This window comes from Rhinoderma darwinii, chromosome 4 (genome assembly GCF_050947455.1).
Source record: "Rhinoderma darwinii isolate aRhiDar2 chromosome 4, aRhiDar2.hap1, whole genome shotgun sequence".
In the NCBI taxonomy this organism is placed as follows: domain Eukaryota; kingdom Metazoa; phylum Chordata; class Amphibia; order Anura; family Rhinodermatidae; genus Rhinoderma; species Rhinoderma darwinii.
In genome coordinates, this window is record NC_134690.1 from 151,842,618 (window position 1) to 151,914,706 (window position 72,089).

The 72,089-nt window shown below is 44.9% G+C and overlaps 3 protein-coding genes across 4 annotated transcripts in view; 1 reads left to right on the plus strand and 2 right to left on the minus strand.

Annotated features, from left to right (window-relative positions):
* Positions 1-1,684, minus strand: part of NCBP2 (nuclear cap binding protein subunit 2) — a 5,407-nt gene extending 3,723 nt beyond the window's left edge. Inside the window, exon 1 of the mRNA XM_075861709.1 lies at positions 1,199-1,684. Within this exon, the coding sequence (XP_075717824.1) occupies positions 1,199-1,408 (210 nt within the window). The 5' untranslated portion in view covers positions 1,409-1,684. The remainder of the gene's footprint in view (positions 1-1,198) is intronic.
* Positions 1,364-2,127, plus strand: NCBP2AS2 (NCBP2 antisense 2 (head to head)). Its single transcript, XM_075861710.1, has 2 exons — positions 1,364-1,461; positions 1,537-2,127. Exon 2 carries the CDS (start codon positions 1,563-1,565, stop codon positions 1,881-1,883), a length of 321 nt encoding a protein of 106 aa, XP_075717825.1. The 5' UTR covers positions 1,364-1,461; positions 1,537-1,562; the 3' UTR covers positions 1,884-2,127.
* Positions 2,128-13,101: 10,974 nt separating this feature from the next.
* Positions 13,102-51,973, minus strand: PIGZ (phosphatidylinositol glycan anchor biosynthesis class Z (Gwada blood group)). Of its 2 annotated transcripts, none has more exons than XM_075864059.1 (3): positions 51,447-51,973; positions 36,818-36,937; positions 13,102-15,038 (listed from the first exon to the last, which is right to left on the minus strand). In XM_075864059.1, exons 1-3 carry the CDS (start codon positions 51,481-51,483, stop codon positions 13,474-13,476), a joined length of 1,722 nt encoding a protein of 573 aa, XP_075720174.1. In that variant the 5' UTR covers positions 51,484-51,973; the 3' UTR covers positions 13,102-13,473. The 2 variants fall into 2 exon arrangements, with proteins under 2 accessions (XP_075720174.1, XP_075720175.1); XM_075864060.1 differs by lacking the exon at positions 51,447-51,973 and adding an exon at positions 50,683-50,768.
* Between the last annotated feature and the right edge of the window lie 20,116 nt (positions 51,974-72,089).

Consider the following 72,089-nt stretch of genomic DNA (forward strand, 5'->3'; position numbering starts at 1 on the left):
CCAGGCAACGTATGCAGGACGCAGATGCCCACATGCCAAGTCTCTAATGCATTTAAAGGGAATGTGTCGCTAGAAATTTTTATTTTTTTTAGTTAAACAATTATTATTTGAGTGATTACACAGTTTTAATTTTTTCACAAGTCAGGAAATATTATAAATTAGATTCTAATTTATAACATTTCCATGTGCTGGCCACTAGAGGGAGCAGTTCCCAAAATTGCAGCATGGTCACTGTGGTAAAGCAACCTCATTGATTTATGCTGCAAATTTGGGATAGACACACTCGCTCTAGTGTCCCCACACAATCTCCCCTCCCTTATTCAGGCTAGTGCCAGGAGAAGGAGGGGTTTGAATCTTCAAACCTCCTACACTGTGTGCCGCCATTTTCTGAGCGACTGCACAGTGTAGGAGTATTCGATACAGTGCTCAGCAGACCGTATCACACGAACATAATGCACACATCACATACACGAACATAAATTACCTGCCGCCTGCGCTCCTCTTCCTTGTGCCTTGGCTTCTTTGAACATATGGCCGGAAGCCGCCAGCTTACTGTCCGGCCGTGGCTTCCGGTCCACATGAAAATGGCGCCGGATGTCTCTCTTCGAACGAGCTTCATTTTGGTCTGTGTGGGAGCGGCACATGCGACGTTCCCACACAGAAGGCGTACGCTATAGTGAATGGAACGGCTCCTGTTCGCATTCTCTATGGGGTTGTATGTGCTGTATTCCATCTCTGTATGTGTCGTTAATCAACACATACAGAGATGAAAAAAAAATGGCAGCCCCCATAGAGAAGTAAAAGAAAGTAGTAAAAAAAGTACAACACAAATAAATACAAATTTCATATCATACTAAAAGCAATATGATAAAAAAAATAAATGCATGACCCCTTCCCTTTAAACGGGAACTTGTGGTGTCTACGTCACACTGGGACTGGAAAATATACCAGAGTGGCAAAGTATACAACTATAAAAGGTCCAATGGGGGGGGGGGGGGGGGTATTCCAAACTTCCCCTCAGTAAACCCATTGCACATTACAATCTTCCTTCCTCAGTAACGTCTGATAACAGGGGACAATAGATTGTATTTACTACACACCAAATGAAGATCAGACGCAGCGCTAGAAGGATAACCTCCATTACCAGCAGCACAAGGCAGGTCCAGTTACATCTTCGCCGCATCCAGCCGGTAATTACCTTAAAGAACTGGTCCCGGTACCTGCTCAGCTCCACGTACTTGTCGCTCTTCAATACACTCAGCATTTCTGCACCCAACGCCTTCCACCGAGAGCCGACTGAAGCACTGCAGCCGCTAAGCGACGCTAGTTTAACGACAGTCAAAAGCCAATCCCAAAAGACGTCGTAAAGAAGCATTTCCGAGTACAAGGCGGAAGCAGCCTTCGCCATCTTGGATGCGGGCAAGCGGCCGGTTGCGTGTGCGCGAGTTGACAAGGACAGAGGTAAGTATGGTGCACATATTGCGGCCACTGGACTGTACACTTATCAGGGTGTAACTAGCTCTGTCTCTGTATCAGATCAGACGTCTACTCGGCCAGAGGAAATGGTGCTCAGGAGGCTGCTGTTCAGTTTACTCAACAACCCTCAGCTGATCGAGAAACTCTCCGAGTCCCGGCCCATTCGCAGAGCCGCGCAGATTACGGCATTCGCTGTCACCAAAGCGCAGTTGACTAGCAAAGACGCAGCACAGCGCATGCTTCGCTCTGACGCAATCCAGCAGCTGAAACGAGAGGTGTCTGAGACTCCACGGGATCTGGGGGAGATGGGGCGTAAAATGGGGAGAATCAGAGAAACATTTGTGAAAGAGCTCAAAACTGGAATGGAGGAAATAAAGGGGCAAATGAAGAGGCAAGACGGCAAGTGACGGAGTGACCCTACTGCCAGGAGAACAGGGCACATAATGCCAGTCATGTGACTGGAGTTGTCGGCCGTCCACTACACTACTGATATCGACATACAGTGCTGTGGTTTCATGACTCTGGCGCCCTCTAGCGGCAATGTAGCGACTTGGCCATGATGCAAAAGTTAGAATTTGCTGCAATTAACCTCTAAAATGTGCAATTGTACAAAAGACAAATGAAGAAAATAAAGTCTTTTGGTGATTTATATACCGTAGCGGCTTGTAAATGAGGATTTCTGGATAGATGGGGCTGGGGATATATATTGTATATTCATTTTATAATGGAAAGTCGTGCAATGTTTAATGAACCTTTGTGTTGAACTTCATTGAATGGGAATCTTCATTCTTTATGACCATAGGATGTCCTGGTCTTTTATTTAGCTTGGCAGAGGGAAGGCCTCATGCTCACATCCTTCACCGTTTTCACGTCCGTTTAAAACTGATCCGTGTGTCCGTTGTGACGTTCGTGTGGTTTCCGTTGTCACTCCGCGTCCATTCTGTTGTTCGGATGTTGTGCTTCCATTTGTCTTCCGTTTTAAACAGTCCACTAAAATCCATCTTGTGTGCTGAATGCAGGGAACTTTGGCACGCCCTGCCGTTGCTTAGAAACAGATCCGTGAAAAACGGATGGCACACGGATGCCTTCTGTGTGCCGTCCGTTTTTTGGACGGACCCATAGACCCCCCCGGTCATTGAACGACTGACAAATGTAGGACATGCACTACTTTTGACTGAACGGAACTGTCAAAACAAGGGAAGTGTTAGGCCTTGTTCACATGGAGTTTTTTGACGCGGAAAACGTGCCAAAATACGTCTGAAAATGCCTCCCATTGATTTCAATGGGAGGTGGATGCGTTTGTTTTTTACCGCAAGCGGTAAAAACGCTCGCGGTACAAAGAAGCGACATGCCCTATCTTTGGGCGTTTACGCCTCTGACCTCCCATTGACATCAATGGGAGGCAGAGAAAGCGCATTTCGCTGCGTTTTTTGCCCGTGGCGCTCAATGGGCGCGAGCGAAAAATCCGGCAAACGACGTGCAGGCAGATGAAAATCTGCCTCAAAATTCCAAACTGAATTTTTAGGCAGATTTTTCTGCCTGCAAAAAAACTCTATGTGAACTCAGCCTTAGGCCTCATACCCACTTCAGTTATTTTCTTCAGGGGGCTATCCGTTTTTTTTTAACTGATAGCACCCTGACACATTCATTTCAATGGGGCCATGCACACTTCCATTCTTTTGACGGTTCCGTTCCGTCAAAAGTAGAGCATGTCCTAATTTTGTCCGTTGTTCAGTGGCCATGGCGCCCATTAAAGTCTATGGGTCCGTCAAATAACGGACGGCACACGGAAAGCATCCGTGTGTCGTCTGTTTTTGACTGATCCGTTGCCAAGCAACGGCTGGGCGTGCCAAAGCTCTCAGCATTCAGCACACAAGATGGATGTGGACAGACTGATCACAATGGTGCATGACCACCCAGAACTGTGGGATACGCGGGCAGAATCGTACCACGACCTGTGCAAAAAGGATGCCGCGTGGGAGCAACTTTCAAAGGAGCTGTTGCAGCGTCGTTGGGAGCAGGGAACTCGTAGAAATAAGTAAGTAAATACACACATTGCACTTTGCTGTAATTCATTATTTATGGCCCTGTTTTGCTCTGAAAGCTAGAGAAAACAGCGCCAAAACTATCATGTGACGTTCCTATGGGTGTTCCCTGTGTGGTGTGACAAGTTAATTTTAATACCTTCCGTTTTTAAACCGGAAGACAAATCGAAGCACAACGTCCGTTTAAAACGGAACGGACACGGAGTGAAGCCGGAAAGCACACGGAAGTCATAACGGAAACACAGATCAGTTTAAAAAAGACATCAAAACGGTGAAGGATGTGCGTGTGAGGCCTTAATGGCCCCATAGAAATGAATGTCTCAGAGTGCTATCAGTTCTAAAAACCGGATAGCACGCTGAAGAACATAACAGAAGTGGGCAAACCGTTTTCATGTCTTCTTGTGTGTAGTAAAGTTTATCATCGCAAGGTTTTAGCATGGTGAACATACCATATACTTCATTATTCTTAGGGTATGTTTACACGGCCGTTTTTCGGGCCGTAAACGCCCGAAAAAAACGGCCAAAAAAATCAGCCAAGCATCTGCCCATTGATTTCAATGGGAGAAACGGCGTTCTGCACCGACGGTCTGTTTTTTTACGCGGCTGTTATGAAAAATGCCCGCGTAAGAAAGCGGCTGCGAAAAAGAAGTGCATGTCACTTCTTGGGACATTTTTGGAGCTGTTTTTCATAGACTCTATAGAAAACCGCTCCAAAAACGGCCGTAAAAAACGCTGCGAAAATCGCGAGTGGCTTAAAAAACGTCTGAAAACCAGGAGCTGTTTTCCCTTGAAAACAGCTCTGTATTTTCAGACATTTTTGAGTTTGTGTGTGAACATACCCTTAGATGGTCTGCTAGTTCTGATCCTGCCATTATTCTGGGTAAACGTTTAGGGTATGTGCACACACAAATCAAAAACATCTGAAAATACGGAGCTGTTTCCAGCCCCTGATTTTCAGATGTTTTTTAAGCCACTTGCATTTTTCGCTGCATTTTTAACGGCCGTTTTCGGAGCTGTTTTTCTATGGAGTCAATGAAAAACGGCTCCAAAAAGTCTCAAGAAGTTACATGCAGTTCTTTTTCATGGCCGTTTTTCAAAACGGCCGCATAAAAAAAAAGTCCTGTCAGAACAGAGCGCCATTTTTCTGCATCCGATTTTTTGGCCATTTAAAGTATAACTTTGGTCATTTTTATTTTTTTTTATCTTATAGGAAAAATTTATTTTATTCTTTAAGGAATACCTAAGCAAGTTTATTTGATAAATATGTGTTGTTCTCTTTGTTACATCTTTTCCTTCTAGATTTATTTTGCCTTTATCTAAACTTTTAACCTTTTGCTCATGGGTAGACCTATTACTGATCCTCTGTTTTGTTGGACGGTTCCTGAGAACAAAGATTGGGCGAATATTCTACACTAGAAGTGCTTACACCCGTTTTCTATAAACTAATGTATCAAATATCTGTTGACATGATTTACCTATGTGATTGTAGAGTGAACGTTCGATCAATTCTGGTTAATCGTTAAAGACTATGAACCAAAACGGATGCGGTGCAAATGGTTTCCGTTGGTCACCGTTGTGTAAGGGTTCCGTGGTTTTGACGGAATGAATAGCGCAGTCGACTACGGCATTGATTCCATCAAAACGGCGGAACCCTTACACAACTGTGACAAATGGAAAGCATTTGCACCGGATCCGTCACCATTGAAATCAATGGTGATGCAAACGGAAACCTATGGTTTCAGTTTGGATTCCAGGCTGAAAGGTCTGACGGAACCCATGAACGGAGTCCCGATACAGATGTGAACGAAGCCTTAACGGGTTCTCCCATCAGTACAACCCTGTCCTTATGCCCAAGTAGGGCATATAGCCATCGTAGAGGGGGTCTGCCAGAATGTAGAGGCGCTCAGTAAGAGCAGCTCCCGCTCTTGCGGACCCGGCGTGTTCTTGTATTACATGGATGCTCATTCATCTGAATGGCTGGTATGTTATGCTACATGCAACCGTTGCAGGGGAAATGTGTGGCTGGCCGCAGCTTCCCCCGAGATAACCGCTGATCACAGGAAGCCAGACCGGCGGTGATGAGCCAACTGCCACCACAGCTTCTTTTCTATTGTGTATCGGGGACTTCTCAACTAATGTGTCTCTATGAGAAAATGTGTTCTGGTGACCTCAGGCTGTCTAGATATTCACGTGATTACAACTTTACTTTCTGAAATGAACTGTACATTTTTAAAGTGAAAACATTTTTTGTTGAAGATCCAAATGTATTCATGCAGAGAGTGTATATAAAAAAAACTTCCAGGCAGGGACACAGCGTAATTCGGATTTAATACAATGATCATAGCATCCTACAAAGTATCACACTAGGTGATCGGAATTGTTCAAGATCAATAACACAATCCAGTAAAAAAACATTCATGCATGCAATACTTAAATATTAGAGAGACAACATTATTTCTTACTGGACCAAAAGGAAAAATATATTTTAGAAATGTGTCCTGTAATCTTCTCTCATTGGCCTCGGAGAGTTTTGACCTTTAGATCACTTTTTATGCAACACAATCCTTTTTTTGGCATTTTTTTCCCTATAATTCATTATTTGATACAAATAGAAATGATCTTATCACCGGTGCTGTTCATACAATAGTGTGCGACACATACTCCCCTATAAGTTCCTTGCTTCATCTTCAGTTAAAGGGGTTGTCTAGTTCGGAAAATACCCTATTTAGACATTCTAATTAAATAATAGGGCGTCCCGCATTCAGGTCCTTTATCAGTTAGCCAGAGCAGAGCGCAGCTACAAAGAGTGTCCCTCCATTGGGGACCCAGCAGGTCTCTGATTTCAATGGGGACCACAGATCACAACTGATCGCTGGAGGTCCCGGTAGCAGAACTGCCTGTGATCAGTTTATTATTAGGGGAAATTCTTCTAACAAATAGGGTTGCAAAGAGAAGACCGCCCTATTAAAGAGGCTCTGTCACCACATTATAAGTGGCCTATATTGTACATGATGTGATCGGCGCGGTAATGTAGATTACAGCAGTGCTTTTATTTAGAAAAACTATCATTTTTGACGGAGTTATGACCTATATTAGCTTTATGCTAATGAGTTTCTCAATGGACAACTGGGCGTGTTTTACTTTTTGGCCAAGTGGGCGTTATACAGAGGAGTGTATGACGCTGACCAATCAGTGACCAATCAGCGTCATACACTTCTCTCCATTCATTTACACAGCAGATAGCGATAAAGCTATATCGCTATGTGCAGCCACATAAAAACACTATAACGCTACAGCAGTGTTCTGACATTGAATATACTTTACCTCCAGCCAGGATGTGATGTTTATTCAGAATCCTGACACTTCGCTAACACAAACCCGACACTACAGCACAGCAAGCGTAATCTCGTGAGATTACGCTGTAAACTGTCATTTCAAACGAGATTACGCTTGCTGTGCTGTAGTGTTGGGATTCTGTTAGCGAAGTGGTCAGGATTCTGAATACACATCACGTCCTGGCTGGAGGTAATGTATATTCATTGTCAGGACACTGCAGTAATGTTATAGTGTGTTTTATGTGGCTGCACATAGCGATATAGATATATCGCTATGTGCTGTGTAAATGAATGGAGAGAAGTGTATGACGCTGATTGGTCAGCGTCATTCACTTCTCTGTACAACGCCCACTTGGTCTAAAGTAAAACACGCCCAGTTGTCCATTGAGAAACTCATTAGCATAAATTTAATAGAGGTCATAACTCCGTCAAAAATTATCATTTTTCTTAACAAAAAACACTGCTGTAATCTACATTACTGCGCCGATTACATCATGTACAATATAGGCCACTTATAATGTGGTGACAGAGCCTCTTTAAGAATGATCTATATGTATGCTTTTATTTAATGCTAGTCAGGTTCTCGCTGTGCTGTTCTTCAACTGGATTACTGATCGGAATTCCCAACAAATGTTTGTTCCCTCAATCGCTTAATCTCACACACATTCAGTTGTTTTATTCTAGCCTTTCTTCTGACTGGACAAGAAAGTTAGACAGAGCCCCCAAATCCCACTGGAAGTGGGAAAGAGGGATGACAACATCTGGGGTGCATATTGTTCAATGACAAGTATTAGACCTTCTAAATCACATATACACAGCGCTGTAAAAAAGAATTTGCCCCTCACCCAAGTTCTTCTATTTCTGCTAATTTGTCAGATTTAAATGTTTCAGATCATACAACTAATTTTAACATAAGATAAAGAGAACACGTGTAAAAACAAAATGCAGCTTTTAAATGATTATTCCATTTAATGTGGATAAAGATTTATTTAAAACCTATATCACCCATTGCCCCCCCAGACATTTATTGGGCCACTCCAAAACCTTCATTTTGTTTCTTTTGAGCGACCCAGAGGTGGACTTGCTCGTGTGCTTTGGATCATTGTCCTGCTGCATAACCCATCTGTGCTTGCGCTTTAGGTCACGGGCTGATGGCGGACATTCTCCTTCAGGATTTTTTGATAGAGCAAAATTCATGATTTCATCATCAATTATGACCGTCATCCAGGTCCTGCAGAAGCAAAGGAGCCCCAGAACATCACAACTACCACCACCATGTTTGACTGTTGATATCATGTTCTTATAGTGGAATGCGGTGTTAGTTTTATGAAAGATGAGATGTTTTCCAAAAATTTCCACTATTGAGTCAGTTCAAAGAATATTATCCCAAAAGTCTTGGTCATCTAGATGTTTTTTTGGTAAATGCGGGACTTGCCTTTGTGTTCTTTTTGGTCAGCAGTGGTTTGTGACTTGCAACTCTCCCGTGAATGCTATTTTTGCCCTGTGTCTTTCTTATTGTGGAATCGTGTACATAGACTATGAGGCAAGTGAGGCCTGCACTTCTTTAGATGTTCATCTGTGATCTTTCGTGACCTTCTGGATGAGTTGTCGCTGCGCTCTTGGTGAAATTTTGGTAGGCCGGTCACTCCTGGGAAGGTTCACCACTTTTGCGTGTTTTCTCCATTTGTGGATTATGGCTCTCACTGTGGTTTGCTGGAGCACCAGGGCCTTAGCAATTGTTTTTTGTTACCCATTCCAGACTGGTAGATGACTTTGTTTGGCATCTGTATTTCATTAGGACGTGGCATCATTTGCTGCTTTCTTTACATTGCCAGACAGGTTCAATTTAAGTGATGTTTAGATTGAACAGGTCTGGCAGTGATCATGTCTGGGTGCAGCTAGTGAAATTGTACGCAATTGTCAATTGAATTTGGTTAACTGGTTGATTTAGTAGCTAAGGGGGCAATTACTTTTTAACGTACGGCTGAACAGCATTTTTTTTTCTTCAATAAATTAAATTATCATTAGAAAAAATAATTGTGTATCTTTATCTAATACTAGCTTGATGATCTAAAACATTCAATTTTGACAAATATGCAAAAATAGTAGAAATTGGGAAGGGCAAATACATTTTTTCATGGCACTGCATATTGTCAAGAAATACTGACCATACTTCAAGTCGTGTTCATAGTACTAGGCTCATCACAGTGCCTGTAGTGGCATTCTCATAATAACTGCCAGAAGAGGTTGGGAACTCTGCAGTGATTGAGTCAGCGGAGAGTTGGCGACTTTTATGCACTATGTGCCTCAGCACTTGGCGACCCCGCTATGTAGCTTTACGTGCTTTCACATTTCGTGTCGGAGTTGCTGTGGTTCCTAAACGCTTCCATTTTGCAATACCACCACTCACAGTTGATCATGGAATTTCTTCCCTCCTAGAAATTTCACAAACTGACTTGTTACAATGGTGGCATCCTATTACAGTACCATGCTGGAATCAGCGAGCTCTTTAGAACGACCCATTCTATCACACATGTTTGTAAGGGCAGACGGCATGGCTGGGTGCTGGATTTTATACACCTGTGCAATAGGACTGAATGTAAAGCCTGAATTCAATGATTAAGAGGTGTGTCCCAATACTTTTGTCCATATATTGTATTTATTGCTCTGTTCATGGAATATATGTCTATGTAACACTTTACACCACTAGTGAATACTCAGTGTAGCATGTGGTAAATATTTTACTGTTAAGTCCACACATAGCGTAAATGCTGTGGATTTTCCGCAATGGATTTCATTGTGGAAAATCCGCAGCGTAATACAGTAGCAGCAAAGTGGATGAGAGTTGAACAAATCTAATCCACGTGCAGCGTAAAAAAAAGCAGCTGACAAACCGTACATAAATTGACCTGCGGTGCATTTTTGTTTTTAACCTCTTCCCGCTCTGCGCCGCAGAGGGCTTGCTTCCCGCACCAGGACGTACAGTTGCGGAGTAGTTCCCGGCGCACACTGTCTCAACGGACAGTGTCCAGGAACCGGGAGGACAGCTCTCCCCGACAGCTGACACTCCAGTCTTGCCGGTCAGCGGACCATCGCCACTGATTTCGGCAATTAACCCCATAAATGCGGCGACAGATTGCGTTCGCCGCATTTAAGGGGTTTGAAGCACATTGGCAGCCCCCACGAAGTGATTGTGGGGGCTGCCGATGCTTGTCGTGGCAATCGGAGGCCAGACAATGACCTCCGGGTTGCCATGTACGGAAGCCGCGGAGGAGCAGCCTCCGGCCGGTCCTCCGAGGCTTCCTATCAGTGTGACTGTCACGTCACAATGACAGTTAGAATACATTACACTACGTAGGTAGTGTAATGTACTCTAGCAGCGACCAGAGCTGCAAAGTCTAAATGTCCCCTAGTGGGACAAGTATAAAAAAGTAAAAATAAAAGTTATTATATAAACAAAAAATGCCTTTTTTCCTATAATAAGACTTTCATTATAGGAAAAAAATGTGAACACGTTAAAAAAAAAGTACACATATTTGGTATCGCCGCGTTCGGAACGACCCAAACTATAAAACTATAATGTTATTTTTCCCGTACGATGAACACCCCAAAAAAAAATCAATCAAAAACTACACCAGAATCGCTATTTTTTGGTCACCACCCCTCCCAAAATATAGAATAAAAAGTTGCATGTACCCGAAAATAGTACCGATAAAAACTACAAACCGTCCCGCAAAAAATAAGCCATTACACAGCTTTTTTGACGAAAAAATAAAAAAGTTACGGCTCTCAGAAAATGTTATAAAAAAGTGATTTTATTGCGCAAACCCTGCAAAACATAGAAAAAAACCTATATACATATGGTATCGCCGTAATCGTACCGACCCGTAAAATAAAGTAAAACTGTCATTTATAGCACACAGTGAACGCTGCAAAAAAAAATAACTAAAAAACATTGTCAGAATTGCTTGTTTTTGGTCACCCGGCTTGCAAAAAAATTGAATAAAAAGTGATTAAAAAAAAAAAAAAAAAATCGCACATACGCCAAAATGCTACCAATGAAAAGTAAAGCTTGTCCCGCAACAAATAAGCCCTCACACGGCTCCGGTGGTGAAAAAATAAAAAAGTTCTGGCTCTCAGAATATGTCGACACAAAATGTGCAGAGTGTTCCAAAATCGGATAAGATCAGGCGCCATTTATCAGTGCAACACCAACCACACATCTATGAATTATTATTTATTTACCGCATTATTATACCCTCTTATTATGCCCTGATGTTCTCCGCACAGATTACATATGCCCCCACATTATAAAATGAAATACCACCAAAACCCCAAACAGAAAAACTACCAAGCAAAATCTGCGCTCCAAAAGCAAAATGGTGCTCCTTCCCTTCTGAACCCTGTAGCGTGCCCAAACAGCAGTTTGCGCCCACATATATGACATCACCATACCCTAGAGAACCCGCTTAACGTTTTCTGAGGTATTTGTCTTCAGTGGCACAAACTGGGCACAACATATTATGCACTAAAATGGCATATCTGTGGAAAATTGCAATATTCACAGCATCAACTGTGCATTAACCCCTTTTGCGCACTATGACTTAATAGCACGTCATGGTGCGGGGGTTGATGTATGGAGCGGGCTCCATACGCTGCGGGTGTCAGCTGTGTATTACAGCTGACACCCAGGACTAACGGACAGGAACAGCGATCGTGCGGTTACAGAAGCCTGTAAAATTTCCAATATACTGCAATACATTAGTATTGCAGTATATTGTACCGGCGATCCAATGATCGCTTTTTCAAGTCCCCTAAGGGGACTAATAAAATGTGTAGAAGAATTAAAGTTATTAGTAGTGAGAAAGTTAAAAAACCCCTCTTTTCCCATTTTTCTTCTAAAGTAATGTAAAAAAAATAAACAAAATTGGTATCGCTACGTCCGTAAAAGGCCGAACTATTACAATATACAATTATTTATCTCGCACGGTTAACACAGTAAAAAACTTAAGTAACTTAAACCGCCAAAATCGCTGTTTTTTTTTGTCACTTTAGCTCTCAAAAAAAAATTAAATGCAACTTTTGGATTACTTTTTATGTACCAAAAAATGGTACTAATAAAAACTACAGCCGGTCCCGCAAAAAATAAGAGCTCCCACCGCTCAACCGAAAAATAAAAAAGTTACGGCTCTCAGAATGTGGTGAAACAAAACCATTTTTATTTTAAGAATTCAATTTTTTTTTTGTAGTAATATATAAGTAGTAATATATAAGTAGTAATATATAAAAAAAACCTATATAAATTTGGTATCACCGTAATTGTATTGAGCCGCAGAATAAAGTACAGTTTTCGTTTTTACCGCACGGCGAAAGCTATAAAAACGAAAACCCCAAAAATTGGAATCAGATTTCTTTCCTATATCAGCCTGCAGGGAAATTAGGCTCTGTTGACATCTGCAACAGAGCCTTTGTCACAGTTTCCATCAGATTTGACTGGAAAAATAGTGCTTTATGCTTTGCGCGCTAGAACCCAACGGAACTCATTGTAAGTTAATGTCCTATGTTTGAGTGGTACGTGTGCAGCATGTATTCTAAGTGTGTGTGTGTGTATATGGTTTATAGTTTTATATTTTGGAATCATACTATCATTTGGTTTTGGTATGCTGATATTTTAATATTGCATATTAAGATTTTTATTTTTTTTAACCCCTTCGCGCACCTGAATGTAATGGCACGCCCTGGTGCGGGGGGGGGGGGTATTTATGGAGCAGACTCACCACTGAGCCCGCTCTAGACGCTGCGGGTGTCAGCTGTGTATTACAGCTGATACCCGGGACTAAAACCCAGGAACAGCAATCGCGATATTCCTGGCCGTTTAACCCCTTAAATGCTGCTATCGCGATTGAGGCATTAAGAGGGGGGCAGCCCCCTCCGACAGCTCACCCCCCCTGCCGCAATTCGTTCACGGGGTGCCGATGGTTGCGCTGGGAGCCCAGGGGCCTAATGAAGGCCCCCAGGTCTGCCTTCACTCTGCAACTGTTAAGCCGTGCCTCTGACAAGAAAAGAAAATAGTAGAACTGGAGTCGTCACGTTTGCTGGTTGGTGCACGCCTCAAAATACTTACAAAAACTAGTAGCCATTTATATAACTATCCTCTTCAGAGGTGAAACGTTGCATGGGTGAATAAAGGTATACAATATATATATATATATATATATATATATATATATATATATATAAAGTGCTGTGTTGAATTATTTCGATGGTTATCGTCGCCATCGTTGACTTTTCCTTCTGTACTGCTCAAACATTTTATACCGGAAAATAAGACATCTTTCCTGCATGAGCGTTGTGACCGGTGTATATATATTCTGCATATAACCTGCTGCTCCCGTTTAGCACTTTTGTAGGATTTTCTGATTTATGAAATATCTAAAGCACAACAGGAAGGCGTCATTTCAAGGAGCATCAGAAACAATGTTCAATGACTTTGTATAGCTGGGGTGTGGGCCCGCTACCGCACAACCCTATTACATGGGCAGCAGCTGGGTGTGTGTGATTTAAAATGCTGGGACTGATTTTATCGCCTGGTTTCAAGTGCACACCACTGCCCTATGCTATCCCCTTGTGCCCACATCAACCTCAATTACATGCAGTGATAGGTGACTTTTTAAGTTGCCTGTGAGCAAATGAGACATTTTGGGAGGATCCTCCATAGAAAGATGTGGTGTGAACAAGGCTTTAGCCTTATGGACTAATGTGCACCTCTGAACAACTGGTGTAACAGTGCCAGGGAATACAACCATGAAATGATGCGTCGTCTTCCCCAGAGATTGTGCATTTCGGAGTGAAATTTCTTCTTGTATGCCCCTAAGTTTTTTGCATATAAGGTCTTCAGGACCGCCAGCGAGATCAATAATATCCACTGATGTTTGGCCTTTCTTTAGGTTCAGCAGGTACAGGGGGGGCATGTATGTGTGTGTGAAGAGGACAGTGTGATGGCATGACGTGTTGCCATCGGCGGATGGAGACTGCACAATTTGCTGGATGTAGAATAAACTGGGAATTAATCCAGCTTGATGGAGACAGCCGAAGAAAAGGGCAACAGTGACATTAAACAAGACAATAACGCATTTTGTTTTCATTGTTCTATTATAATTGGAAACTAATAAGACCAATGGTACTACCAGGGGGATGAGGAAACGAGGTTCTTGGTGGTTAAAAAAGGACAGAAACAGGAACGGTACAAAATAAAACATTACCAGTAAGCTGGTTCGCTGGGAGGAGAACCTCTCATACTGACTTTTACTAGAGTTATTTTTGCTCCTTCTCAGGTTTTTTAACAAATTAACGCCAGAACACACAGCAGACAGGTGGAATAATCCAAACAGCATAAAACCATTCACTGCCATGTGAGTAATTCGAGGATGAACCCCGTGATGGGCAAGATTTTCAGGGTTGAAGTTATAATGCAAGAAATTTATAGGTGTTAGAATTGTGTTTTTCATTATCTGCTCCATGAAACCTTCCTTACTGTTCATAGAAAGTGGCCAGCGTCCTGTATAGTATATGGTGTCAGCCACTATAAATATGACCGAGAAGAGAACTGCACTAGGCACTATCTTCATTACAGTCATTGATGTGTGTGAGAAATAGGATAGGTGCCGGCCACTTTGGGAAGCCCAGTATATTACTGGCACCAAAGCAAAACAGAGAAAAGTGGGTCTGTTAAAAAAGCCAACCGTCAAGACGAAGCCAATAAAATGATGAGACTTTGCTTTACAAGAATTAGGTGCAGGGTTACGTCCACCAGGTGATATAAGTAGCAGGAGAAGAGCAAACAGCACACCCTCTACAGCATTGCTGAATGTTCTGGTGTAGAAAACCAGAGTCACCGGAGACATTGCCAGGAGAACCAACGCCTTCCATGGGTTAGAGCCCCAGGCTGAAGCTACCTGATGCACCGTATAGTCCAGTACGAAGGAGAGGACTGTTATGATGAGACGAGGAAATACCAGAAGAATGTAACTGTAATTGAGAACCATCTCAGACCTGAATCTATGTAATTTGTCAATAATCCAGAAGGCTGTGCCAGATGTAAGAAGCGGTATGAGCACTGTCCTGCAGGGGGAGGCAGAGAGAAATTCCCAAGGGCGAGTGATTTCCAGATCTAATATGTCACCTAACAGGGAAAAAAATAAATCAGATTTATACTTTTATCATAACTTATAATTGGACTATAGGCTATGATTATGTGAAGATCCAACTTGTGATCAGATTGTTATGTATATTGTGTACAAAGAGTAATTGTTTCTAAACAGGATCCAAATGATTTCTTTACATTGACCAGAGTGCGTACTTTACTGCTATGGTGACGACTTAAATGGACACTAGACCTAGAAGTCAACTTGTCTACTGATTAGTTTGTAGTGACATCTACAAGCTCATGAAACTGTTGTAGAAAGGAAGGATCTGCCGGAGAAAGAAAAAGAGCCTTTCACACTCTCTGGTTTTCTCTAAGTATTAAGGGGGCAGGGATTAACCAAAGAAGGGGTGCCTTATGTCCATTGCAATAAATAAATAAGTGGAGGTCACTACTACGTCTCAGCCTGACACAAAGCAGTGCAAGTGCCCTTTCCAAAGCTTAAGCTTAAAAGGGGGAGAATAAGGGGGTGTTAAAATGGAAGCCCCAGGAAAATGGAGATTTGTTTTCATTTTTACCCTTTGAAATAGAACAGAATAGTATCAAGGGAGAGGAGTATACAATGGAATTTTCATGTCATCTTTTGTTTTGTTTTTCTCTTCTTATTTAACGTTTTTTTTTTTTATAGGTAACGTTTATTAAGATCATATGATACAGAGGTACAAAGAAATTCACATATAGTAGTAATGGACCCAGGTAGCTGGTGGGCAAAAATTATAAGCAGAACACCAAATTGCCAATAGCAAATGAATTAGCCCGTTTCCAAGGTACCTAACAAATACTTTTAGATGAACATTAAACGTAACTTTTATTGATACTGAATAATGAACAAACACTTATAATTAAAAACCCAATGCAGACTGATGATCCAAGTGGTCATGTATTTTGTATCACCTATCAATGCGGTCAAATTTCGTTGCAGTCTATGCAATGCAATTGAGAATCCACTGCACTTAGGAAGTGCACAGAGACAGCGGCTGCAGTCCACTTACAATAGGACACCAGATTACAGATACTGCATTGTAATAAAATGATCTAGATAGCCCCCCCCCCCCCCCCCCAACATGTTTCACAACAGCTGTGGCGTCCTTAGGGGTATTGGGGCTTATGGCGGCGAACGCTAACATCTCCCCTATTTATGAGCTTCCCACTAGCGTCACACAGGACTTTAAGGAGGCAGTGAGAACAGAATGTCATAGACAAATTGAGGTGGTCCTGTGATATTCTGTTCTCACGGACTCCTTAAATGGCTATTCTTATACTCCCCTTCTTTGAAATTATGATCAAATACTCTTTAGAGATTGTTGCTAAATAAGAGACCAATAATTTATAGTAGTGAGATCAACAGGGTAATACCGTCATGTAGAGCACTCAATAATATATACAGCTATTCAGTCATTCTTTGAGTTTTATCTACAGTTAAATTCTTTCTATCTCTGCTAAACTAACTATGGTACTCACCTTTGTAAAACTATGTCCACTGACGTGCAGTGGACCGGAATCTATACTTGTTAGGCTTTGTTCACATCTGCAGTAGGGCTCTGTTCCAACGTTTCCTCTGAGCTTTCCGTCGGAACGGAGCCCTGACAAACCAGAGGTTTCCGTTTCCATCACCATTGATTTCACTGGTGACGGATCCGGTGCCAATGGTTTACATTTGTCTCCGTTGTGACGCTATTGATTCCGTCAAACCAACGGAACCCATGCACAACAGAGACAAACGGAAACTATTGGCATTGGATCCGTCACCAGTGAAATCAATGGTGATGGAAACGGAAACCTATGGTTTGTCAGGGCTCCGTTCCGACGGAAAGCTCAGAGGGAACGTCGGAACGGAGCCCTAGCGCAGATGTGAAAGAAGCCTTACTCCGTTGCGTGTATCTATCATCACCACAAATGTGCGGAAAAGATTTACTGATTGGCTGAACCCGTGCACTTCTGATTGGTGCACACATATGTCCATCACTACCTCCCAGATGGCTTGACTGGCTATGACTATTCTAAATAGCGTCACACAGGACAGTCTGTCAAGAGCCAGAGGGAAACTCATAAATGGGGGAGATGTTAGGCTATGTTCACACTAAGTTTTTTGCAGGCAGAAAAATCGGCTCCGGTTTTGTTTAAGTGGTTTTGCACCACAGGCGTTTTTTGCCACGTTTATTTTGCCGCGTTTTTTACCTATTTCTTCAACAGGCAAAGGATAAAACCACAGGCGGTTTTTGACATAAAACGTGTCTAGACACGCGTCAGCCGTTTGCGGTGTTTTTTCCTTCTCCCATTGATTTCAATGGGGTTTTTGAGGAGGAAAACGCATCAAGGCCTAGGGCATGTCGCTTCTTTTTCCCGCAAGCGTTTTTTTTTTGCTCGCTGGAAAAAAACGCCTCCACCTCCCACTGAAAACAATGGAAGGCAATTTCGTCAGTTTTTTGCCACTGCAAAAAACGTGTAAAAAAACCTCTGTGTGAACAGGGCCTTAGTGTTCGCCACCACAAGTCTAAATACCCCTGAGGACACCACAGCTATCTAAATAATTTTATAACAATGTGGTATCTGAAATCTGGTGTCCTATTCAGTGTTCCCTGTCAGGTGCGCGGCCGTGCACCTTCCACGGTCCGCCCACTCACTAAAGTTTAAAGCCTGCGCATTGTCATGGGCGGATGCAGTGGCATCGCTAGAACCGGAGGGCGCTCTGGTGCTAGCGACTGCCACATTCATTTGTATGTGAGCCCTCAGGACGCAGATACAAACGAATACTATAGGCTGCAGGCCACATTAGGCCTGCAGCCTATAAGGCGCTGGGAATTTCCCTGCACAGGCCGGTGTGATGATGTCACATCATCACGCCAGTCTGCACATGCGTCCCATCCGAGAGAAAGTGTAGCGCTCCGTCCATCACGGGAAGGTAAGTACAATCTTTTTTGAGGGGGCTGTGTGTAAATATACAGGGGGGGATTGCTTTGTAGCACTATATACCAGGGTAGAGGGAGCTGTGTAGCACTATATACTAGGGATGCACGGTGCATCGAAACTTCGATACTGTTTCGATACTGTGCATCCCTAAACGGTTCGATACCACTATTTCCTGTATTTCGATACTGAGCTGCGCAGCCGCACAGCTCAGTATAGTAATACATGAATGTATGGGAGCGCGGCTTGCCTCCAGCGCCTGAACTGCCGCTCATTAGTGCAGCGCCGGCAGCACCTCCTTATGCTGACCGCGCGCGCACTTCCTGTCAGGAGCGGGGCAATGGCTGTATTACACAGCTGCAGCCCCGCTCTATAACGGCGGAGATCAGAGAAACCTCTCATCTCCGCCGTTATTCCCGTGAATGCTGCGATCACAGCTGACTGCAGCATTCAGGAGAAAATGAGAAGGGGGGATGCCCCTGGATCGCGTCACAGGGAATTCCTGTGACGCGATCGAGGGCCATACCATATATGGGCATACAGCCCAGGGTCTATTGACGGACCCCAGGGCTGTCTTACCATATTTCATGTTGTTAGGACATACTTGGGTATGTCCTAACAACTGCCTGTGTGCTATACATACACAGGCTAATGTACTGGCACATATCTGATATATGTCAGTACATTAAAGTTTAAAAATAAAGTAAAAACAAAGTATTGTTAAATTTAAAAAAAAATACACATTCACCTTTTTTACAATAAACATTAAAATAAGTCTCAATACATAAAATATACACATTCAGTAATGACGCGCACGAGAATTTTTTGCATCGTTTATGATGTGTGCGCTGTAAAAAAATAAAATAAAATAAAAACTGCTTTCTATCACTTATTGTGGGGCACGAGGTGCGATGATGAATTTAACCTCCATGTGCCTCACATTAATAGTAATTAACCCCATCATGTACCTCGCACATTAACCCATTATGACTGAGAAACATGATGGGATTAATTACTATTAATGTGAGGCGCATTCAAAATTCATCACACGTCGCGCCTCACATCAGAAAACGGAAGAATTTTTTTTTATTACTGTTGGCAAAGTATCGAAATTGGTATCGAAATCGCAATTCTACACGAAGTATCGGTATCGAAGTCCAAATTCTGGTATCGTGACATCCCTACTATATACAAGGGAGGGCTGTATAGCACTATATACAAGGGGAGGGGGGCTGTGTGTTAATACATACAGGGGGAGGGGGGATTGATGTGTGGCAGTATATACAAGGGGAGGGGGGATTGCTGTGTTGCACTATATACAAGGGAAGGGGGGATTGCTGTGTGGCACTATATACAAGGGAAGAGGGGATTGCTGTGTGGCACTATATACAAGGTAAGGGGGGATTGCTGTGTGGCACTATATACAAGGGGAGGGGGGATTGCTGTGTGGCAGTATATACAAGGGGAGGGGGATTGCTGTGTGGCAATATATACAAGGGGAGGGGGGATTGCTGTGTGGTACTATATACAAAGGGAGGGGGATTGCTGTGTGGCAGTATATACAAGGAGAGGGGGCTGTGTAGCACTATATACAGGGGGAGGGGGGCTGTGTGTCAGTATATACAAGGGGAGGGGGATTGCTGTGTGGCAGTATATACAAGGTGAGGGGGATTGCTGTGTGGCAGTATATACAAGCGGAGGTGGGATTGGTGTGTGGCAGTATATACAAGGGGAGGGGGGATTGCTGTGTGGCAATATATACAAGGGGAGGGGGATTGCTGTGTGGAAATATATACAAGGGGAGGGGGAATTGCTGTGTGGCACTATATACAAGGGGAGGGGTATTGCTGTGTGGCACTATATACAAAGGGAGGGGGGATTGCTGTGTGGCAGTATATACAAGGGGAGGGGGGATTGCTGTGTGGCAGTATATACAAGGGGAGGGGGATTGCTGTGTGGCAATATATACAAGGGGAGGGGGGATTGCTGTGTGGTACTATATACAAAGGGAGGGGGATTGCTGTGTGGCAGTATATACAAGGAGAGGGGGCTGTGTAGCACTATATACAGGGGGAGGGGGGCTGTGTGTCAGTATATACAAGGGGAGGGGGATTGCTGTGTGGCAGTATATACAAGGTGAGGGGGATTGCTGTGTGGCAGTATATACAAGCGGAGGGGGGATTGGTGTGTGGCAGTATATACAAGGGGAGGGGGGATTGCTGTGTGGCAATATATACAAGGGGAGGGGGATTGCTGTGTGGAAATATATACAAGGGGAGGGGGAATTGCTGTGTGGCACTATATACAAGGGGAGGGGTATTGCTGTGTGGCACTATATACAAGGGGAGGGGGGATTGCTGTGTGGCAGTATATACAAGGGGAGAGGGGATTGCTGTGTGGCAGTATATACAAGGGGAGTGGGGCAGTTTGGCAGTATATACAAGGGGAAGGGGGGCTGTGTAGCACTATATACCAGGGGAGAGGGAGCTGTGTAGCACTATATACAAGGGGGGGCTGTATAGCACTATATACAAGGGGAGGGGGGCTGTCTGGTAATATATACAGGGGGAGGGGGCTGTGTGGGAGTATATACAAGGGAGGGGGATTGCTGTGTGGCAGTATATACAAGGGGAGGGGGGATTGCTGTGGCAGTATATACAAGGTGAGGGGGATTGCTGTGTGGCACTATATATAAGGGGAGGGGGGATTGGTGCGTGGCAGTATTTACAAGGGGAGGGGGGATTGCTGTGTGGTACTATATACAAAGGGAGGGGGATTGCTGTGTGGCAGTATATACAAGGGGAAGGGGGGCTGTATAGCACTATATACAAGGGGAGGGGGCTGTGTGGTAATATATACAGGGGGAGGGGGGCTGTGTGGCAGTATATACAAGGGAGGGGGATTGCTGTGTGGCAGTATATACCAGGGGAGGGGGATTGCTGTGTGGCACTATATACAAGGGGAGGGGGGATTGGTGTGTGCCAGTATATACAAAGGGAGGGGGATTGCTGTGTGGCAATATATACAAGGAGAGGGGGGATTGCTGAATGGTACTATATACAAGGGGAGAGGGGTTGCTGTGTGGCACTATATACAATGGGATGGGAGGCTGTGTAGCAATATATACAAGGGGAGAGGGGGCTGTGTAGTACTATATACAGGGGGAGGGGGGCTGTGTGGCAGTATATACAAGGTGAGGGGGATTGCTGTGTGGCACTATATATATATATAAGGGGAGGGGGGATTGGTGTGTGGCTGTATATACAAGGGGAGGGGGGATTGCTGTGTGGCAAAATATACAAGGGGAGGGGGATTGCTGTGTGGCAATATATACAAGGGGAGGGGGAATTGCTGTGTGGCACTATATACAAGGGGAGGGGTATTGCTGTGTGGCAGTATATACAAGGGGAGGGGGACTGTGTGGCACTATATACAAGGGGAGAGGGGATTGCTGTGTGGCAGTATATACAAGGGGAGTGGGGCTGTGTGGCAGTATATACAATGGGATGGGGGGCTGTGTGGCAGTATATACAATGGGATGGGGGGCTGTGTAGCACTATATACAAGGGGAGAGGGGGCTGTGTAGCACTATATACAGGGGGAGGGGGGCTGTGTGGCAGTATATACAAGGGGAGGGGGATTGCTGTCTGGCAGTATATACAAGGGGAGGGGGGATTGCTGTGTGGCAGTATATAGAAGGGGAAGGGGGCTGTGTAGCACCATATACAAGGGAAAATGGAGGATTGCTGTGTGATAGTATATACAAGGGGAGGGGGGCTGTGTAGCAGTATATACAAGGGGGATTGCTGTGTAGCACAATATACAATGGGAGGGGGATGTGTTGCAGTATATACAGGGGATTGCTGTGTAGCACTATATAGAAGGGGAGGGAGGGCTATGTAGCGCTATATACAAGGGGGGGCTGTGTAGCACTGTATACAAGGGGAAAGGGGTGCGTGGCAGTATATACAAGGGGAGGGGGATTGCTGTGTGGCAGTATATACAAGGGGAGGGGGGGGATTGCTGTATGGCAGTATATACAAGGAGAGGGGGTATTGCTGTTGGCAGTACATACAAGGGGAGGGGGGAATTGCTGTGTGACAGTATATACAAGGGGAGGGGGATTGCTGTGTGGCAGTATATACTATCGGAGGGGGGATTACTGTGTGGCAGTATATACAAGGGGAGGAGGGATTGCTGCTTGGCACTATATACAAGGGAAGGGGGATTGCTGTGTGGCAATATATACAAGGGGAGGGGGATTGCTGTGTGGCAGTATATACTATCGGAGGGGGGATTACTGTGTGGCAGTCTATACAAGGGGAGGGGGGATCGCTGTGTGGCACTATATACAAGGGGAGGGGGATTGCTGTGTGGCAGTACATACAAGGGGAAGGGGTAATTGCTGTGTGGCAGTATATACAAGGGGAGGGGGATTGCTGGCTGGCAGTATATACAAGGGGAGGGGGGATTGCTGTGTGGCAGTATATACAAGGTGAGGGGGATTGCTGTGTGGCAGTATATACAAGGGGAGGGGGGATTGGTGTGTGGCAGTATATACAAGGGGAGGGGGGATTGCTGTGTGGCAATATATACAAGGGGAGGGGGGATTGCTGTGGAAATATATACAAGGGGAGGGGGAATTGCTGTGTGGCACTATATACAAGGGGAGGGGGAATTGCTTTGTGGCACTATATACAAGGGGAGGGGTATTTCTGTGTGGCAGTATATACAAGGGGAGGGGGACGGTGTGGCACTATATACAAGGGGAGAGGGGATTGCTGTGTGGCAGTATACAAGGGGAGTGGGGCAGTTTGGTAGTATATACAAGGGGAAGGGGGGGATGTGTAGGACTATATACCAGGGGAGAGGGAGCTGTGTAGCACTATATACAAGGGGGGCTGTATAGCACTATATACAAGGAGGGGGGCTGTGTGGTAATATATACAGGTGGGATGGGGGCTGTGTGGCAGTATATACAAGGGAGGGGGATTGCTGTGTGGCAGTATATACAAGGGGAGGGGGGATTGCTGTGTTGCACTATATACAAGGGAAGGGGGGATTGCTGTGTGGCACTATATACAAGGGGAGGGGGGGATTGGTGTGTGGCAGTATATACAAGGGGAGGGGGATTGCAGTCTGGCAGTATATACAAGGGGAGGGGGGATTGCTGTGTGGCAGTATATACAAGGTGAGGGGGATTGCTGTGTGGCACTATATACAAGGGGAGGAGGGATTGGTGTGTGGCAGTATATACAAGGGGAGGGGGGATTGCTATGTGGCAATATATACAAGGGGAGGGGGATTGCTGTGTGGCAGTATATACAAGGTGAGGGGGATTGGTGTGTGGCAGTATATACAAGCGGAGGGGGGATTGGTGTGTGGCAGTATATACAAGGGGAGAGGGGATTGCTGTGTGGCAGTATATACAAGGGGAGTGGGGCAGTTTGGCAGTATATACAAGGGGAAGGGGGGCTGTGTAGCACTATATACCAGGGGAGAGGGAGCTGTGTAACACTATATACAAGGGGGGGCTGTATAGCACTATATACAAGGGGAGGGGGGCTGTCTGGTAATATATACAGGGGGAGGGGGGCTGTGTGGGAGTATATACAAGGGAGGGGGGATTGGTGTGTGGCAGTATATACAAAGGGAGGGGGATTGCTGTGTGGCAATATATACAAGGAGAGGGGGGATTGCTGAGTGGTACTATATACAAGGGGAGAGGGGTTGCTGTGTGGCACTATATACAATGGGATGGGGGGCTGTGTAGCAATATATACAAGGGGAGAGGGGGCTGTGTAGCACTATATACAGGGGGAGGGGGGCTGTGTGGCAGTATATACAAGGGGAGGGGGAATGCTGTCTGGCAGTATATACAAGGGGAGAGGGGATTGCTGTGTGGCAGTATATACAAGGTGAGGGGGATTGCTGTGTGGCACTATATATATATAAGGGGAGGGGGGATTGGTGTGTGGCAGTATATACAAGGGGAGGGGGGATTGCTGTGTGGCAAAATATACAAGGGGAGGGGGATTCCTGTGTGGCAATATATACAAGGGGAGGGGGAATTGCTGTGTGGCACTATATACAAGGGGAGGGGTATTGCTGTGTGGCAGTATATACAAGTGGAGTGGGGCAGTTTGGCAGTATATACAAGGGGAAGGGGGGCTGTGTATAAGTATATACAAGGGGATGGGGGGCTGTGTGGCAGTATATACAATGGGATGGGGGGCTGTGTAGCACTATATACAAGGGGAGAGGGGGCTGTGTAGCACTATATACAGGGGGAGGGGGGCTGTGTGGCAGTATATACAAGGGGAGGAGGATTGCTGTCTGGCAATATATACAAGGGGAGGGGGAATTGCTGTGTGGCAGTATATAGAAGGGGAAGGGGGCTGTGTAGCACCATATACAAGGGAAAATGGGGGATTGCTGTGTGATAGTATATACAAGTGGAGGGGGGCTGTGTAGCAGTATATACAAGGGGGATTGCTGTGTAGCACAATATACAATGGGTGGTGGATGTGTGGCAGTATATACAGGGGGATTGCTGTGTAGCACTATATAGAAGGGGAGGGAGGGCTATGTAGTGCTATATACAAGGGGGGGGCTGTGTAGCACTGTATACAAGGGGAAAAGGGTGTGTGGCAGTATATACAAGGGGAGGGGGATTGCTGTGTGGCAGTATATACAAGGGGAGGGGGGGATTGCTGTATGGCAGTATATACAAGGAGAGGGGGTATTGCTGTTGGCAGTACATACAAGGGGAGGGGGGAATTGCTGTGTGACAGTATATACAAGGGGAGGGGGATTGCTGTGTGGCAGTATATACTATCGGAGGGGGGGATTACTGTGTGGCAGTATATACAAGGGGAGGAGGGATTGCTGCTTGGCACTATATACAAGGGGAAGGGGGATTGCTGTGTGGCAGTCTATACAAGGGGAGGGGGGATCGCTGTGTGGCACTATATACAAGGGGAGGGGGATTGCTGCGTGGCAGTACATACAAGGGGAAGGGGTAATTGCTGTGTGGCAGTATATACAAGGGGAGGGGGATTGCTGGCTGGCAGTATATACAAGGGGAGGGGGGATTGCTGTGTGGCAGTACATACAAGGTGAGGGGGATTGCTGTGTGGCAGTATATACAAGGGGAGGGGAGATTGGTGTGTGGCAGTATATACAAGGGGAGGGGGGATTGCTGTGTGGCAATATATACAAGGGGAGGGGGGATTGCTGTGGAAATATATACAAGGGGAGGGGGAATTGCTGTGTGGCACTATATACAAGGGGAGGGGGAATTGCTTTGTGGCACTATATACAAGGGGAGGGGTATTGCTGTGTGGCAGTATATACAAGGGGAGGGGGACTGTGTGGCACTATATACAAGGGGAGAGGGGATTGCTGTGTGGCAGTATATACAAGGGGAGTGGGGCAGTTTGGTAGTATATACAAGGGGAAGGGGGGGATGTGTAGGACTATATACCAGGGGAGAGGGAGCTGTGTAGCACTATATACAAGGGGGGCTGTATAGCACTATATACAAGGGGAGGGGGGCTGTGTGGTAATATATACAGGGGGAGGGGGGCTGTGTGGCAGTATATACAAGGGAGGGGGATTGCTGTGTGGCAGTATATACAAGGGGAGGGGGGATTGCTGTGTTGCACTATATACAAGGGAAGGGGGGATTGCTGTGTGGCACTATATACAAGGGGAGGGGGGATTGGTGTGTGGCAGTATATACAAGGGGAGGGGGATTGCTGTGTGGCAATATATACAAGGAGAGGGGGGATTGCTGTGTGGCAGTATATAGAGTGGGATTGCTGTGTAGCACTACATACAAGGGGGGGCTGTGGCAGTATATACAAGGGGGCTGTGTGGCAGTATATACAAGGGGAGGGGGAATTGCTGTGTAGAACTATATGGAAGGGTAGGGAGGGCTATGTAGCGCCATATACAAGGGCGGGCTGTGTAGAACTATATACAAGGGGAGGGAGGCTGTGTGGCAGAATATACAAGGAGAGGGGGATTGCTGTGTGGCAGTATACACAAAGGGAGGGGGATTGCTGTGTGGCAGTATACAAGGGGAGGCGGGATTGCTGTGTGGCGGTATATACAAGGGGAGGGGGGATTGCTGTGTGGCACTATATACGAGGGGAGGGGGGATTGGTGTGTGGCAGTATATACAAGGGGAGAGGGGATTGGTGTGTGACAGTATATACAAGGGGAGGGGGGTTGCTGTGTGACTATATACAAGGGGAGGGGGGAATTCTGTGTGGCAGAATATACAAGGGGAGTGGGGATTGCTGCTTGGCTCTATATACAAGGGGATTGCTGTGTGGCAGTATATACAGTACAAGGAGAGGGGGTATCGCTGTGTGGTACTATATACAAGGGGAGGGGGATTCCTGTGTGGCAGTATATACAAGGGGAAGGGGGAATTGTTGTGTGGCAGTATATACAAGGGGAGCGGGATAGCTGTGTGGCCGTATATACAAAGGGAGAGGGGGACTGTAGCACTATAAACAAGGGGGCTTGCTGTGCAGCATTATACACAAGGGGAGGGGGCTGTGTGCCACTATATACAAGGGGAGGGGGGATAGGTGTGTGGCAGTGTATACAGGGGGAGTGGGATTGCTGTGTTGCGGTATATACAAGGGCAGGGGGATTGTTGTGTGGCAGTGTATACAAGGGGAGGGGGGATTGCTGTGTGGCGGTATATACAAGGGGAGGGGGATTGCTGTGTAGCAGTGTATACAAGGGGAGGGGGATTGCTGTGTGGTAGTATATACATGGGGAGGGGGGATTGCTTTGTGAAAGTCTACTCAAGGGGGGCTGTGTGTGGCAGTATCTACTGGAGGCTGTGTGGCAGTATCTACAGGGCGACTGTGTGTGGCGCTATCTACAGGGGGTCTGTGTGGCGCTATCTACAGGGGGTCTGTGTCGCACTATTTACAGGGGATCTGTGTGGCGCTATCTACAGGGTGTCTGTGTGGCACTTACTACATTGCGGGGCTGTGTGGCGCTATCTACAGGGGGGGTGTGTGTGCGTCGCTATCTACAGGGGGAGGGGGATTGCTGTGTGGCAGTATATAAAAGGGGAGAGGGGACTGCTGTGCGGCATTATATACAAGGCGAGGGGGATTGCTGCTTGGCACTATATACAAGGGGAAGGGGGGATTGCTATGTGGCACTATATACAAGGGGAGGGGGATTGTTGTGTAGCAATATATACAAGGGGAGGGGGGATTGCTATGTGGCACTATATACAAGGCGAGGGGGATTGTTGTGTGGCAGTGTATACAAGGAGAGGGGAAATTGCTGTGTGGCGGTATATACAAGGGGAGGGGGGATTGCTGTGTAGCAGTATATAGAGTGGGATTGCTGTGTAGCACTACATACAAGGGGGGGCTGTGGCAGTATATACAAGGGGGGCTGTGTGGCAGTATATACAAGGGGAGGGGGAATTGCTGTGTAGCACTATATAGAAGGGGAGGGAGGGCTATGTAGCGCTATATACAAGGGGGGGGCCTGTGTAGCACTATATACAAGGGGAGGGAGGCTGTGTGGCAGTATATACAAGGGGAGAGGGATTGCTGTGTGGCAGTATACACAACGGGAGGGGGATTTCTGTGTGGCAGTATATACAAGGGGAGGGGGATTGTTGTGTGGCAGTGTATACAAGGAGAGGGGAAATTGCTGTGTGGCGGTATATACAAGGGGAGGGGGGATTGCTGTGTAGCAGTATATAGAGTGGGATTGCTGTGTAGCCTATATAGAAGGGGAGGGAGGGCTATGTAGCGCTATATACAAGGGGGGGCTGTGTAGCACTGTATACAAGGGGAGGGGGCTGTCTGGCAGTATATACAAGGGAATGGGGGCTGTGTGGCAGTATATAGAAGGGGAGGAGATTGCTGTATGGCAGTATATACAAGGGGAGGGGGGATTGCTGTTGGCAGTATATACAAGGGGAGGGGGGATTGCTGTGTGACAGTATGTACAAGGGGAGGGGGATTGCTGTGTGGCAGAATATACAAGGAGAGGGGGGATTGCTGTGTGGCAGAATATACAAGGGGAGGGGGGATTGCAGTGTGGCAGTATATACAAGGGGAGGAGGGATTGCTGCTTGGCACTATATACAAGGGGAAGGGGGATTGCTGTGTGGCAGTCTATACAAGGGAAGGGGGGATTGCTTTGTTGCACTATATATAAGGGGATGGTGGATCGCTGTGTGGCACTATATACAAGGGGAGGGGGATTGCTGCGTGGCAGTATATACAAGGGGAAGGGGTAATTGCTGTGTGTCAGTATATACAAGGGGAGGAGATTGCTGTGTGGCAGTATATACAAGGGAGGGGGGATTGCTGTGTGGCAGTATCTACAAAGGGAGAGGGGGACTGTAGCACTATAAACAAGGGGGATTGCTGTTCAGCATTATATACAAGGGGAGGGGGGCTGTGTGGAACTATATACAAGGGACGGGGGGCTATGTGGCACTATATACAAGGGGAAAGCGGATTGCTGTGTGGCAGTATATACAAGGGGAGAGGGGATTGCTGTGTGGCAATATATACAAGGGGAGGTGGGATAGGTGTTTGGCAGTATATACAAGGGGAGGGGGATTGCTGCTTGGCACTATATACAAGGGGAAGGGGGATTGCTGTGTGGCAGTATATACAAGGGGAGAGGGGATTGCTGTGTTGCACTATATACAAGGGGAGGGGGGATTGGTATGTGGCAGTATATACAAGGGGAGGGGGGATTGCTGTGTGGCAATATATACAAGGGGAGGGGGAATTGCTGAGTGGCACTATATACAAGGGGAGGGATATTGCTGTGTGGCAGTATATACAAGGGGAGGGGGACTGTGTGGCACTATCTACAAGGGGAGAGGGGATTGCTGTGTGGCAATATATACAAGGGGAGGAGGAATTGCTGTGTGGCACTATATACAAGGGGAGGGGTATTGCTCTGTGGCAGTATATACAAGGGGAGGGGGACTGTGTGGCACTATATACAAGGGGAGAGGGGATTGCTGTGTGGCAGTATATACAAGGGGAGTGGGGCAGTTTGGCAGTATATACAAGGGGAAGGGGGGCTGTGTGGCAGTATATACAAGGGGAGGGGGCTGTGTGGCAGTATATACATGGGGAAGGGGGGCTGTGTAGCACTATAGACAAGGGGAGGGGGGCTGTGTGGCAGTATATAGAAGGGGAAGGGGGGCTGTGTAGCACCATATACAAGGGAAAATGGGGGATTGCTGTGTGATAGTCTATACAATGGGACGGGGCTGTGTAGAAGTATATACAAGGGGGATTGCTGTGTAGCACAATATACAATGGGAGGGGGATGTGTGGCAGTATATACAGGGGGATTGCTGTGTAGCACTATATAGAAGGGGAGGGAGGGCTATGTAGCGCTATATACAAGGGGGGGCTGTGTAGCACTGTATACAAGGGGAGGGAGGCTGTGTGGCAGTATATACAAGGGGAAGGGGCATTGCTGTGTGGCAGTCTATACAAGGGGAGGGGGGATTGCTTTGTTGCACTATATATAAGGGGATGGGGGATCGCTGTGTGGCACTATATACAAGGGGAGGGGGATTGCTGTGTGGCAGTATATACAAGGGGAAGGGGTAATCGCTGTGTGGCAGTATATGCAAGGGAGGGGGGATTGCTGTGTGCAGTATCTACAAAGGGAGAGGGGGACTGTAGCACTATAAACAAGGGGGATTGCTGTTCAGCAGGGGAGGGGGGCTGTGTGGCACTATATACAAGGGATGCGGGGCTGTGTGGCAGTATAAACAAGGGTAGAGGGGATTGCTGTGTGACATTATATACAAGGGGAGGTGGGATAGGTGTGTGGCAGTATATACAAGGGGAGGGGGATTGCTGCCTGGCACTATATACAAGGGGAGGGGGGATTGCTATGTGGCACTATATACAAGGGGAGGGGGATTGTTGTGTGGCGGTGTATACATGGAGAGGGGAAATTGCTGTGTGGCGGTATATACAAGGGGAGGGGGGATTGCTGTGTAGCAGTATATAGAGTGGGATTGCTGTGTAGCACTACATACAAGAGGGGCTGTGGCAGTATATACAAGGGGGGCTGTGTGTCAGTATATACAAGGGGAGGGGGAATTGGTGTGTAGCACTATATAGAAGGGGAGGGAGGGCTATGTAGCGCTATATACAAGGGGGGGGCCTGTGTAGCACTATATACAAGGGGAGGGAGGCTGTGTGGCAGTATATACAAGGGGAGGGGGATTGCTGTGTGGCAGTATACACAACGGGAGGGGGATTTCTGTGTGGCAGTATATACAAGGGGAGGTGGGATTGGTGTGTTGCAGTATATACAAGGGGAGGGGGGATTGGTGTGTTGCAGTATATACAAGGGGAGGGGGATTGCTGTGTGACAGTATATACAAGGGGAGGGGGATTGCTGTGTGGCAGAATATACAAGGAGAGGGGGGATTGCTGTGTGGCAGAATATACAAGGGGAGGGGGGATTGCTGTGTGGCAGTATATACAAGGGGAGTGGGGATTGCTGCTTGGCTCTATATACAAGGGGAAGGGGGATTGCTTTGTGGCAGTATATACAAGGGGAGGGGGGATTGCTTTGTTGCACTATATACACAAGGGGAGGGGGATTGCTGTGTGGCAAAATATACAAGGAGAGGGGGTATCGCTGTGTGGCACTATATACAAGGCGAGGGGGATTGCTGTGTGGCAGTATATACAAGGGGAAGGGGGAATTGTTGTTTGGCAGAATATACAAGGGGAGGGGGGATTGCTGTGTGGCAGTATATACTATTGGTGGGGATCGCTGTGTGGCAGTATATACAAGGGGAGTGGGGATTGCTGCTTGGCTCTATATACAAGGGGAAAGGGGATTGCGGTGTGGCAGTATATACAAGGGGAGAGGGGATTGCTTTGTTGCACTATATACAAGGGGAGGGGGATTGCTGTGTGGCAAAATATACAAGGAGAGGGGGTATCTCTGTGTGGCACTATATACAAGGCGAGGGGTATTGCTGTGTGGCAGTATATACAAGGGGAGTGGGGATTGCTGCTTGGCTCTATATACAAGGGGAAGGGGGATTGCTGTGTGGCAGTATATACAAGGGGAGGGGGGATTGCTTTATTGCACTATATACAAGGGGAGGGGGATTGCTGTGTGGCAAAATATACAAGGAGAGGGGGTATCGCTGTGTAGTACTATATACAAGGGGAAGGGAATTGTTATGTGGCAGTATATACAAGGGGAGGGATTGCTGCTTGGCACTATAAACAAGGGGATGGGGGATTGCTGTGTGGCACTATATACCAGGGGAGGGGGGATTGCTTTGTTGCACTATGTTACAGGAGAATATTGTTCCCATCCAGACACTCTGTCTTATGACCACATAAAATATACCTGGTAAATAGATATAGTATATACTGATATTATTCAGAGGTGTTCACCCTTTGAGAAGGCAGTATGCTCAGAAGCCATTTGGTCATAGATTCTTATCTACTGCCTTATTAGCATTACAATGGACCTCAGTACAGGAAGGAGCCATTGTAAACTGGATGTAGAGACAGCTGAGCATACTGGGAATAGATTTACCTATACTGTACAGATGCACATTGGAAGGTGTATGGGTGGTCATAAGGCGGAGTCAATGGAATGGGTGGGTTCAACCCAGGGATAGGAACATATAGGTCATGGGAAGCTCTTGGTGCTGGCTCTTTCCTGCCAGCCCTGGACGCTCAGCACTTATCAGGAGCAAGCTAAGTTATATTATATGTGTGCTTTCTGTGTGTGTGTGTATGTATATAAGTATAATTATATTACAGCAGACTTTATATGTGTACATAGAAAAATTCTAGGCATGAGTCTCTATATGTACATGTACTAATGGTCAGGCGCTGTATGTGGCTTTGGTTATAGTTGTAGTACCAGGAGACCGTATAGGGTTGGGACCTGGATTTATATTATATATACATACACATTACTAGTCACATGTGCAAAGTGTCCAGGGAAGGTAGGAACAGAGGCAGCTGTGTGTGGTTGTGTTGTCTATGTAATGTATTGTATCTTGATGTAGTGTATATTGGTTTGTCACGTCTATGTTATGAGTAAAGTATGTTTATATATTTAAGCATCTGCGAGGGTTGTATGTTACTCCTGTGGTGTGTGACGGACTGGAGTGTGTGCACATTGTGAACCATACAAAGTAAGCAGACTATATAGGAAACAGAGGTAACGGACTAGGAACGGAGAAAAGGGAGATAATACAGATAGTCAATTGCCCCCCTTTAACACACTATATACAAGGGGAGGGGGGATTGCTGTGTGGCAGTATATACAAGGGGAAGGGGGAATTGTTATGTGGCAGTATATACAAGGGGAGGGGGGATTGCTGCTTGGCACTATAAACAAGGGGATGGGGGATTGCTGTGTGGCAGTATATACAAGGGGAGGGGGGATTGCTTTGTTGCACTATATACAAGGGGAGGGGGGATTGCTGTGTGGCAGTATATACAAGGGGAGGGGGGATTGCTTTGTTGCACTATATACAAGGGAGAGGGGGATTGTTGTGCCGCGGTGTATAAAAGGGGAGGGGGGATTGCTGTGTGGCAGTATATACAAGGGGAGGGGGATTGCTGTGTAGCAGTATATACAAGGGGAGGGGGATTGCTGTGTGGTAGTATATACATGGGGGGCTGTGTGTGGCAGTATCTACTGGAGGCTGTGTGGCAGTATCTACAGGGGGACTGTGTGTGGCGCTATCTAGAGGGGGTCTGTGTAGCGCTATCTACATGGGGTCTGTGTGGCGCTATCTACAGGGTGTCTGTGTGGCGCTATCTACATGGGGGGGCTGTGTGGCGCTATCTACAGGGGGGGTGTGTGTGCGTCGCTATCTACAGGGGGAGGGGGATTGTTGTGTGGTAGTATATACATGGGGAGGGGGATTACTTTGTGACAGTCTATACAAGGGGGCTGTGTGTGGCAGTATCTACTGGAGGCTGTGTGGTAGTATCTACAGGGGGACTGTGTGTGGCGCTATCTACAGGGGGTCTGTGTGGCGTTATCTACAGGGGGTCTGTGTGGCGCTATCTACAGGGGATCTGTGTGATGCTATCTACAGGGTGTCAGCATTTACTACATTGGGGGTGTGTGTGTGCAGGGGAGGGGGATTGCTGTGTGACCGTCTATACCAGGGGTCCCAAGCACGCGGCCCGCGGGCCGCATGCGGCCCCTGGGGCTGTCATCTGCGGCCCGTGGGACACAGAGCCGCTAGTATTGGCTGTGCTCCGAGACTCTGGAATTCCCTGACATCGCTGTCCACATATGAACAGCGATGTCTGGGGCTTCCCCAGAGCCGGAGTCCCGGGCAGAGCGCTAGTACAGGCTCTGCTCCGAGACTCTGTGGAATTCCCTGACATCGCTGCCCATATATGGACAGTGTGTCAGGGTCTTGCCCAGAGCGGAGCAGAGTGCTGGTGTCGGCTCTGCTCCTGGACTCTGTGGAATTCCCTGACATCGCTGCCCATATATGGACAGTGTGTCAGGGTCTTCCCCAGAGCGGAGTCCCGGCAGAGCGCTATTATCGGCTCTGCTCCGGGACTCTGGGGAAGCCTCTGACATCGCTGTCCATACATCGACAATGATGTCAGGGGCTTCCCCAGAGCAGGAGTCCCAGTGATGTCAGGAGCACAGCTGGAGTCCCAGGAAGAGCCTACTAGTGCTATGCCTGGGACTCCAGCTCTGGGGATGCCCCTGACATCTCTGTCCATATATGGACAGTGATGTCAGGAGCAGAGCTGGAATCCCAGGCAGAGTGCCAGAAGCGGCTCTGCTCCGGGACTCCAGCTCTGGGCAAGCCCCTGACATCACTGGGGCAGCCTCTACAGAGGGCACTGGGGCAGCCTCTACAGAGGGCACTGGGGCAGCCTCTACAGAGGGCACAGGGGCAGCCTCTACAGTGGGCACTGGGGCAGCCTCTACAGAGGGCACTGGGGCAGCCTCTACAGAGGGCACTGGGGCAGCCTCTACAGAGGGCACTGTGGCAGCCTCTACAGAGGGCACTGTGGCAGCCTCTACAGAGGGCACTGTGGCAGCCTCTACAGAGGGCACTGTGGCCTTATCTACAGAGAGCACTCTGGCCTTATCTACAGAGGGCACTGTGGCCTTATCTAGGGGTGTGTTGCATTATCCACAGAGGACACTGCGGCAGCATCCACAGAGGGCACTGCGGCAGCATCCACAGAGGGCACTGCGGCAGCATCCACAGAGGGCACTGCGGCAGCATCCACAGAGGGCACTGCGGCACTATCTAAAAAGGGGCGGCCCAATCTTGACGTGTGCTAACTGAGCCGCCGGACTGCATTTAGCGACACTTAAACTGGAAAGCTGGATTGTTGAAATAAGCACGTGGAGAAATATCTCAAATTTTAAACCTAGCGCTATTATTATAGTAATGTAGTATTATTATTCTAGTAATATAGTGTTATAGTAGTTCAAATAACTAATTGATTAACAATAATTTTGTATTGTATCAAATTTGAAAGTAATGCGGCCCGTCAACTTCCCATTTTTTCTATATGCGGCCCACTTACCCGGCCGAGTTTGAGACCCCTGGTCTATACAATGGGGGCTGTGTGTGGCAGTATCTACTGGAGGCTGTGTGGCAGTATCTACAGGGGGACTGTGTGTGGCGCTATCTACAGGGGTCTGTGTGTGGCGATATCTACAGGGGGTCTGTGTGTGGCGCTATCTACAGGGGGTCTGTGTGTGGCGCTATCTACAGGGGGTCTGTGTGACGCGATCTACAGGGTGTGTGTGCGCGTCGCTATCTATAAGGACAGTGGTGTAATGAGCAATTCTTTCATTGATGTATATAATTGGTATTTGTAACTGTCGACTCTTTTACTGCTGGACTTGTAATATTTTAGTATTTAGAAATTTAATTAAAACTAATTTAAAATACGGTAAGTTTTCTTATTGGCTTATTTAGTACGCTATATTAGCGTTTACTGGGGGTATTATTTTAGGTCATCAGATCGTCCACCATTGATGGAGACTCACCCTGCTCCCTAACTGCCCCGCTCAGGAGCTGCCAAGACTTAGAGGGAGAATTGGTCCTATTGTAAGTGGACTGCAGTCGCTGTCTCTGCACTTCCTAAGTGCAGTGGATTCTCAATTGCATTGCATAGACTCTGCAATGAGATTTGACGCATTGATAGGTGATACAAAATACATGACCACTTGGACCATCAGTCTGCATTGGGTTTTTTATTATATGTGTTTGTTCATTATTCAGTATCAATAAAAGTTAAGTTTTACGTTCATCTAAAAGGATTTGTTCGGTACCTGGGAAAAAGGCTAATTAATTTGCTAATGGCAATTCTGGTGTTCTGCTACACAGCACGGTTTGCATGTACATCATGTTCTGAACCTGCACCTGAATAGTGTTTTTTTAACGTCAGTGTTGCTTTAAACTGAAATTCTTCATGATAGGCCTGTCTGATGACACAAATATTTAACATGTCAGAATAATTTTAATGAAAAAGAAAATGGCAATCTTTGATTAAAAGCAGTCACTACAGGTAATTTACATGTCAAGATTATCACATCAATCATCGTTATTTGGATCGGCAGAAAAATCTTTGTGTAAACCCAACCTAAGCAGTCGGCAATGCTGGGCAAAGACTAATTGTAAACTTATTTTGCATGTTTCATGGTGTAGCGTCCATGGCCACGGGCCGTCGGGTTTACTCACCTCCCGACGCCCGCAGCCATGGATCCGTGAGCTATGGTCCCCATCTCCTCCCTAGGAGACGCCAGCGCTCACTTACACTCCGGTCTGCTGTGTCCCGTAGGTTGCGAGCGCACGCTTGTGCCCGGCCTTAAAGGGCCAGCGCGCGCACAAGAGGAAATCATCATCATCAACTGCCCATGATTTCCTGGTGTATAAGAAGACCCCAGCCCTTCTGATCCTTGCCTAAGCGTTGTTAGTTATCCCAAGTCTGTCTTGCAAATGGTCCCTTCGCGTTTCCCGTTCCAGTTGTTACCCGTGCCCTGTTACCTGTTCCTGTATCCCGTGCTGTTCTTGTTCCTGCCTACTAGTGTCGGAGTTGTGTCACGTCTTGTGTCATCTGCCACGTCCAGAGGAATTCGCCACGTCTGGCGCAACCTGCGGCACCTGTGTCATCCGCCACGTTTGGCGTTACTTGCTGCACCCATCTCCATCTGGACAGCTGCCTCCCCGCTACGGTGGTACGGCCTAGTGGGTCCACAAACCCGCAACGTGACACATGGTAAGGGAGGACAGAGCTTAAAATCAAACATGGATTCTAATGCTAATTCATAATCTGTAATGGGAGGTCAATATATGATGAGGCAGGTTTATAGTCTGCTATTTTTGTGTATTCAATTAATTTTGATCACATCTAGATGTAATGAACCTGTGACTCATAATTGATGCGCAATTCTTTTAATAAATAATTATCAGGGAAAAAAAAATTTGGCCCAAAACTGGAGGTGGGGAAAGTTTACGGATCGGCTGTATATCTACCAAAACGTTGCCTTCCTGGGGTTAAGTCCTCATGCCTCATGGATGGAGTATCCCAAACTTTATTTGATGGGAGCAGTAGAATCTGAGCTTCATGGCAAAGAATATTTGTATATGTGTATAATTATTAGGGGACAGATAATAGGGTCTGTGATTGCAAAATCAGACTACACAGAGACTGCTTGTAGTTTGTTACCATGGGGACAAATTATAGGCTATTTGCAAAGTAGCTTGATTTTTAGTTTTGGGTGTATTAGAGCAGAAAAAAATAATAATAATAGGCAATACACACCTGCTATCACTTCAGGAGACTGAAAGAATTCATCAGGATGTAGGTAACCCTTCTGCGGAGCAAGGCACCACATGACACGTAGGATGCTCAGGGCTCCCCACAGCATCTTCTCCTTAATTGCTGTAGCCAAATACAATAAAAACATTTTTAAGAAATAGTAGTGAATGCTAATACTAAGTCAAAATACTTAAATATTTTGCATCTAATGATTTCTTCTTCATACTGGTAATATAATGTATTTGAAACTAGGTTCCATAGACTTTATTGAACCTGCTAAAAAATTGTTATTGGATCCTAATCCCTATGACAATCATCTTAATTGTAAGGCCCCATGCACGCGACCGTGTTCGTAATCACAGTCCGTGATTACGGGCACGGCCAGCCGTGGACAGTCATCCGCATTTGCGGACCATGCTTCATTATAAAGCATGGGAGCACGGTGCGTAAAATAAAAATATAGGACATGTCCTATTTTTTACGGAAGGTTTCTACGGCCCGGACACCTTCTCGTAAATATATATGGGAAGGTGTCCGTCGGCCATAGTAATTAATGGGTCCGTAATTATGGACGAAATCCACGGTCGTGTGCATGGGGCCTCAATCATGCAAGGCTGACCCAGGAAAGGGTAATATAAAAGCGATTATTTTTTTGTTGCTGGTAGACGGCTATTGGATGATGAGCAAAGGTTTGTTACACTTGTACAGGCAACAGTGCATCATATAACCGATAATCTGAATCAGGGATCAGGATAAAATCTCAACGTTTTAGCATACTGTGTAAAGTGTCAGACATTTCAGTGTATGCGGTTGTGCAAAAGTTGTCCCAACAAAGCATTATCTGGGTGCTCGTAATGAAATGGTCTTAAATTGTATTTTCTTTACTACTCTATTCATAAACTTTATAGCCATCAATTATATTGTTCTATTTTATGCCAGCGACACTTACATATATAGGAATTGCCGTTTATAAATTTCCTAATATACTAATTTATAAGTGCTCCTTAGAAAATAAGATTACATAATTGGCAACTGGTATTCTGCTGACTGATTTTCAGGAAATGATCTCCCTTCTATTACCCTACTCTGTTTTTGCATATTTTCAGTTTATAAAGAGCGCAATGTCTATAACAGATATACTTAAATAGGCTCTGTCACCACATTATAAATGCTATCTCCTACATAATGTGATCGGCGCTGTAATGTAGATAACAACAGTGTTGTTTATTTAGAAAAACTATACATTTTGACCAAGTTATGACCTATTTTAGATTTATGCTAATGACTTTCTTAATAGACAACTGGGCGTTTTTTAGCTTTTGACCAAGTGGGCATTGTAAAGAGAAGTGTATGACGCTGACCAATCAGCGTCATACACTTCTCTCCGTTCATGTACTCAGCACATCGGGATCTTGCAAGATCATGATGTGCTGTCACTTACTCACACATTAACTTTACTGAAGTGTCTTGAGAGTGAATAGACATCGCTTCCAGCCAAGACGCGATGTCTATTCACAATCCCAACACTTCGGTAACGTTTGTGTGGGACTTAATGACAGCAAGCGTGATCTCGCGAGAAGATCTGGAAGCGATGTCTATTCACTCTCAGGACATTTCAGTAACGTTAATGTGTGAGTAAGTGACTGCACAGCATGATCTCGATGTGCTGTGGGAGTAAGTCACACACAAACGTTACCGGAGTGTCGGGATTGTGAATAGACATCGTGTCCTGGCTGGAAGCAATGTCTATTCACTCTCAAGACGCTTCAGAAAAGTTAATGTGTGAGTAAGTGACAGCACATCGTGATCTCGCAAGATCACGATGTGCTGAGTACATGAATGGAGAGAAGTGTATGACGCTCTCTACAATGCCGACTTGGTCAAAATGTAAAAACACGCCCAGTTGTCTATTAAGAAAGTCATTAGTATAAATCTAAAATAGGTCATAACTTGGTCAAAATTGATCGTTTTTCTAAATAAAAACTACTGCTGTTATCTACATTACAGCGCCAATCACATTATGTAGGAGATAGAGAATTTATAATCTGGTGACCGAGCCTCTTTAAGCAGAGGTAGCAGTTGTACCCAGGCCCAGGGCCCTGAGAGCTCCCAACACCACATAAGAAGAGGTGTAACAATGCTTTATTAAGAGACTGCATACAGGAACAGATAAGCAGATTTCAGAACAAAGCAACGTTAATTTATTAACTTGGGTAGTGGATCCTTGGACTGCAACCAGTTGGCAACTAGAAGCAGCAGTGACAACAACACAAGGACAGGGATGCAGAAACAGGTAATGGGGTTACCTGGCAGTCCATAGACAGAAGGGCTTAAAGGCCCAGAAGGTGCAACTGGAGTGGCAGGGATGAAGTGGACCTCAGAATGAACCAGAACTTGGACGGAACCAAGAGATACCCAGAGCAGCAACCAGGCATTGGCAGGCCCGTATTTGCCACTAGGCACTGGGGGTGCAGTGCCTAGGGCATCCAACAGGGGGGCGGCTGCACGATCCTCTTTTTTTATATTTTATTATAAACTTATCTTGTAACCTGACCGGCCAGCGATCAGGTCACTAACAGGGCAGGTGGGGGTGCGTGCTCTTCTTAGGCTTAAGACACGCCCTCTGTTAATGGATTGGCCGGAACTGCTGACGTGAGCAGCTGTTTCCAATCCACGAATAGTAGGCGTGTCTTAGACTCGGACGGCAGAGCAGGACAGGACGGCGCCGCCGCAGGTCAGGTAAGTAAATATTTAACAATGTAGGGTTGAATACCGTTACTTTATGTATTTCAATGCTAACTTAGTATTGAAAGACATGAATGTAGTGAGCGTGAACTGTGTAATACAGCCATTGCCCCACTCCTGACAAGTGTGCGCACACGGTCAGCATGAGGTGATGCTCATTAGTGCAGTGCCGGCCGCATCACCTCATGCTGACTCCAAGCGCACACACACTTGTTGGTCAGGAGCTGGGCAATGGCTGTATTACACATATACAGCCCCACTATAACGGCAGAGATCAGAGAAACCTCTGATCTTCTCAGTTATTCCCCTGAATGCTGCGATGAAAGCTGAACACAGCATTCAAGTGGAAAATGCAAAGGGAGATGCCCCTTGGATCGCGTCACATGAATTCCCTGTGACGAGATTGAGGGACATACCATATAAGGGCAGACAGCCCAGGGTCCATTGAAGGACCCCTGGGCTGTCTGACCATATTTCCTGTTGTTAGGGCATACTGGGTATGTCCTAACAACTGCCTGTGTACTATCAGTACACAGGCTAATGTACTGGCAAATAGATATATGCCAGTACATTAAAGTTTAAAAAAGTAAAAATAAAGTAAAGTAATGTTAAATAAAGAAAATGTAACAAAAATACACATTTTTTACAATAAACATTAAAATAAGTCTCAATACATAAAATATACACACATTCGGTATCGTCATGACTGTAAGGGCACCTCGAATTACGCCCGAAAAACGGCTCCAAACATCTGCCCATTGAATTCAATGGGTCTTACGGTGTTCTGTGTAAAAAGACGCCCGCCTCAAAGAAGTGCATGTGACTTCTTGGGACGTAATTGGAGCCATTTTTCATTGATTCCAATGAAAACCAGCTCCAATTACGTCCGTAAAAGACGCCGCGAAAAACGTGTGCACTTGTCAAAACGTCTGAAATTCAGGAGCTGTTTTCGCCTGAAAACAGCTCCGTAATTTCAGATGTAATTGGCGTTGCCGTGTGAACATACCCTAATAAGGTGCACAACAAACTTATAGTGTCATTTATACACCGCGTTCCAAATTATTATGCAACTGTTATTTTTCGCTGATTTTCCTAAATAGTCGATGCAAATGACAGTCAGTATAATCTTCAAGCCATCAACCGTTGGAGTATAATGCAAATTTTATTGAACAAATCTCCTAATCACAGATTTTTTTTTAGAAGTAAAAAACTCAAAATGCACGGTTTCAAATTATTATGCACAACAGAGATCAAAACATTTTAAAGGTTGTAAAGAGAACTAAAATGGTAATTTGTGAGGGGAAATAAAAAGGACAGAGGTGTATAGTAAGAAAAGGACAAAGTAGTCATATCCCAAGAGGAAAGACAAGATAGCAATCTATAAGTAAGGGAATTTATCATATGTATGGTGTTATGATAACTGAAAATTCTAGTTCATAGGTACTGTTTTATTTTTGGTTTTATTTCTTTGTATTACATGTTTGTATTAAGTTTGTCTGATAATACAAGTATTACATATCCTATGCAATGGAAAGCAAATGTATGTTAATTCTGTGTTGAAAAATATCAATAAAAAACTTATTGAGTTAAAATGGTAATTTGTTGAATTTGCAGCATCAGGAGGTCATATTTACAGAAATCAAAAGCTCTTTCAATCAAAAAAAAACTTAACAGGCCTAGTTACATGTTAACATAGGACCCCTTCTTTGAGATCACCTTCACAATTCTTGCATCCATTGAATTTGTGAGTATTTGGACAGTTTCTGCTTGAATATCTTTGCAGGATGTCAGAATAGCCTCCCAGAGCTTCTGTTTTGATGTGAACTGCCTCCCACCCTCAGATATTTTGCTTGAGGATGTTCCAAAGGTTCTCAATAGGGTTGAGGTCAGGGGAACATGGGGGCCACACCATGAGTTTCTCTCCTTTTATGCCCATAGCAGCCAATAACACAGAGGTATTCTTTGCAGCATTGTCATGCATGAAGATAATTTTGCTACGGAAGGCACGGTTCTTCTTTTTGGACCACGGAAGAAAGTGGTCAGTCATAAACTTTACGTATGATTATGTAAAACTTTCAAATTGGTTGCGCTGTGAATATTCGGAGAACGTGATTGGTTTATGTGCAGGGTAATGAACATACAGACAAGCAGTAGAAGACTGAATTCAATGAAATGCTCAGCCCTTAGTAAGTCTTCTACTGCTTGTCTGTATGTTCATTACCCTGCACATAAACCAATCACGTTCTCCGAATATTCACAGCGCAACCAATCTGAAAGTTTACAGTGCTTTGGAATAAGTGACTGGGGCAGAAGAGGATGGAGGCGCAGCCTTATATAGTGGATCGAGCGGGTTCCCCAGCAGCATTTAAAAAAAACAGGATCCTGACCTGTCCACAGAGTTTAAGGCAGCAGAGAGTATTTCAAGAGCCGCGTTCTGCTCCCGTAGGTAAACGGGGTAGCAGCACTGTGAAGACCGCACGGAGAATTCACCGGCGGTCAGGATAGAACGTAGCAGCTAGATGAGGGGAACACACCCAGCTGCTAAGTGAGACACAGCAGGGCGTGCTTCCAACACAACCGTGCTGTTAGCTATACAGCTCACGGCTGTCAGCCGTGCAGTAGGATCTTGTGCGGGGTGGTGACTTGCCAATCATGTGAAGGTGTTATTGAGGACAGGAGTGGAGGAGAGGTAACAGACTGAGAGCTACGTAATGGTAAGAGCAGAGTTCACAGCAGCACAGAATATTTCAGGAGAGGAGCGTGCAGATGTTGAGTGTATGACGCGGACTGGTCACTGATTGGTCAGCGTCATACACATAAACACGCCCAGTTAAAAACACAATACACGCCCAGTTGGACATAACGAAAAAGAAACGCCCAGTTGTCCATTTCAAAGCTTGGCCAAAAATGAACGTTTTAAAAAAAACAAAAAACGTTGCTGTTATCTACATTGCAGCGCCGATCACATGCAATAGGAGATAGGGATTTGAGAATCTGGTGACAGAGCCTCTTTAAGCCCCCCAACATCTCTACATTGCCAATGGCTACGCCACGCTTGTAGTTTTCAGCTGCATCACTGGGTCTCTTAAGTGACACATTAAAGCAGCACTAGGTGTCAGGGGCGTTGCTAGGGTCTTAAAAGTTCAGGGGCACATGCCCCAAGACATATGTTTGCCCCCTAAAAAAAGGCTTAGATAGGCTTAGATACAGCGTTTCAGCAGACAGTATCAGATATGATAGGATTAGATACATCAGCTCAGCAGACAATATTACACATGATAGGATTACCGTATATATCGGCGTACAAGACGACTTTTTACACCCTTAAAAAAATGTCAAAAGTGTGGGGTCGTCTTATATGCCGGATATTGTCTACATTAGGGATGCACGTTGCAGCCGCACAGCTCAGTATAGTAACACATGAATGTATGGGAGCGCGGCTGCGGCTGTGTAATTCAGCCACAGCCCCGCTCCTGAGTCATGATAAGTTCGCGGGGTCAGGATGATGCAATGCGGCCAGCGCTGCACTAATGAGCGGCGGCACTGGAGACAGAACATGGCGGGCGCGCTACAAAACACCCCCATGTTCTGTCTTCAGTGCCTGAACTGCCGCTCATTAGTGCAGCGCCGGCCGCATCACCTCATGCTGACCGCGCGCGCACTTCCTGTCAGGAGCGGGGCAATGGCTGTATTACACAGCCGCAGCCCCGCTCTATAACGGCGGAGATCAGAGAAACCGCTCATCTCCGCCGTTATTCCCCTGAATGCTGCGATCACAGCTGACTGCAGCATTCAGGGGAAAGTGAGAAGGGGGGATGCCCCTGGATTGCGTCACAGGGAATTCCTGTGACGCGATCGAGGGCCATACCATATATGGGCAGACAGCCCAGGGTCTATTGACGGACCCCAGGGCTGTCTTACCATATTTCATGTTGTTAGGACATACCCAAGTATGTCCTAACAACTGCCTGTGTATTATCCGTCCACAGGCTAATGTACTGGCACATATCTGATATATGTCAGTACATTAAAGTTTAAAAATAAAGTAAAAACAAAGTATTGTTAAATTTTAAAAAAATACACCTTCACCTTTTTTACAATAAACATTAAAATAAGTCTCAATACATAAAATATACACATTCAGTAATGGCGCGGACAACAATGTTTTTGCATCATTTATGATGTGTACGCTGTAAAAAAATGAAATAAACACGGCTTTCATTCACTTATTAATGTGAGGCGCGAGGTGCGATGAATTTACCCTCCATGTTCCTAACATCAATAGTAATTAACCCCATCATGTACCTCGCACATTAACCCAATATGACTGAGAAACATGATGGGATTAATTACTATTAATGTGAGGCGCGTTCAAAATTCATCACATGTCGAGCCTCACATCAGAAAACAGAAGAATTTTTTTTTTATTACTGTTGGCAAAAGTATCGAAATTGGTATCGAAATCGCAATACTAAACGAAGTATCGATATCGAAGTCCAAATTCTGGTATCGTGACATCCCTAGTCTACATATTGTCTACACACAGGTTGTGTTACCTTGTGAGCCTGCAGTCCGGTACACAGGCTCCCGGGATGCACGGAATCCGCCACGGATCTGACGGAAGCCGGTATTAGCCGCCAGGGAACATCTCTGTAAGATCCTCTGGCCCGCCCTTTCCTCTCATTCCCTGCCTCTCAGATCTCGCGCGATGAAGCAGCCTATCTGCGCATGCGCGAATTCAAAGAGACAGAGAGTCCTGGGTCCTGCCGCCGATGGCCATAGTGAAGCGCTCCTGCACGAAATGGTGAGTATATCTTAAATTCTATATTTTAAGGGTAAAAGTTGGGGGTCGTCTTATACGCCCAGTCGTCTTATATGCCGACATATACGGTATATACAGTGACTCAGAAGGCAGTCTTACACATGACAGGCTTAGATACTGGGCCACATCGGACAGTATCACACCTGATAGGCTTAGATACATGGTCCTAGCAGGTAGTATAACACATGATAGGCTTAGATACAGGGCCCCAGCAAAAAGTATCCTTGGACCTTTGCTCCCCACTCCTGAATTGGATCCTCTTCATCTCTGGGCGCAGCACTGGAACCTGACACCATTTAGGATCACAACGTTATGTGCGCCGCGCACACAACGTCCTGACGCTGAACGGGAACTGACTCAAGAGCAAGGAAGGTAAGTATACTGTTATTGTAGTAACAGCAGCCTGTGTAGTTTAGTACATAGGCCCCAGTTGGTACAGTAACTGAGTCTGTGGACAGTCATGATGCGTGTAGCCAAGAGCCCCCCTGGGTGTCGGGCACGGTTGCAACTGTGACTGTTGCGACCCCTCATAGCTACGCCATTGGTTTTTCTATAAAACTTTCCAATTACTGTCCAACTTGTACTATACCTGAAATATTGTTGCATAACTTTTTTTTTTTATCATTGTGAGGAGGGGAGGGATGTGATGTTGTTATAACTGCTCTGCAAGTGTGTGTGCTGTTCATTTATTTGCAGGTTCTTCCTAGCAACAGTGAGATATTAGAGAGGAGGAGAAGAGCAAGTTAAAGTGGTATTCTGGTTACAACAAGTTACCTCCTATCCGTAGGGTATGGGGTAACTTGCTGGTGGGTGTCCAACAGTTCATACCCACACCGTTTACGAGAACGGGGACCCAGAATTTGCCCGAAACCGCACGTTTGAACCGAGCGGCAGGTTGATCAAGCTCACTAATGCTCCATTCATTCTATATTGGAGCGCCGGAGATAGCCGAGTGCAGTATCTTCTGCCATAGAGAATGAATGGAGCGGCAGTGCACATGAGTGACCTCCCGCTCGGTTCAAACTTGCGGTTCGGGCAACTTCGGGCTCCCCGTTCTCGTAAACGGTGGAGGTCCAAGCTTTTTTCTATGTCATTATTTATATTAAAAAATAATCCTAAAATGTTGCTGTTTTCACTCTGGTCACTCAGCCTGAATAGACTGACACTTCCTGTTCTGTAGAGATCACTTCTCAGCAGTCATCTCATTATCATCATAGACAGGATTACAATGAGGGTACACCTTTATATATATATATATATATATATATATATAACACAGGATCGACGATTGACAATAGGTGATGGACACAGCTCCTCTCCTATCCCTTCCTGCACAATGACATCTGCACAGGTCACAGAGCGTGCCTAGGAAACTCTCCTATAGAAGTCAATCGGTACCCTCCTTTTCACAGGTAACTCTGAGGGTATGTTCACACGCCCTATTTACGGACGTAACCTCGAATTACGTCCGAAAATACAGCTCCAATGAGCCGGCAAACATCTGCCCATTCATTTGAATGGGCTTTACGATGTTCTGTGTCGACGGTCATTTTTATTACGTGCCTGTCACTTCTTGAGACATAATTGGAGCCGTTTTCCATTGACACCATAGAAAAACAGCTCCAATTACGTCCGTAATGGACGCAGCGAAAAGCGCCTGCACATGCCATTACGTCTGAAATGCTGGAGCTGTCATCTCCTGAAAACAGCTCCGTAATTTCAGCCATAACGGAGGCTGCCGTGTGAACATACCCTGAATGCTGTTAACAGCAGATCAGGGAAGATGGCTATCCTCATAATCATGTACAATAAAATATTGCTTCTATCTAGATGAACCTAGATGTGGTAGGAAAGTATACTAAATGCTTTTATTTTACCACAAGTAGAAGAAAATCCATTACAATGAATTGCAAACCATTGTATTATTAATTGTGAAATTAAAAGCCATCATGTTGAGGTTTATTTCCCAAATTTCTTTAAACGCTTTAAGGTGTTGCCTATTTTGGCCTTCAGGACGCAGCAATATTTTTTCATTATCACATTCCAAAACTTTTTTATTTTTCTGTCGAGCATATGAAGGATTATTTTTTGCGGGATGAGTATTTTTCAATGGTACTATTTGGAGTACCTATAACTCATTAATAACTTTTCTATTAATTTTTTTAAAACAGTCATTGATTTTTTTTTATGCTGTTTATTGTAAGGGTATAAATAACATTTTACCTTTATTCTACTGGTCATTAAGTTTACGCCAATACCAGATATGTAATTTTTTTTAATTTTTAAATGCTTTTGGAGAACAAAAGCATTTTTCGTAGAAAAAAATATATTCTTGCATTGCCACATTCTGGGTCCCAAAACTGCGCAAAATATCCGACCTGGAACCTCCAGCACCTTCCGTCCGAACGTTTTGAATGTAATTTTTATCAATCCTCATAGGCTTCAAATGAATCAGCAGAATACAGAAAGACCCTTCAAGCATTTTTTGAAAGGAGTAAATTATCATCCATGACTAATCATCTTAGCAGCCATATGTCCGTCTATAAATCAGGTCACAAAGGTCGCAGCGTCTGATTTATAATAGGATTATAGAATAATTTTAAGTACATTAAAAATGTAAAACCTATTTTATTATCTATCTATCTATGATTTATTTTTGTATAGATAGTATGCAGGGGCGTAGCTAAAGGCTCATGGGCCCCGATGCAAAAGTTCTTATTGGGCCCCCCCCCCCCCCCCGCAAACTTCTCATGGCCGACGGTCCGCAGCTTTCAGCTGCATCGCTGGGTCTCCTGAGTGACCCAACAATGCAGCACTAGCAGCCGGGGGCGTCACTAAGGGCTTAAAATGTCAGGGGAAATAGCCCCAATACATATGTGTCCACCCAAAAAAATGTGTGTATAGGAGACAGCATATCATATCTATAGCACTACGACCCTATAAACTATGGATAGGATTAGATACAGTGGCTCAGCAGACAGTATCACACATGATAGGATTAGATACAATGACTCAGCAGACAGTATCACACATGATAGGATTAGATACAGTGGCTGAGCAGACAGTATAACACATGATAGGATTAGATACAGTGGCTCAGCAGACAGTATCACATGATTGGATTAGATACACAGCTCAGCAGACAGTATCACACATGATAGGATTAGATACAGTGGCTCAGCAGACAGTATCACACATGATAGGATTAGATACACAGCTCAGCAGACAGTATCACACATGATAGGATTAGATACAATGGCTCAGCAGACAGTATCACATGATTGGATTAGATACAGTGGCTCAGCAGACAGTATCACACATGATAGGATTAGATACAGTGGCTGAGCAGACAGTATAACACATGATAGGATTAGATACAGTGGCTCAGCAGACAGTATCACATGATTGGATTAGATACACAGCTCAGCAGACAGTATCACACATGCTAGGATTAGATACAGTGGCTCAGCAGACAGTATCACACATGATAGGATTAGATACAGAGCTCAGCAGACAGTATCACACATGATAGGATTAGATACAGAGCTCAGCAGACAGTATCACACATGATAGGATTAGATACAATGGCTCAGCAGACAGTATCACACATGATTGGATTAGATATAGGGCCCAGCAGACAGTATCACACATGATCGGATTAGATACAGGACTCAGCAGACAGTATCACACATGATAGGATTAGATATAGTGCCCAGCAGACAGTATCACACATGATCGGATTAGATACAGGACTCAGCAGACAGTATCACACATAATCGGATTAGATACAGGACTCAGCTCGCTGACATTGCGGCTCCAACGCTGGACCAAGGAAAGGTAAGAATAATAATTTTGCTTCTTTAGGTGTTACTGATTATTTTTGTGTGTTTGTGTTTTTTTACAGGTTCGGTTGTTGGACTTCGGATTCGAGGACTTCAATGACGGCGTTTTTTATTCTCAATAAAATGGTTAATGAGGGTTGTTTTTTTATTTCAATAAAATATTTTTCTATGTGATTGTATCTTTTTAAACTTTATTATCACCGCCTTAGTAATGGCCGCTGGCTGATTAACAACCTCCATTACTAAGGCGAGGCTTAATGTTAGCCGGTGCAGAGGCCAACACTAACCCCCATTATTACCCTGGTACCCACCGCCACCAGGGGTACTGGGAAGAGCCGGGTACGAACCAGTACCCGACCATCTGCAGCGACGGTCAGGCACCGGGGTGGCCGCAGGCTGGTAGTATTAGGCTGGGGAAGGCCAAAAACAGTGGCCCTTCCCACCCTGGTAATGCTGCCTGCTGCTGCTGTGTTGTATTTGGCTGGTTATAAAAATTGGGGGGGACCCCACATCGTTCTTTCCAATTATTTTTTATTTAATTTTTTTTAAATGACGTGGGGTCCCCCCCATTTTTCATAACCAGCCAGATACAATAAACCAGCAGCAGCCTAGCATTACCAGGGTGGGAAGGGCCACTGTTTTTGGCCTTTCCCCTCCTGATAATACCAGCCTGCGGCCACCCCAGTGGCCGACCATCACTACAGATGGTCAGGTACTGGATGGTACCCGGCTCTTCCCAGCACCCCTGGCGGCGGTGGGTACCGGGGTAATAAAGGGGGTTAGTGTTCGCCTCTGCACCGGCTAACACTAAGCCCCGCCTTAGCAATGGATGCTGTCAATCAGCCGGCGGCCATTACTAAGGCGGTAGTAATATAGTTTAAAAAAAAACAGACATAGAAAAAATATTTTATTGAAATTAAAAAAAAGCCCACACAACCCTCATTAACCATTTTATTGATAATATAAAAAGCCGTCATCGAAGTAGTCCTGGAATCCGCCGTAGTCCAACGACCGAACCTGTAAGAAAACACACAAGAAACTATTAGTGACACATGTGTTAGGCTTAGATACAGGGCCCATGTGTGATACTGTCTGTGGGACCCTGTATCTAAGCCTATCACAACGTAGGCTTAGATACAGGGTCCAGCAGACAGTAATCTTATACAGTATAAGATTACTGTGTGCTGGGGCCCTGTATCTAAACCTACCGTGTGGTAGGCTTATATACAGAGCCCAGCAGACAGGATTACACATGGGCCATGTATCTAAGTCTACCATGTGATTGGCTTAGATACAGGGCCCAGCAGACAGTATCACACATGGGCCATGTATCTAAGTCTACCATGTGATTGGCTTAGATACAGGGCCCAGCAGACAGGATCACACAATCTGTGATCCTGTCTCATGGGCCCTCTAAGCCTGCTACGTCGTAGGCTTAAAGGGGTTGTGCAGTCCCTAAACATTGATGGCCTGTCCTCAGGATAGCGCTATGCGCCGCGCACAACATCGAGAGGACAGAACTTCCGCCGCGGCTGAAGAGGAAGGTAAGATTAGTTGCCCTGACTGGCGGGGTCCGACTCCCGGGACCCGCCAATCAGCTGTTTTGAAGGGGCCGCAGCACTCGTACGAGAGCTGCTCCCCTTCATTTCACTACTCGCTCACACTGTGAATCGCCGACACCGATTCACAGTGTGACCGGAATGAAGGGGAGCAGCTCTCGTACGAGTGCTGCGGCCCCTTCTAAACAGCTGATTGGCGGGTCCCGGGAGTCGGACCCCGCCAATCAGGGCAACTAATCTTACCTTCCTCTTCAGCCGCGGCGGAAGTTCTGTCCTCTCGATGTTGTGCGCGGTGCATAGCGCTGTGACGTCAGGACCTCCGCTGCGATCCGGAAGCAGGAAGGTAAGGTCAGTCTGTTACTATAGTAACAGGGGCCCGCGGCCCGAGTTACTATAGTAACTTTTTATTGATGTGGTGCGGGGGGCTGTGGGCAATTGCGACCGCTGCGACCCCTATAGTTACGCCAGTGTAGATATGAGATAGATAGATAGATAGATAGATAGACAGACAGATAGATAGATAGATAGATAGATAGATATGAGATAGATAGATATGAGATAGATAGATATGAGATAGATAGATAGATAGATAGATATTAGATAGATAGATAGATATTAGATAGATAGATAGATATTAGATAGATAGATAGATATTAGATAGATAGATAGATAGATAGATAGATAGATAGATAGATAGATAGATAGATAGATAGATATGAGATAGATAGATAGATAGATAGATAGATAGATAGATAGATAGATAGATAGATAGATAGATAGATAGATAGATACTTTGTCTGTTATGCTAAACTGTCAGCCCTGAGGTGTGACTGCTCAGCATGACAGACATACATACACACAGTGAAGGGGTTAAGAGCTGGATTACTAGTTGCTACTTACATCTGCTGTGGGGTCAGAGAGCAGCTGGTACTGCAGGGGAGCAGCAGACACGCACACCATCTTCTTGCTGCAGCCATTCCTTTCCCTCTGAACAGGTCACGAGGAAGAGGGAAACAGCAAGAAGTGAGCTGATTGGGTGGACAGTACAGTGGGCGGGGCTGGGTCTCGTAAGATGAGTGGATTCATCTATCATTCATTTTCCACCCTCTTGTTCCCCCTCCACGCAATGACTCTCTGACAGCTGAGCTGCCACCAATGCTTTAAGCTACATTACTGGGTCTCTTTTGTACCACAGCAGGGACCCAGCAATGTAGAGCAATCATTGCAGCGCTAGTGTGGTGAGGGGGGCCTGCGGGCCCCCCTAGCTACGGGGCCCGGTCGCAGTTGCGACCGCTGCGACCCCTATAGCTACGCCACTGATAGTATGTATCGCTACAAAAGGCAATAAGCATTTATCTCTACAAAAGGCATACATGACGGGATGAGTGGGGGTGTCACAGGATAACTAGATTAAATTATACCATGCTTTGGCCACTAGAGGTCACTGCTGAAGATCCTGAGGCAGGTGCAGACGGAAGGTTTTAACCACATGTATGCGGTGTATCCCAGCGATCTTGTCTTGCATTTGGTGCAATGATGTACAGCGGCTATCAATGTCATCCCAATGCACAAAAATATATTCCTTAATAAATTATGTATGTATATATATATATATATATATATATATATATCCCCCCCCCCCCTTTCAAAGTCCATTTGCCTACCTCCTCCAGTGTGTATATGCTCTCGAGAATAGACCATTATCTCTATTTCGGTAATACCGTCCGTGCTCTGCCTTCAATCTTCGTCCTTGAATGAAGTGCTTTCCATTGTTCTACGTTGCCATTTATGAGTTCCTTGCCACAGTGCTACTAAAGCCAAGGCTGAGGCTACAAGGGTGATCATATGCACGAGTGCAAAATATTAAAAGAAAAACGCCATATATATTGTGCAGTGAGAGGTTTAGAGGATGACAGGCCATTCACGCGTATCCCCATCATTGTCCGCATCAGCAGCACAGACAATCCAGCGAGCAGCTGAGCCACAGATTGTCTCAGAACAGGGACAATCAAAAACACGCTGGAGACGAAGGAGTTATTAATGTGTCCCTATATACGAGGCCAGGAGTCAGCATTTTGTGGCGGGAGTGAGTGGAAAACCAGAACAGGAACCGTCTTGTAGCCAAAATGGAAAAGCTCCCTCAGTAAAACAGGAAGGTGGCCATAGTATAAAAACATGAGCATTGCTTGCCGGATAGATGAGACGGTGTGTGCGCGCACTAGTTATTTTGCACACACACGTAATATTAAATATACGCAATGGTGACACCATGAAAATGATATTGTCTTATAATGTCATATTCTAATTCTATATTTTGTTGACTGAATTTATACATGTATTTTTAATTTTGTTTTATTTAATGACCGTACTCATCAGACCACAGTATATGAAAACTACCACAGGTAGTGTCAGGTGCCTGTCCTGGCACCGAGACCAGGGAAGAAATCCTGGAAATGCCGGTTTCTGGGCTCAGAACACTTTTTTTCCCCCTGTTCTGAGTGCAGGAACTAGGGCTGGATTATTAGGGTATGTTCACACGAAAAACGGCTGTAAAATACGGAGCTGTTTTTCAGTCGTTTTTAAAGCATGAAGCGTTTTTTGATGCATTTTTTACGGATGTTTTTGGAGCTGTTTTTCTATTCAGATAATTAAAAACGGCTCAAGAAGTGACATGCACTACTTTTTACGGGGCGTTTTTTTACACCATTTTTTTTTCAAACGACCGCGTAATAAAACGCCCCCCCCCCAAAAAAAGTGATAAAAAAAATCGTATGTACCAAATAATGGTGCCAATAAAAACTACAGCTTGTCCCACAAAAAATAAGCCCTCGCACCGCTCAATTGATGAAAAAATATAAAAGTTATGGCTCTCAGAATGTGGCGAAACAGAACAATTTTTTTTTTAACAAATAGTTTTTTCTTTGTAAAAGTAGTAAAATATGACATTTTTTCCTATTTTCTGTTGTCTAAAACCTGGCTGCGTCTTATAGTCCGAAAAATACGGTATGTTGCATACATTGTTTTAGCGGCTGGGGCAGCATGATTGTTTTAATGGCTTCATACACATGTTTAACCCTATTAACCCCTTCCCGCACCTTGACGTAACTGCACGTCGATGTGAGCAGTAACTTCGTGCACTTCGACGTTCAGTAACGTCAGTGCTTTGACAGTTAACCGCCGCGCGGCGCTACACCGCAGCAGCGGTTAACTGTGCAGGGTGTCTGCCCTGCATGCCCCGTTGCCGATCAGCGGCCCATCGCCGCTGATTTTGGCAGTTAACCCCTTAATTGCGGAGATCGATTTTGATCGCCACATTTAAGTTGTTTAGCGTAGATTGGCAGCCCCCACGTGAAATCACGGGGGCTGGCGATGGTACCCATGACAACCAGACGCCAGACAATGGCTTCCGAGCTGCCATATACAGAAGCCCTTGAGGACCAGCCTCTGCCGGTCCTCCTAGGCTTCCTGTCAGTGTGACTGTGACGTCACAATGACAGTTAGAGTACATTACACTACGTAGGTAGTGTAATGTGTTCCAGCAGCGATCAGAGCTGCAAGTCTAAGGCGGGATTCACACGACAGGGTTTCCCGGCCGGGTGCCGGCCGTTCATAAATCGGCCGGCACCCGGCTGCATTAGGAATAATAGACCCCTAATGGGGCTATTCACACGACCGATTTTTTGACGGCTGGGAAAACCGGCCGTCAAAAAATAGGACATGCTCTATTTTCGGCCGGGTGCCCGGCCGGCCGGCTCCCATAGAAGTCTATGGGGCCGGGTAATACCCGGCCATCACCGGAATGTGTCCCGAGTGATGGCCGGGTCTACCGTCGCTCGCGCACTCTCTCTCCTCCTCCTCAGAGTGCATGTGAGGAGGAGGAGGAGGGTCTTTTATTGCTCGCTGTAGGAGTCGGAATCCCCAATCCCCGGTCGGGGATTGGGGATTCCGCTACAGGAGAAGTGCGTGACTACACTGTCCAGATATGGACACAGCGAAGTCACTCACTTCTGCAGCGGAATCCCCGACTCTATGGCCGGGGATGCCGCTACAGGAGAAGTGCGTGACTACACTTTCCATATATGGACACAGCGAAGTCACGCACTTCTGCAGCGGAATCCCCAACTCTATGGCCGGGGATGCCGCTACAGGAGAAGTGCATGACTACACTGTCCATATATGGACACAGCGAAGTCACGCACTTCTGCAGCGGAATCCCCGACTCTATGGCCGGGGATGCCGGTACAGGCGAAGTGAGTGACTACACTGTCCATATATGGACACAGCGAAGTCACGCACTTCTGCAGCGGAATCCCCGACTCTATGGCCGGGGATGCCGCTACAGGAGAAGTGAGTGACTACACTGTCCATATATGGACACAGCGAAGTCACGCACTTCTGCAGCGGAATCCCCGACTCTATGGCCGGGGATGCCGCTACAGGAGAAGTGCATGACTACACTGTCCATATATGGACACAGCAAAGTCACGTACTTCTGCAGCGGAATCCCCGACTCTATGGCCGGGGATTCCGCTACAGGAGAAGTGCATGACTACACTGTCCATATATGGACACAGCAAAGTCACGTACTTCTGCAGCGGAATCCCCGACTCTATGGCCGGGGATGCCGCTACAGGAGAAGTGCATGACTACACTGTCCATATATGGACACAGCAAAGTCACGTACTTCTGCAGCGGAATCCCCGACTCTATGGCCGGGGATTCCGCTACAGGAGAAGTGAGTGACTACACTGTCCATATATGGACACAGTGACGTCACTCACTTCTGAAGCGAATTCCCGACTGTATGGACATTGAAGTCAGTGACTTCTCCTGGAAGGGGGGGGGATAGGTGCAACCTACAGGGGGCTGTGTGGGATCACCTACAGGGGACTTGGTGGCATCACCTACAGGGGGCAGGGTGGCATCACCTACAGGGGGCAGGGTGGCATCACCTACAGGGGGCAGGGTGGCATCACCTACAGGGGGCAGGGTGGGTGGCATCACCTACAGGGGGCAGGGTGGGTGGAATCACCTACAGGGGGCAGGGTGGGTGGCATCACCTACAGGGGGCAGGGTAAGTGGCATGACCTACAGGGGGCAGGGTGGGTGGCATCACCTACAGGGGGCAGGGTGGGTGGCATCGCCTACAGGGGGCAGGGTGGGTGGCATCGCCTACAGGGGCAGGGTGGGTGGCATCGCCTACAGGGGGCTGGTGGGTGGCATCGCCTACAGGGGGCTGGTGGGTGGCATCGCCTACAGGGGGCTGGTGGGTGGCATCGCCTACAGGGGGCTGGTGGGTGGCATTACCTACAGGGGGCTGGGTGGCATTACCTACAGGGGGCTGTGTGGCATTACCTGCAGGGGGCTGGGTGGCATCCCCTACAGGGGGCTGGGTGGCATTACCTACCAGGGGGGCTGTGGCATTATCTACAAAGGGCTGTGTGTGGCAACAAATTTAAATGAAATTCATCCGATTTTAAAACGGACAGGGAAAAAAACGGATGCAAATCGGGTCCAAATCGGCCGGTAAAAACGGCAACTCGGCCCGGAACGGATGCAAATCGGATGCAAACCGGCCGGGAAAATCGGCCAAAAACGGCCGATTTTCCCGGCCGACACTCGGACCCTGTCGTGTGAATGAGGCCTAAGTGTCCCCTAGTGGGACAAGTAAAAAAAAGAATAAAAATGTTTTTAAAAAAAAGTGTAAAAATAAAAGTTATAAGTGACATAAACATGAACTGCTTTTTTTCCTATGATAAGTCTTTTATTATAGGAAAAAAATGAACACATAAAAAAAAAAAGTACACATATTTGGTATCATCGCGTTCGTAACGACCCCAACTATAAAACTGTAATATTATTTTTCCCGCACGGTGAACACCGCAAATGAAATAAACGAAAAACAATGCCAGAATCACTATTTTTTGGTCACCAACCTTCCCAAAATATACAATAAAAAGTGATCAAAAAGTCGCATGTATGCGAAAATAATACCGATAAAAACTACAACCCGTCCCGCAAAGAACAAGCCCTTACACCGCTTTTTTGACTGAAAAATAAAAAAAGTTATCGCTCTCAGAATATGGTGACACAAAAAACATTTATTTTATAAATAAGTGATTTTATTGCTCAAACGCTTCAGAACATAAAAAAAACTATATACATATGGTATCGCCGTAATCGTATCGACCCGCAGAGTAAAATATAATGGTCATTTATAGCCCAGGGTGAACGCTGTAAAAATAAAATAAAAATCATTGTCAGAATTGATGGTTCTTGGTTACCTTGTTTGCCGAAAAATGGAATAAAAAGTGATCAAAAAAATCGCATGTACCCCAAAATGGTACCAATGAAAACGACAGATTGTCCCGCAACAAATAAGCCCTCACGCAGCTCCGGTGGTGAAAAAAGAAAAAAAGTTCCGGCTCCCAGAATATGGCGATGCAAAATGTGCAGTGTTCCAAAAGCGGATAGGATTGGGCGCCATTTATGTGCGACACTGGCCACATATCTGCGGATTATTATTTATTTACCCCATTATTTTACCCTCTTATTATACCCCTGATGTACTCTGCCCAGCCTACATATGCCCCCACATTATAAACTGAAATACCAGCAAAACGCCAGAGCTTCTACCAAGCAAAATCTGCACTCCCTAAAGCCAAATGCCGCTCCCTCCCTTCTGAGCCCTACAGCGTGCCCAAACAGCAGTTTACGTCCACAGATATGGCATCGCCATACCTGGGAGAACCCGGTTAATATTTTATGAGGTATTTGTGGCACAAACTGGGCATAACATATAGTGCATTAAAATGGCACATCAGTGGAAAATTGCAATTTTCACTCTGCACCATCCGCTGCGCAGTAAACTCTTCGCACACCATGACTTAATAGCATGTCGTGGTGTGGGGGGTGATATATGGAGCGTCTCACATGCTGAGCCCGCGCCATACACTGCGGGTGTCAGCTGTGTATTACATCTGATACCCGGGACTAACGGACAGAAACAGCGATCACGCTGTTACAGGAGCCTGTAAAAATCACAATATACTGCAATACATTAGTACTGCAGTGTATTTTACCAGTGATCTAATGTTCGCTGGTTCAAGTACCCTAGGGGGACTAATAAAATGTGTAAAAACAAAAGTAAATCGTTATTATTAATGGAAAAAATGTTATAAATATTTAAAGTCCAAAAAGAAATTTTTTTTCTCTAAAGTAATGTAAAAAAATTAAAAAAATACACAAAATTGGTATCGCTGCGTCCGTAAATGTCCAAACTATTACAATATACCAGTATTGAACTCGCACAGTGAACGCCGTGAAAAATAAAGAATTTTAAACGGCAAAATCGCTGTTTTTTGGTCACCTTGGCTCTACCAAAAAATGTAATAGAAAGTGCTCAAAAAGTCGTACATACCAAAAAATGGTACCAATAAAAACTACAGCTCGTCCCGCAAAAAATAAGACCTCACACCACTCTATTGACGGAAAAATAAAAAAGTTGTGGCTCTCGGAGACCAGGGAGGGAAAAACGAAAAAAAAAAAGCCAAACATGGATCAGTTCGGAAAGGGTTAATTACTTTCTAATGAAAAAGCATTTATGACAACATGTGGAGTATAGCCGTACTCGGGAGAAATTGCTTTACAAATGTTGGGGTGGATTTTCTTCTTTATCCTTTGTGAAATTGAAAAAAATCTACTTTTTAGTGGAAATAATGTTGATATTAATTTTCACGGCCTAATTCTAATAAATTCTGCAAAAGACGTGTGGGGTCTAAATGCTCACTATACCCCTAGATAGATTCCTTAAGTTGTGTAGTTTCCCAAATGGGGTTACTTTTGGGGGGCTTCCACTGTTTCGGTCTCTCAGTGGCTTTGCAAATTCGACATGACACCCAAAAACTATTCCAGCCAGATTTGAGCTCCAAAAGCTAAATAGTTCTTCTTCCCTTCTAAGCCCCGGTGTGGGTCCAAACAGCACTTTATTACCACATATGGGGTATTTATGTAATCGGGAGAAATTGTTTGACAAATGTTGGGGTGCTTTTTCTCCTTTATTCCTTGTAAAAATTAAAAATGTCTACGTTTTTACAGAAAAAAAGTAGATTTTTACCTTTACAGACTAATTCCAATGAATTCAGCAAAACAACTGTGGGGTCGAAATGCTAACTTTACCCCTAGAAAAATTCCTTGAGGGGTGTAGTTTCCAAAATTGGGTCACTTGGGGGGTTTCCACTGGTTTCATCCCTCCAGTGCATTTCAAACGCGACACGGCACTGAAAACTATTCCAGCAAAATCCAAAATCCAAATGGTGCTCTTTCTCTTCTGAGGCCTGCTGTGGGTCCAAACAGCAGTTTATTACCACATATGGGGTATCGCTATAATCGGAAGAAATTGCTTTACCTATGTTGGGGTGTTTTTGCTACTTTATTCCTTGAAAAATTTAAAATTTCTACGTTTTTTCACAAAAAAAGTAGATTTTCATCTTCAAATAACTTTAGCAAAAAAACTGTGGGTTAAAAATGCTAACTATACCCCTAGATAAATTCCTTGTGGGGTGTAGTTTCCAAAATGGGGTCACTTTTGTGGGGTCTTTACTGTTTTGGTACCACAAGACATCTTCAAACCAGACATGGTGCCTAAAATATATTCTAAAAAAAAGGAGGCCCCAAAATTCACTAGGTGCTCCTTTGCTTCGGAGGCCGGTGTTTCAGTCCATTACCGCACTAGGACCACATGTGGGATATTTCTAAAAACTGCAGAATCTGGGCAATAAATATGGAGTTGCAGTTCTTGGGTAAAACCTTCTGTCGTACAGAAAAAAAAAATGTATTACAAATGAATTTTGGCAAAATAAAAATGAAATTTGTACATTTCACCTCTATTTTGCTTTAATTCCTGTGAATCGCCTAAAGGGTTAAAACACTTTCTGAATGCTGTTTTGAATACTTTAAGGGGTGCAGTTTTCAAAATGGGGTGATTTATGGGGACTTTCTAATATATAAGTCCCTTAAAGCCACTTCAGAACTGAACTGGTCCCTGAAAAAATAGCCTTTTGAAATTTTCTAGAAAATATGAGAAATTGCTGCTAAAGTTCTGAGCCTTGTAATGTCCTAGAAAAATAAAAGGATGTTCAAAAAGCGATGCAAACATAAAGTAGACATATGGGAAATATAAACTAGTAAGTATTTTGTGTGGTATTACTATCTGTTTTACAAGTAGATACATTTACATTTAGAAAAATGCAAAGTTTTGCTAATTTTCTCTAAATCTTGGTGTTTTTTATAAATAAATATTAAATTTCAGCATTGTGAGAAACTAGACATGGACCGCACAATCCACAGTATATACGTTGATCTGAGCCGCTAGGCATAATTTAGAAATATGAACATGAGGTTCTTTGTAAACATTTTGATCAAACTGTATAAGCCCACTTGCCACTTCACGGCGACCTCTTTAAAGTGGGTCCCTACTCTAGCGGTTGCAGCACCGCATGGCGGCTACCGCCACCGCAGCACCGCTCCTGCAAAGGGAGCAACCCAGGGGCCCAAAAGCACCCATGCCTTCAGACCGTGCCAAGCCTCCTTGGCTCTGGGCCACGTCCCCCCACAAGTGCAGCACTACAGCAACAGACACCACCATACAGCACCACAACATGTGAACAGATGGAATGAGCTCACCTTGCCATGCGCCCCCAGTGGCCAACTGAGAGCACAAGCAAGAGCAGGAACACTTGAGGTCATTCTGGAATTAAAATCAGCTGGGTATTTTTTCAAATGCGTGGAGTGCTGGTACCAAGTAAAACAAAGGAAATGAGGAGGATAGACTATACAATATCAGCATTGTGAGAAACTAGACATGGGCCGCACAATCCACAGTATATACGTTTATCTGAGCCGCTAGGCATAATTTAGAAACATGAACATGAGGTTCTTTGTAAACATTTTGATCAAACTGTATAAGCCCACTTGCCACTTCACGGCGACCTCTTTAAAGTGGGTCCCTACTCTAGCGGTTGCAGCACCGCATGGCGGCTACCGCCACCGCAGCACCGCTCCTGCAGAGGGAGCAACCCAGGGGCCCAAAAGCACCCATGCCTTCAGACCGTGCCAAGCCTCCTTGGCTCTGGGCCACGTCCCCCCACAAGTGCAGCACTACAGCAACAGACACCACCATACAGCACCACAACATGTGAACAGATGGAATGAGCTCACCTTGCCATGCGCCCCCAGTGGCCAACTGAGAGCACAAGCAAGAGCAGGAACACTTATGAGGTCATTCTGGAATTAAAATCAGCTGGGTATTTTTTCAAATGCGTGGAGTTATGGTACCAAGTAAAAAATATTAAATTTATCGACCAATTTTTTTCCCTAACATAAAGTACAATATGTCACGAGAAAACAATCTCAGAATCACTTGGATAGGTAAAAGCATTCCGGAGTTATTACCACATAAAGTGACACATGTCAGATTTGAAAAAGTCCTGAAGGGGTTAATATCATATGGGGTTGAATCTACTATTGACCTATGTTCCAGGGCTCTTGTCATATGTACATGACATTGAGCCATTTGTATATGTTGTTTGTGATGTGATGTGCATCCATATATATTTTTAACAAAGACAATTAAAAGTAAATTTTTTTGGTTACCGATGCTGGAATGTCCAAAAGTATGTAGTCAAGTATGTCAACAAGGAAAAAGTGGGGAATGGAAGAAAGACAGGGGTGTTTCCTCTAAACAAAGTAGAACAAAAAAAAACTACCCAAGTCACCAAGCTAAACCCTCTAGATATGATATCCCGGGAGACCATACTTTGTCAAATGTGAACTGGGAGTCATATAGGAGGCTAGTAAGTCTGTGGTTAGCTATTATCCACCCTAATTTAGCCTCATGAGGGACTGATTGGGTATTCCAACGCTTAACTATGGCCATCTTCACTGCTAGAGAAATAAAAAAAATCAGCTTTCACATATCCATGGGACTATAAGGGATAGGCAGGGGCGTAACTAGGAAAGACTGGGCCCCATAGCAAACTTTTGACTGGGGCCCCCCCTCTGCTGGGTAACACACAACCCCCCTTTGTAGATAGTGCCTCCCTATAGATTCCACCACACAGCGCCCCCTATAGATAGCACCATACACAGCCCCCTGTAGATAGCGCCATACACAGCCCCCTGTAGATAACGCCTTACAGGCCCCCTGTAGATAACGTCTTACAGCCCCAAATCCCCCCTGTAGATAATGCCATACAGCCCCTGTAGATAACGCCATACAGCCCCTGTAGATAACGCCATACAGCCCCCCATGTAGATAACGCCATACAGACCCCCTGTAGATAACGCCATACAGACTTCCCCTGTAGATAACGCCATAGAGTCCCCCTGTAGATAACGCTGAACAGAGTCCTCCCTGTAGATAACGCCATACAGCCCCCCTGTAGATAACGCTATTCAAACCCCCTGTAGATAACGCCATACAGACTTCCCCTGTAGATAACGCCATACAGCCCCCCTGTAGATAACGCTATTCAAACCCCCTGTAGATAACGCCATACAGCCCCCCTGTAGATAACGCCATACAGCCCCCCCTGTAGATAACGCCATACAGCCCCCCTGTAGATAACGCCATACAGCCCCCCCTGTAGATAAGCTCTTACAGCCCCAAATCCCCCCTGAAGATAACACCATACAGACCCCCCTGTAGATAACGGCATACAGAGTCCCCCCTGTAGATAACGCCATACAGACCCCCCCTGTAGATAACGCCATACAGACCCCCCCTGTAGATAATGCCATACAGAGTCCCCCCTGTAGATAACGCCATACAGAACCACCCCCTGTAGATAACGCCATACAGACCCCCCTGTAGATAACACCATACTGAACCCCCCTGTAGATAACACCATACAGACCCCCCTGTAGATAACGCCATACAGACCCCCCTGTAGATAACGCCATATAGCCCCCCCCCCCCCCCAAAAAAAAAAACGGCCTATAGTTTGTCCTACAAAAGACATGCATCCCCACGACAAGTGCACAATTCATTTCTATGGAGCTGCAGACAGACCCCGGAAGTCCGAGGTTTGTCATGGAGAACTTCGGGGGACTTTCGGTCCCCCGTTCTCATCGCTGGGCGTCCTAGCGATCACACATGTGTCCCCTCTCCTGTGGATAGGGGATGCATGTGTTTTGTAGGAACAACCCCTTCAGTGGCGTCGCGCTGTAGCAGCCATAGCAGCTGCTAGCGGAGCCTCCGGCCATGGGGTGGGCCGTGTCGGCGGGTGGCACGGGCCCCCTCATGCTGCGGGCCCCGTAGCAGCCACTACGGCTGCTATAGCGGTCGTTACGCCACTGGGGATAGGAGCAGTTAAAAATTACTGTTCAGGGGCTTTTCAAAGGTTCATTCCAGTGACAGAGTTTATGAGGTTATAGATACAAATCCAAAATGTGTGAGTCCCCTTCTGTGTACTTGTTTGTGTACTCTCCACGCAGATCCAGACACGGTCATTGATATTCCATTTAGTGATGTTGTTTTTTTTTCATATGATTACATATAACACGCTATACTTTATTAATTGATATATAGTGTTGCGTATCTTGTTGATATACAGTGTTGCGTCTCTATCACTTCAAGCTGCAATACCAGGGACAGTGGCCCTGTTTCTGAAAAAAAAACTAAGATGCTTTATTCTTATTCCGGACAAACTTCTTGAAATGAGTCTCTATTGAACTTTAGTGGAGCTGTTTATTAGCACCACATTCAGCCTAGGAAGCATTGCCAGTATACATGCTCTTTTTATGACACAATTCATTAATTTATTATAGATGAATTGACGCTGTATACTTGGACTAAGACCTGAGCCATACTCAGAGACTGTGCCAACAAGTAACAAGATTCATCAGTTCGGATTATGCTTCACTTAATCATTTTGTTCCTTTTACACTAAGCCCCTCACACGGCCATAATTAGGTCAGTATTGTGCATCAGTATTTGTGAGCCAAAACCAGGAGTGGAGCATGAACAGAGAAAACGTATTGTAATGTCAATGGTCGCTGACCACGAACTCCTTCCATCCAGTCGACGCCCTTCTCTCCAGAGATGTCTGCACATACGGCCGTCCTGTTCCACAGTGAACACCAGGATGCGCTCGCGAGCTCAGTCCAGACTTAAGAAGCCAGAGCGCACGCATGTGGGAGATTTAGATGATTGCTCCCAGAGCACCCTGGGCTATAAGAAGGTCTCAGGCCCTTCCTCCCACTCCTGAGCGTTGTTGTTGTATCCTAAGCTTGTCTTGCAAATGGTCCCCTAGTGTTTACTGCTCCCAGTGTTCCCTGTTCCTGTATCCTGATCTAGTGCCGTGTTGAGCTGTTTCCGTGCTGTGCTGTATACCACGCCTGTACTGCTACTCCACGCCTGATGTCTACCTGCTGCTTAGTCCCAGCCAAGCCTGCCTTGCTACTGTCCGAGCTGCCACAGGTACCCTATATGAACTATAGACTCTGACCTGCGCCCTGTTGGCCAGCTGCCATACCGCCAAGGCGGTACGGCCCAGTGGGTCGACGAACCTCACGTGACACGAATAATGGAAAGAATTACACCTCTTTCATGTTTTGAACCACTCCAGGTTTTGGCTCACAAATACTGATGCAAAATACTGAGCAAAAATACACAAGTGGGAAAGTAGCCTTAAGTTAGCCTCTATGTCCAAAACTGAGGGCAAAATAGGCCTTTACCTAATGATCCGAATACCTAGAGGCCTCTACTACCACTGTATGCCACTTATTTGGGCACTGTAGAGGGTATGATTTGGGCAGTTTATGTTAGTATTAGTCCTGCAGGCTGTGGCAGTATTGTTTAGGCACAGTACAGCGTGGTTACTTGGACCTTATATGGCATTGTCATGTAAACCTGGTATGGTGGTATTAGGCACCTAATGACATAGTTATTTAAGCACCAAAGTATTTTGCATTGTTATGTGCGCACTGTGTGCAAGACCAGTTTTTGCTCACTGTATGTCAGTCTTTGGAGGAGCTTTGTTCGTCGTTACTGTTAGTTTTTAATTTTTCAATATTATACCTGTATAATTTTTATCTTTTACCAATATTTAGATTTTTCTTAACTATTCTCCCATCTCCTTTCAAAAGTGATGAAGGGTGCCAACACAATCCTTTGCGCAGGGGCCTCCACAGATCATGATCCACCCGTCTCCATGTGTTACAAAGCTACAGGCCAAAAACGACATTGCCAAGAGGGACAGAGCATTATGGTTATTTTAAAAGCAATCATGTAAAGGCTGTCAAGATAGCAGGAAATTATTATTTCTATTATATAGAATGGGGGCCCTTGTGCCAGGTTTAGAGATAACAACACGTTTTAAGCTCATTTAATTTTTTTACCACAGCCAGGGGCATAGCTACTGTGTATGTGGTGCAGAGGTATCAGTTGCACTCAGGCCCCAGTGCCTGAAGGGGCCCAAAGACCCTTGTCTCACATAAGAAGGCATTTACATTATATATAAGAAATGACAGGTGGGGGCGAATGCACACACAATTGCATTTGAAAATTGATTTTTCCTTTTTTTTTTGGTTACTTTTTTATTTTATTTGTTTTTTTAATTGCAGCATGCCTTGTCTCGGGTGTTTATGTATTTTTTCTTACCTAATTGACTTCAATTGATAAAAACTGCAAAGATACCACACTACTCAATTATCTTCCCTTTCTAAATGGTCCAAGGACATATCCGATCTTGCCACATCCAGCCTGCTGACCACCTTTGATTACAGTTGCATTTTTTTTTCTTCTACACATAATGTGGAAATGATCCCCAATCTTTGCCACTGGGCATATATCACTCCAATGAGAGGACACAGAATATTCATCTATCCTTCTTCAAACTGCTTCAGATGTAATGCTTCTCAAGCAGACCTGTATGATTGCATACAAATCTTCTAGACCAAAGTCAACACCTTGACTAACTTCACCCCCTCTTATCCTATTTGGGGCAACTTTGGATAATTGGGCTCCAAAACATACAACTACAGCCCAGGAGTCAAAAAACATCTACACATGGTTGCATACATGGCTTCATAGCCAACTTCCTCCTTTCAAACTATTTTTGGAAAAAATATCTCTTTGTAATTAAAATAAACTGGGGTGATGTCTCCCTCCAAAAAGAATGTTATGTCTGATTCTTTGAAATTTGGTAAAGATTCACAGTTCTTTTGCCTTGGCACATCCATAAATCCACCCAGGTATTGGCAGTCAATTTACACATACATTTTCCACTTACTATCTCTTCCTTTTGTATTTTTTTTTGCAGTTTGCTGACCCCCCTTCCAGGTTGTACCTACTGTTGATGGCTCGGTCTTTTAACATTGCTAATAAATATATTTACGTGGTTTTACGTGCCAGAAATTATGACTACACTTTGAACTTTTAGCAACAGATATGATGTTTGGCATTAGATAAGGCTCAGTAGCGATGGCTTTGCTTTTTGTACATTGCAACAGATATGCATGGGAGCAGGTGAGATTTGACATAGGTCATGTATACTGTTATCTTTGCAAATGTTACTTATTGTAAACATTAAATACCGAAGAACAACAATGAGCCATAATGCCAATTCATATAAAAAGTAAATATTTTATTAATATTTTATAAATAGTTAACCCTTATCAGGTAATAAACACAGGTTCAGGGGCTATATATAAATTATTTACATATCCAGGGTATAAGCCCCAAGAAGGGAAAGATAATCCTATTATAAATCCAATACCTATTCGTAAAATTTACATAAGTGAAAAGTAAAGGCGATAGGAAAAATAGGATAGCATAGTACTATTTAAAGGAATCGTTCATATTTAGCAGCCTTACCCATGACAGCGATGTAAGAACATCGTTGGTATTTGCTTCTTCACATGAAACCCCAACGCGCGTATCGCTATGGTTGCTTCCTCAGGGGGGATGTGTGTGTGTGTGTGTGTGTGTGTATATCCTACAAAACAGCCCTTAAATAGTTTGGAGAATGTCCCTCATGCCGTCAATTGCGGCGCATCTCAAATGCCGCGGCCGGAAGCGAGGCCAGCCCCACTTCCGGTTCCAGGCACAGCAGCGCGTCCCCGGATGCCCGACGCGTACAGGAGTTCCGGGCATGCACAATGGGCCTATGGAAGTGGAGAGGGCAGAACGTCGCGGCCAGCAGCCGCACAGACATGCGCACTTGACAGCAGGGGGGACTCCAGTCTCGTAAGTGGAAAAGTTACTTCCAATAAGGTTACGTTAATATTATATACAAACGCTATCTCCCATTTATGTGTAAATAGACATTCATAGCCGGTCAGGGGAATTTATATTTCAATGTAGGTAGAAAAGTATTGATTATATGCACTACTTTAGAAACTTTATTAGCATAAACCAGTGTATGTGGATCAGTAAAGAATATATTGTATTACAGAATGTGAATTTAAGTAGTGTGAATAAAGTGAAATGAACAAAAATGCCAATAAATAGCCAATAATTTACATCAAAGGAAAAGTGACAGTGCGACGAATCACAAGAAAAATAATAAGTGAACGGAAGGACAAGAGTATGTCAAAAAACAAAAAATAATAATAAAATAATCGTAAGTGAAAATAAAAATAAGTGAAAATAAAGAATGTAAGAAATATATTATATCCATACGTGCTAAGAAAAAAGCAATAAACAATATATAATATATAATATATAAAATACCTGACATATTGTCACAATATACCACCAAACAAAAAGCAGTGACATAATTTACATGCATAAAAAATATATATATCCAGCTAATGTGATAAGAATTTAAGTGACATATATTCTTTTTGTTACATCTTCATACAAAACACAAATGGATGGTACATAAAAGTAAATGTTTATACTGAAATTACTCGATATATCGAGCAGGAATGATTGGTTATGTATTACGTATATATGCTTACTTACATGTGTTTTTTTACAATGGCTAGGTGCGCATCGCCTAAGTTTAATCACCAAAGCATTAAAACAAGAAAACCCCCTCCCAACCTCCGTACATCTCATCCAAAATAGGAAACTGCAATTATAGCAACTATCCAACATTATCCAACTCTATCATGAGATACTGGGTTTTCCTCCTTCCAATTTTCGGGCGCAGGGCAAAATGGTACATCATACATAGACCTATTAAAAACATACAATACAAAACACAAATTAGTAAAACCATGATAAATGGTAGAGATTTATAGGAATGGAACAAAACTTAGCTTTACATTCAGACCGTGAGGTGTCATGGATCCAACCATAACAATCCATTTACACTCTCTTTGTGCTAAAACTCTATTCACATTGCCCCCACTGATGCCACAATGTATCCTATCTATACCACGTACTGATAAAGTTCTAGGATTACAATCGTGAAACAGTTTAAAATTTCTGGGTAGGGTCTTCAGCATTGTTAGATCTTCAATTTCCTTTGCACCCATAATATCACTCACATGCTCTCTTATGCGGATTCTCAGTTCTCTGGAGGTTAGTCTGATCTATATTTTAGGACATCCACATGTGGCATAATATACCACATGTGTAGTACTGCATGAAATATATTCCCTAATGTCAAAGAGCCTCATTCCATCAGCTGAAGAGAAATCTACCGCTTGGTGGATATTTGCACACGCTCTGCAATCACCACACGCATAGCACCCCTTTCTTGGACCCCGAGATCCAAAAGGGCATATCTGGTGTGGGATATAGTGAATTCTAACCAGAAAATCTTTTACATTTTTCAATCTTCTGGCTGTCATCATTGGCATTTCGGATAGATTTTGGGCCAGTTGTGGTTCAGATCTTAAGATAGGCCAGTGTTTTTGCAAAATTGCTCTCATTTTATTCCACTGTCCATTATATGTTAATATAAATCGCACTCCTGGCTCGTCTCTGCCAATCGGCCGTTGTTGTTTAGATCTTAAGAGGTTGTCCCGTGGAGTTATTTTTGCTCTCCTATAGCCAGATTTAATTATTCTATTGCTATAGCCCCTATCTTTAAATCGTGATCTCAGATCTTTGGATTGCTGTTCAAATAGAGCATCAGAAGAGCAGATCCGCTTCATCCTAAGGAACTGGCCAACTGGGATGGCTCTAATGGTGGAAGGGGTATGGGCTGACGACGCATGAAGCAGCGCATTAACAGATGTTGATTTTCAAAAAACGTCAGTGTGCAGAAAGCCCAGACCATCCGTAAAAATTTGTATGTCTAGAAAATCTACACACTGCTGGTGATATTTATATGTAAGCTTGATATTGAATAAATTATCATTCAATTGCTGCATAAAATTCGTCAGCCCAGACTCCGTACCTTGCCAAATAAAGAAAATGTCATCGATGTAACGTAGCCACAAATGCACCTGGTCCGTGGCGCAGGCGCCATCCCCATGAAAAACCAATCTCTCCCAAAAGCCAAGAAAGAGGTTTGCATAGGATGGCACGCACGCCGCGCCCATTGCTGGGCCCTGTCTCTGCACATAATAACAATCTTTGAATACAAAGAGGTTGTGGTTAAGGATGAATTGTAATAATTCCAAAATTAAATCAGATAACTGGCCATCACAGTTGCCAGTTCCCAGAAAAAAGCGGACCGCCTCTATCCCATCATGATGTCTTATGTTCGTGTAGAGCGACTCTACGTCTGCTGTCACCAAAAACATATCAGATTCAATTTGTATCAGCACATCTGTCGTGTCCTTAACAAATGAGGGTAGATCATACACCAAAGTTTTTAGATAATGGTCAATAAATTTACACACCGGATCGCATAATCCATCTATACCGGACACGATCGGTCGTCCCGGGGGATCAATGGGATCTTTGTGAATCTTTGGCAGAAGGTATAAAGTAGGAATTTTTAGATCAACAGTCACTAGTCCCTTGTACACTTTCTTGGGGATAATGCCCTTATCGAGAGCTCTATCTAGGATTTTCAGTAAATCCTGAGAGAAACGGCATATAGGATTTGTAGGTACCCTCATATATGTTTGCTTGTCTCGTAGCTGTCTAAAGGCTTCCCTGTCGTACTTTACTATTGGCCAAACCACGATGTTTCCCCCCTTGTCCGCAGCCTTAAAGACTACATCATCCCATGCTTGAAGTTCTTTTAATGCATTTCTTTGATCTAGCGTTAAATTGTCATTCGTCCTGTTGGTGGATAACTTCTTAAAGTCCTCAATCACCAATTTAGTAAAAATTTCGACATGGGGACAAGGGGGGAAACCTGGCGGATTTGGGCAAAATAGCAGAAGGAAACGTACCTTGCACTTCAGTTGTTTGTTCTTGCAAAAGCTCTTCCAATGCCAACAGGGCATCCCTCTCCAATTGACTAGTGACTTCCATAGACCCCCTACTATGTAACTTCTTTAAAACCACTTTCCTTGAAAAAAGGTGTAGGTCTTTTAGAGCTTTGAAGGAATTGGTAGGTGAAAAAGTCAGTCCTTTTCCTAGAATCTCATATTGGGCATCAGAGAGAACATGTGAAGAGAGATTTATTACCTCCAAGTTACTCTTCTGTTTTTTATCCCGCTGATGGTTGAAGGCAATCTTCCTTTTTGCTTGTCGGTCAAAATGCCATCGTGGCCCTTGTGAACTCTGGATATTACCAGATTCAAGTATATTTCTAACTTCCCTAGGTCTAGAAAGCTCCTCAGTAGAGGTGCGAGATGAGATGGAGGATGATCCGGAGTGAGATGTACTTCTCGATCTCCCCCTACCTACGCACCATTTATAGACCCGGTGCTGCTGATAATCATGGACATCTCATTGAAATTTGTTGGCTTTAACTCCACATATCTCCTTTTCCCATTTTGACAATTCTTTATCAAGGTCCTCAGACAGTTTGTCCAATGCTGTATTAGGGAGCTCTTGTAATGACGGGGGGTAGGGAAACGGACAAGTGAGCCCTAGTCTACCCGCCACTCTGTCCCTGCCTACTTGCAACGACCCGCCCTAGGCGACGGGGTACAACTGGGCGGCGGTCCCTGCGCTCAGTAAGTGCACGACAAACACGACAAACATACAAGGGAATACAAGCAAGGGAAAGGGGCAGTTGTCCACGGCAACACCGTGAGCAACCAGAGTGGTGAACGAGCCGAGTCAAGCCAGGAGTGTGCGAGGTACCAAACGAAGAGCAGAAGAGTAGTCAGAAAGCCAGGGTCTGTATGGAGCAGAATCAAAATAGAAGGAGCTGTAGCTGGGCCAGGAAACCACACGAAAAGAATCACAAGCACCGAGGGACAGGAAGGGCAGGCTTAAATAGACCGAGGGCGGGAGCTAGCTGAGTCTGGCCAGGTTGCGATAGGCTCTCCCACTCCTAAGCCTGCCAGCCTGAGTGGTGGAAGCTGGAGTCAGTCTCATGGATGTAGATTCAGGTGCTGACTGATTAATTATGGGAGTTAACCCCGAAGCTGTGCCTGGCAGATCCTTTACAGCTCTGATTTAAGTTTTGATTGAATACCCTCTATCTCCCTCTCAATTTCTACCAGACTCATTTGATTCGAAAGAACTAAAAGTTCCATATAGCCTTTAGAGCATGTGTCAGAGAGTTCTTCCCACTTCTTTTTAAAATCTTCACTCTCTATTTCAAAAGAGGGAAAAACTTGAACTCTCAATCCTCGCAGAATGAGATTTTTGGACAAATATTTTTCCAAAAAAGCCCTGTTCCACCAGATTTTAGTTCTCTGATGTAAAAGTGTTTTAAGCCTTTTTTTTAGCACAAAGAGAGTGTAAATAGATTGTTATGGTTGGATCCATGACACCTCACGGTCTGAATGAAAAGCTAAGTTTTGTTCCATTCCTATCTCTACCATTTATCATGGTTTTACTAATTTGTGTTTTGTATTGTATGTTTTTAATAGGTCTATGTATGATGTACCATTTTGCCCTATGCCCAAAAATTGGAAGGAGGAAAACCCAGTATCTCATGATAGAGTTGGATAATGTTGGATAGTTGCTATAATTACTGTTTCCTATTTTGGATGAGATGTACGGAGGTTGGGGGGGGGGGGTTTCTTGTTTTAATGCTTTGGTGATTAAACTTAGGCGATGCGCACCTAGCCATTGTCAAAAAACACATGTAAGTAAGCATATACGCAATACATAACCAATCATTCCTGCTCGATATATCGAGTAATTTCAGTATAAACATTTACTTTTATGTACCATCCATTTGTGTTTTGTATGAAGATGTAACAAAAAGAATATATGTCACTTAAATTCTTATCACATTAGCTGGATATATATATTTTTTATGCATGTAAATTATGTCACTGCTTTTTGTTTGGTGGTATACTGTGATAATGTCAGGTATTTTATATATTATATATTGTTTATTGCTTTTTTCTTAGCACGTATGGATATAATATATTTTATAATATATTTCTTACATTCTTTATTTTCACTTATTTTTATTTTCACTTACGATTATTAAATTATTATTTTTTGTTTTTTGACATACTCTTGTCCTTCTGTTCACTTATTCTTTTTCTTGTGATTCGTCGCACTGTCACTTTTCCTTTGATGTAAATTATTGGCTATTTATTGGCATTTTTGTTCATTTCACTTTATTCACACTACTTAAATTCACATTCTGTAATACAATATATTCTTTACTGATCCACATACACTGGTTTATGCTAATAAAGTTTCTAAAGTAGTGCATATAATCAATACTTTTCTACCTACATTGAAATATAAATTCCCCTGACCGGCTATGAATGTCTATTTACACATAAATGGGAGATAGCGTTTGTATATAATATTAACGTAACCTTATTGGAAGTAACTTTTCCACTTACGAGACTGGAGTCCCCCCTGCTGTCAAGTGCGCATGTCTGTGCGGCTGCTGGCGGCGACGTTCTGCCCTCTCCGCTTCCATAGGCCCATTGCGCATGCCCGGAACTCCCGTACGCGTCGGGCATCCGGGGACGCGCTGCTGTGCCTTGTACCGGAAGTGGGGCTGGCCTCGCTTCCGGCCGCGGCATTTGAGAAGCGCTGCAATTGACGGCATGAGGGACGTTCTCCAAACTATTTAAGGGCTGTTTTGTAGGAGGACATACACACACACATCCCCTCTGAGGAAGCAACCTTAGCGAAACGCGCGTTGGGGTTTCATGTGAAGGCGCAAATACCAACGATCTTCTTACATCGCTGTCATGGGTAAGGCTGCTAAATATGAACGATTCCTTTAAATAGTACTATGCTATCCTATTTTTCCTATCGCCTTTACTTTTCACTTATGTAAATTTTACGTATAGGTATT

Coding starts and splice junctions, on each gene's coding strand:
- NCBP2AS2 (XM_075861710.1), top strand. CDS start 1,563: ATGGTGCTCAGGAGGCTGCTGTTCAGTTTACTCAACAACCCTCAGCTG.
- PIGZ (XM_075864059.1), bottom strand. CDS start 51,483: ATGGTCTATTCTCGAGAGCATATACACACTGGAGGAG. Junction 36,938..51,446: donor GCATATACACACTGGAGGAG/GTAGGCAAATGG, acceptor ATTTGGCTACAG/CAATTAAGGAGAAGATGCTG. Junction 15,039..36,817: donor GTCTCCTGAAGTGATAGCAG/GTGTGTATTGCC, acceptor TTTCCCTGTTAG/GTGACATATTAGATCTGGAA.